General features: G+C 40.9%; 1 long non-coding RNA gene across 1 annotated transcript; it reads right to left on the reverse strand.

Moving 5' to 3' along the window:
• Nucleotides 1–31394: 31394 nt before the first annotated feature.
• On the reverse strand, nucleotides 31395–57080 carry LOC128835103 (uncharacterized). The gene is made up of 3 exons (XR_008444573.1): nucleotides 56991–57080; nucleotides 32610–32683; nucleotides 31395–31646 (listed from the first exon to the last, which is right to left on the reverse strand). It is a non-coding gene; the product is annotated as an uncharacterized LOC128835103 (long non-coding RNA).
• Between the last annotated feature and the right edge of the window lie 15009 nt (nucleotides 57081–72089).

Here is a 72089-nt window from a genome sequence, read left to right on the forward strand (position 1 = left end):
CACCCCCCACACATCCCCATCCCCACCCTGAGCACCAAACGGGAGCTGCTCCAGGTAAGCGCACCACATCCCAACCTCCTGCCCCAATCATGAGCCCCGTCCTGCATCCAAACTCCTAGCCAGATCTTGCACCCCGACCCTGATTCCTGCACCTCCTCACACACCCCCAGCCCCCTGCCCTTCCTGACTCCTGCACTGCCTCACACACCCCCAGCCATGACTTCTGCATCCTCTCTCATCCCCCCAGCCACCTGCCCTCCCTGACTCCTGCATGCCCTCACACACCCCCAGCCACCTGCCCTCCCTGACTCCTGCACCCCCACATCCCCACCTGCACCCCTCACATCAAATGGGAGCTGCCCCAGGTAAGCGCTCCAACCCCCTGCCCCAGCCCCGAGCCCCCTCCCGCACCCTAACTCCTGGCCAAACCCTGCACACCAGCCTGTTCCTGCATCCTAACTTCCTCCCAGACCCTGCACCACCAGCCCTGAGCCCGCTCCCACACCTTAAGTCCTGGCCAGACCCCGCACCCCAACATTTTTTTACATTTTTTTTATAAAGCGCTCTTATCCAAAGCGCTTTATAATAGTTCGCTAACGGTACAAACAATATTTGGAAAGATCATTAAGTGGACCGCCGACACCCTCAGCGATTTTGAAGTGGTCTTGGAAAAATAAGTTAGACTACAAAAACAATCAAGGTACCTCACTTAATTTTCATTTACTTCCTATTACTTATAGGAGGAGGATGAAGAAAAAAATAATGAAAAACGGGGGAAGGGAGGAGGTAAGAGAGAATGTTCTTTTTCTTGGCTGGGTCCCAAGGAGGAGCCCCAAAAATGAAGCTGAGTACAGGGCCCCACTAACTCTAAATCTACCACAGAGAACAGGTGTTCGCATGGCAATGTTGTAGCTGGCGTAGCAAGATATTTACGTGCCAGATGCACTAAAGATTCATATGTCCCTTCATGCTTCAACCACCATTCCAGAGGACATGCATCCATGCTGATGATGGCTTCTGCTCAATAACAATCCAAAGCGGTGCGAACCAACATAGGTTCATTTTCTTCATCTGAGTCAGATGCCACCAGCCGAAGGTTGAATTTCTTTTTTGGTGGTTTGGGTTCTGCAGTTTCCGCATCAGAGTGTTGCTCTTTTAAGACTTCTGAAAGCATGCTCCACACCTCGTCCCCCTCAGATTTTGGATGGCATTTCAGATTCTTAAAGCTTGGCTTGAGTACTGTAGCTATTTTTAAAAACCTCACATAGGTACCCTCTTTGCATTTTGTCAAATCTGCAGTGAAAGTGTTCTTAAAACGAAAATGTGCTGGGTCATCATCCGAACTGCTATAACAAGAAATATATGCAGAATGCGGGTAAAACAGAGCAGGAAACATACAATTCTCCCCCCAAGGAGTACAGTCACAATTTAATTGGCACTTTTTTTTTTGACAAGCTGATTGAGGAGCATCATCAGCATGGAAGCATGCCCTCTGGAATTGTGGCGGAAGTATGAAGGGGCATCTCTGGCATGTGAATACCTTGCAATGCCAGCTACAAAAGTGCCATAGCAACGCCTGTTCTCACTTTCAGGTGACATTGTAATTAAGAAGTAGGCAGCAGTATCTCCCATCAGTGTAAACAAAGTTGTTTGTCTGAGTGATTGGCTGACCAAGAAGTAGGACTGAGTGGACTTGTAGGCTCCAAAGTTTTACAGTGTTTTGTTTTTGAGTGTAGTTATGTAACCAAAAAAAAAAAAAATCTGCATTTGTAAGTTACACTTTCACAATAAAGAGATTGCACTTCAGTATTTGTATGAGGTGAACTGAAAAATACCATTTCTTTTGTTTATCATTTTTACAGTGCATATATTTGTAAACAAAAATAATAATATAAAGTGAGCACTGTACACTTTGTATTCTGTGTTGTAACTGAAATCAATATTGAAAATGTAGAAAAACATCCAAAAATAATTAATAAATTTCAATTGGTATTCTATTGTGTGACAGACCCAGACCAGTGGGGTACAGGAGTCTGGTAGAGGGTAAATATCCTGGTCATTGGATGAATAGTTTTCTGTTCCCTGAGTTACCAGAGCCGGGGCTGCACTAGAAGGGGGGAGGGATAGCTCCGTGGTTTGAGCATTGGCCTGCTAAACCCAGGGTTGTGAGTTCAATCCTTGAGGGGGCCACTTAGGAATCTGGGGCAAAATCAGTACTTGGTCCTGCTAGTGAAGGCAGGGGCTAGACTTGATGACCTTTCAAGGTCCCATCTAGTTCTAGGAGATAGGGTATCTCCCTTTATTTTAGAGTAATCAGGAACCTGCTAGAACCAGTTAAAGCAGGCAGGCTAATTAGGACACCTGGAGCCAATTAAGAAGAAGCTACTAGAATCAATTAAGGCAGGCTAATCAGGGAACCTGGGTTTTAAAAAGGAGCTCACTTCAGTTTGTGGTGCGAGTGTGAGGAGCTCGGAGCAAGAGGCGCAAGGAGCTGAGAGTGAGAGGGTGTGCTGCTGGAGGACTGAGGAGCACAAGCATTATCAGACACCAGGAGGAAGGTCTTGTGGTGAGAGTAAGGAAGGTGTTTGGAGGAGGCCATGGGGAAGTAGCCCAGGGAGTTGTAGCTGTCATGCAGCTGTTAGAGGAGGCACTATAGACAGCTGCAGTCCACAGGGCCCTGGGCTGGAACCTGGAGTAGAGGGCGGGCCCGGGTTCCCCCCAAACCTCCCAATTGACCTAGACTGTGGGTTCACAGAATCATAGAATATCAGAGTTGGAAGGGACCTCAAGAGGTCATCTAGTCCAACCCCCTGCTCAAAGCAGGACCAATTCCCAGCTAAGTCATCCCAGCCAGGGCTTTGTCAAGCCGGGCCTTAAAAACCTCCAAGGAAGGAGACTCCACCACCTCCCTAGGTAACGCATTCCAGTGTTTCACCACCCTCCTAGTGAAATAGTTTTTCCTGATATCCAACCTGGACCTCCCCCACTGCAACTTGAGACCATTGCTCCTTGTTCTGTCATCTGCCACCACTGAGAACAGCCGAGCTCCATCCTCTTTGGAACCCCCCTTCAGGTAGTTGAAGGCTGCTATCAAATCCCCCCTCATTCTTCTCTTCTGGAGACTAAACAATCCCAGTTCCCTCAGCCTCTCCTCATAAGTCATGTGCTCCAGACCCCTAATCATTTTTGTTGCCCTCCGCTGGACTCTTTCCAATTTTTCCACATCCTCCTTGTAGTGTGGGGCCCAAAACTGGACACAGTATTCCAGATGAGGCCTCACCAATGTCGAATAAAGGGGAACGATCACGTTCCTCGATCTGCTGGCAATGCCCCTACTTATACAGCCAAAATGCCGTTAGCCTTCTTGGCAACAAGGGCACACTGTTGACTCATATCCAGCTTCTCGTCCACTGTAACCCCTAGGTCCTTTTCTGCAGAACTGCTACCTAGCCATTCGGTCCCTAGTCTGTAGCAGTCCATGGGATTCTTCCGTCCTAAGTGCAGGACTCTGCACTTGTCCTCGTTGAACCTCATCAGGTTTTTTTCGGCCCAATCCTCTAATTTGTCTAGGTCCCTCTGTATCCGATCCCTACCTTCTAGTGTATCTACCACGCCTCCTAGTTTAGTGTCATCTGCAAACTTGCTGAGAGTGCAGTCCACACCATCCTCCAGATCATTAATAAAGATATTAAACAAAACCAGCCCCAGGACCGACCCTTGGGGCACTCCGCTTGAAACCGGCTGCCAACTAGACATGGAGCCATTGATCACTACCCGTTGAGCCCGACGATCTAGCCAGCTTTCTATCCACCTTACAGTCCATTCATCCAGCCCATACTTCTTTAACTTGGCGGCAAGAATACTGTGGGAGACCGTATCAAAAGCTTTGCTAAAGTCAAGAAATAACACATCCACTGCTTTCCCCTCATCCACAGAGCCAGTTATCTCATCATAGAAGGCAATTAGGTTAGTCAGGCACGACTTCCCCTTCGTGAATCCATGCTGACTGTTCCTGATCACTTTCCTCTCCTCTAAATGTTTCATAATTGATTCCTTGAGGACCTGCTCCATGATTTTTCCAGGGACTGAGGTGAGGCTGACTGGCCTGTAGTTCCCCGGATCCTCCTTCTTCCCTTTTTTAAAGATGGGCACTACATTAGCCTTTTTCCAATCATCTGGGACCTCCCCCGATCGCCATGAGTTTTCAAAAATAATGGCTAATGGCTCTGCAATCTCACCCGCCAACTCCTTTAGCACCCTCGGATGCAGCGCATCCGGCCCCATGGACTTGTGCACGTCCAGTTTTTCTAAATAGTCCCGAACCACTTCTTTCTCCACAGAGGGTTGGTCACCTTCTCCCCATGCTGTACTGCCCAGTGCAGCAATCTGGGAGCTGACCTTGTGCGTGAAGACAGAGGCAAAAAAATCATTGAGTACATTAGCTTTTTCCACATCCTCGGTCACTAGGTTGCCTCCCTCATTCAGTAAGGGGCCCACACTTTCCTTGATTTTCTTCTTGTTGCTAACATACCTGAAGATCCCTTCTTGTTACTCTTAACATCTCTTGCTAACTGCAACTCCAAGTGTGATTTGGCGTTCCTGATTTCACTCCTGCACGCCTGAGCAATATTTGTATACTCCTCCCTGGTCATTTGTCCAATCTTCCACTTCTTGTAAGCTTCTTTTTTGTGTTTAAGATCAGCAAGGATTTCACTGTTTAGCCAAGCTGGTCGCCTGCCATATTTACTATTCTTTCTACACATCGGGATGGTTTGTTCCTGCAACCTCAATAAGGATTCTTTAAAATACAGCCAGCTCTCCTGGACCCCTTTGCCCTTCATGTTATTCTCCCAGGGGATCCTGCCCATCTGTTCCCTGAGGGAGTCAAAGTCTGCTTTTCTGAAGTCCAGGGTCCGTATTCTGCTGCTCTCCTTTCTTCCTTGTGTCAGGATCCTGAACTCGACCATCTCATGGTCACTGCCTCCCAGGTTCCCATCCACTTTTGCTTCCCCTACTAGTTCTTCCCTGTTTGTGAGCAGCAGGTCAAGAAAAGCTTTGCCCCTAGTTGGTTCCTCCAGCACTTGCACCAGGAAATTGTCCCCTACACTATCCAAAAATTTCCTGGATTGCCTGTGCACCGCTGTATTGCTCTCCCAGCAGATATCAGGGTGATTAAAGTCTCCCATGAGAACCAGGCCCTGCGATCTAGCAACTTCTGCTAGTTGCCAGAAGAAAGCCTCGTCCACCTCATCCCCCTGGTCTGGTGGTCTATAGCAGACTCCAACCACGACATCACCCTTGTTGCTCATACTTCTCAACTTTATCCAGAGACTCTCAGTTTTTTCTGCAGTTTCATACCGGAGCTCTGAGCAGTCATACTCCTCTCTTACATACAACGCAACTCCCCCACCTTTTCTGCCCTGCCTGTCCTTCCTGAACAGTTTATATCCATCCATGACAGAACTCCAGTCATGTGAGTTATCCCACCAAGTCTCTGTTATTCCAATCACATCATAGTTCCCTGACTGTGCCAGACGGAAGGTCTCTGGGCTGTTCCCCAACCAACATGGTGAATCTCTGAGGCAAGAAAATCCGCCAATAAGCACAGGACCCACCAAGATAGAGGAGGAACTTTGTCACAATTGTTATGTGTGATTAATCATGGTTAATTTTTTTAATTGTGATTAATTTTTTTTAGTTAATCACGTGAGTTAACTGCGATTAATTGACAGCCCTAAGATAGATAGATAGATAGATAACCAGAATTTGAACTTCTCAGGGCCAGAGTCTTAGTTACCCTGGTGTAACTCAAGAAAACTCCATTGGCTTTACTAGAGATACTCCAAATTTGTCACTGCAATCAGTCTGGATCTTAGATTTTAATATTATTTTAGATAATAACTTGGGCCTAATTCAGATTCACTGGTGTAAGTGAACCAATGTCATTGAAGCTATTGAAACTGATAAAACTGCAATAACTTCTGGAACTATTTTGATATATTATCTTAGAATTAATAGGTTTGTTCAAATTTTAAAAAATATTTAAAATGTGTGGCAAAATTTATAGGCAAATAGTAAGAAAGGTTTATCTGCCTTCAATCTTTTTTGTGAAGAAGTTTTTTTTTAAAAAAAAAGTCAGAATTAAGTTTGCCATTAACTTTATCATGCATGTAACTCAAGAAAGAAAGTGGGTAATTTGCTTTGGATGCTGAATGCTTAAAATGCTTAATTATTTTTGCCAAGTGATGGTATGCTGCTGTATTAATCATGGAGCTATAATTTCTTCTTTCCTCCATACACTTTTCCGTATGAAGCAGAAAAAAAATAAAGATATATCTTGATTTTTCGTCTTACTTCTTCCAGTTAGGCTCTATGGCTCAGAAGTCAGCTCTTTGTAGTGACGACAATGAATTGGGTGCACAATTCTAGGCATCTGACTAAACTTCATTGTTCTTCAATACTACGAACAGCATCCCAAATTGACAAGTTGTGGGTGTTTTACTGGACCTCAAAAGCTGTTCCACTTCAATATAATGAGGCCTAATAGCAAAGCTAATTCTTTTTCTATTTCTTTTTAACAAATGAAATTTTGCAGGTCATTAGTTCATAATTTCAACACAGAGTATAATAGTTTAATGGAGATTAATGTGGCGAGAGGAGCCTTTTAGTTGTATGATAAACGCAGGATTTAGATGAATAGCAACAACATGTGGAATTGTTCATCTCTTAGAAACTTTCCAATGCCAAGGCTCTAGAAACCATTTCTGAAATATTTTCACCTAGCTTTTCACCTTTACGTTGATTCAAACCTTTGTATTCCTCCCACCTTCAACTTGCCAACTGTTAATACTAGGAATACTTGTTAAACGTCAATTCCAAAGTAAAAGAAAATAATGGAATTTCTAAGTTCATACCGATAAGTCCTTCCTTTGACATAAAACCACATAACTAGCCTGCACAATTAAATCCTGAGAGAAGCAAAGTCAAGACCTTGTGTAGGTTCTCCAACCTCCTACTTCGCTCCTAGACTTGAACAATCTAAAAGTCACAACAAAATATTGTAACTGGAAAAATCCATTGGAGGAAAATTCTACCCTCCTGTTTGACTCAATAGTAACTGTCTGTGTTTACTAGGGGTAGAATTTGGCTCTTAATTCTTAACTAGAAGTATTAGGGTACTCATGTGATTCCCAGTTTTGTCAACAGAATGTGTTCCATTGATTTCAGCAGGAGAGGGATATAATCTTACCTCACCTGTTCCTCCCTTTGAAAGGGGAAGATTAAGAGAACTGTTGTTTAAGCCATGGTACCAGTGTTCTCAACTTGAGTAGAGTACGTGCTATCTGTAATGGCAGAGGAAAACCACTGGACAAAAAGTAAATAGCTGTTGCTTTAAATACTTAGTGTTCCAATGGGAGGAAACCAGTAGAGACCAGATCCAGCTCCCATTGAAATCAACAGAGATTGGTGGGATCTGGATCAGAACCTAGAACAGTGCACTTCCCTGCAGCAAGACAACCAAATCTCAGTTGTTAAGAACCCAAGGTATCCAGATCAGCAGTCAAACTGCTGAAGTTAAAACACTTTTATAAATGAATTTCAGACTTCAAAAGTACCATCAGGTGCCAAAATTAGTCTTTATTATTTGCTAAGCATCAGTAGTGGGGTTATGTTCCATGGCATACAACAGAGAAGTTAGATAAAAACTTCTTGCTGAAATGTTGCAATTCTCTTTCTGGAAGATTGGAACATAACACTACTTTATTTCTGAGAATTCAGAATGATAATAGACACACAAAAACTTCAACACTCTGAGAGACAAAGCAGACTGCTCCCCACCGAGTCCTCCCCAGCCTGCAAGCAGGACCAGGAAAAAACCCTGACATTTAAAATGAGTGTCTACAATTTTAACACAGCTTTAATACGTTGCACATAGTACAAAACAGAGAGGAAGATGTGGCCCATGGAATTTATAATCTGAATGGGAAGACAAAAGGATACTGTTGCCCCTTTTTACCCAAGCAATTATCCAAAGTTTGGGGCTATACGGGTTGTTTCCAATAGGATGAACAATTGATAATGGAATAGGTATCTCTGATGCTATCCTGTTTATTTACAAAGACTATACGAAGTCCTGTTTCCCTGAACACAGGGGGAAATCAAACAACAGGAGTTTCTTTACTCACTGTTCCAAGCCCCTTCAGCCAGAACACAACCCAAAAGCTCTCTCTAGGCTTTTCGCGGGGCCATGCTAACAGTGCTTGTTCAGGCCGTGTCTGGCTTGCTGCTCCTTCTCTGTGTCTGTTTCTGTAGTGTTTCTCCTGCTTCTCACACACTCACTCACTCACTCTCTATCCAGGCATACCTCTCTCCCCCATATTTTAAATTCCTGAACAGCCTCACATGCTCCTTTGTTTCGGGTGGTGACATGGGCCTGAGTTTCAGGTGGAGGCTGCTACTGTTTCATAAAGAACCTTAAGTGTTTCTTATATATATTTTAAATGAAGGGAAGTGGTTACCCTGGTGATGCTGGTAAACCAGGTGCCAGCTCTTGCCAAGTCTGTAGGTGCCGGCTGTGCACTGACAAATTCATAGATGGAAACCAGATCAGCTCACCTATATGTTAATATTGTTCAAGACAAGTGTTAGACTTGTAAGGATGTGTTTAGAAGTTAGACTCTATAAAATGCTTGTAAATTGCTGCATGCCTTAATCTAACTTTAATGTCTCTATCCCATGCTACAAGGTACAATATAAATTTGTTTTATAATTGTAAAAATGCCTGCTCTGAACTTGTGAACTCAGACAGGAAGAGTGGTTCCCTACACCCATCCAGGAGGGAGGGCTAGCAAAATTAAACAGTTCATCGTAAGACAAAAGCTTTGTTGATGACCTCATCCTCCCAGGGAGAAGTATGCTCAGAAGGCCACATTGCATTGGTTTGAATGCTGAAAGAGGGAAATAAAGATAGTGGACATCTCTTTGCTGTTAGGACTCTTACAAGAGCTGAAGCTAAGAAATAAAGAGCTGAGACCCCCGGGATCAACTTGGGTTAGCCCTGAAAAGATATTAGATGCTACATCTCTGTCACCTTTTAGAACCAAGGATTGAAACTCATTTGTGCATATATGGTACCTGCTTTAACCTGTAAATAACTCTGATTTCTTTTTCCTAGTTAATAAATCTTTAATTAGTTTACTATAGGATTGGCTACCAGCATTGCCTTTGGTGTGAGATCTGAGGTACAAATTGATCTAGGGTAAGTAGGGCAAGTGACTGGTCTCTTGGGTCTGGGAGCAACCTGAATATTTTGTGATTTTTGGTGTAAGTGCCCATCACTAAGTCCAGCTTGCCTAGGTGACAAGATAGATGGGAGAGTCCAAGGGGACTGTCTGTGACTCCATGTTAAGACTTTTACAGTGATCCAGGAGTTCACATTTGTTACTGGGTTGGTGAAATCTATTTATAGAACATACCACCAGTTTGGGGTGTCTGTCCTGCTTTTGACAGTCTGCCTGAGGTAGGCACTCACGGTTGTGAACCAATCCAAGCAGCATGACAACCCCCACAAGCTTCAATGACATGTTCCCCAATCTAGAACACCATGAATGCAAAGTGCTATGAACTCCCAGAGAAAGGTTATCATACCATAAAGTTATCATATTTTTCCTCTCTTTTCTGCCATAGATCATGTCCATTGAAGCTGTATGTAAAATTCTCATGGATGCCAGTAACAGCAGGACTGGACCCACTATGGTTGGCAACAGAACTTCTAATTTAGGCTTGGCAGAAGAAATATGTCTTCAGTAGGAATTTGAATGAAGAGTGGGTGGCAACCATATGCCTCAGACACCAAGATAATTTAGTCAGAGCATGGCATAAAGTTGCCACCCTCTCTTCATTCAAATTCCTACTGAAGACACTTCTTGGAGCCCTCAGTTCTTTGAGCTGCCTTTTCAAAATAGTTCATAACATCAGACAAACCAAGAAGTTTCCCTACAGGGAATTAAGAGCAGTTTTCACTCCATCAAACAGCAGTAGCAGCCCTTTTATGACAGTAGCCTTTAAATATCTACTTTAGTAAATTGAGTGTATATCTACCCTGGCTTTTCCCCTTCCACTCCTGAGGGGATTCCCCTGGGTCCAATCATCCCTTCACTTTCAGACATTGACTTACTTTGTTAGGGAAACTGTGCTATGGGAAAACCAAAGCCAAAAACACTCCCATCCTGCATCCCATGACAGCCAGTCACACTGTGTGTGTGTGTGTGTGTGTGTGTCTGTGTAATTCTGAATATCACGTGTACTATCAACACAAGCACTACAGAATAACTTTATATTGGATAACTAATCTCCACAAGGGGACTCTGAATAAAATCTACTGCCAACACTTAACTGCCCTTACTCATCAGCACCAACTTGTCTTTTCTGAAGATTCATTTATCTAAACATTCTGAGTTGTTTAGCATCTGTGAAAACTATTCTGTGTATACAAATCCCCATTCTCTGAGTCTCCTGTAAGATTTATAATCAATTCACGGGCATTGCATCCGACTTCCTCCACGTCAGTGATTTTTCTCTCCTAATAAGCTTTTGGAGACTTCCACCTAGAACTAAACTAAGAGAAAAAGACAACCACATGCACAATATAATCATGGGAATTTACCATGTTTAATACATGTACAACATGTGCCAATACTCTGCATGCCAATCTCTTAAAACCTCCTACTGGTAGATTAATATAGTATACAGTGTGAAAGGCATGTTTATAGAGTGTAGAATTATGCTAAAAATTATACGTTATCTTTGGCCTCTTTATTTGGGATTTTAATTTATTCAAGCAGGAAGCACAGTTATAGCATAGGATAGTAAATAATGAAAATGCATTCTGTATTTCCAATTCCTTGAAAATATATACCATAACATTAATGTAAATCTCACTGTACTATGAATTGGAAATTAATGGGACTGAGATATTTTAAAATGGTTGGTAGGGTAATGTTCCTGTGAAAATGATTTGCATATTCCATAATATGATCCTATAATCATTATTTTCACCTCTCTGTACTCCTTGTTACATATACTCTGAACACTGCAGTAAACAGTCCTTCCGATATGTCTGTGAAGTAGTCGTCACGAATAACAAATGAAGATGTAAGTCTGAAAATATCTATAACTGGAAAGTGGCGTGGTTGTTTTGTACATATTTTTCAGAGCACAGCATGCCTTTCATTTTTTCTCTGCAGAAATAGACAGCAGTCATGGTAAATGCAAATGTCTGTACAGTTTGATTGATTTTGCCTTAAGTTGAAAACACCTCATTTTAAAACTTACTTTGAATGACCTGTTTTTATACCTACTTTGAGTTTTAATTTAAATTGATTTTCTCTAACATTGAAAATACCCAATATCAAAATCTACTTTGAATTAGAGAATAATAGAAAGCCAAGAAAACAAAATAGCAATTTAAAATCACCATTTTAACACCAAATGTAATGAAGCCCTCTAATTACTTCTTGGGACCTGAATCAATTTTAAAAAACATTTCCAGGTTTCAAGGCTTCTGGGGTACAGAAATGGGACAATTTTTTCACATTAACATTTTTAAGTGAATTTATTGCTGTGAAAAGGGTCTGTGTTGACAGACCTGGAGACTGTTTATCCATGACTCTAGGTGTGACCCAGGCAGTACAAGCTTCCGTACATTTTCTTAAGCATTGTAGGTCAAACCTGGGACCATGTTCCCATTGGGGTAAGATAATGCATGAAATCTTGGCTCTCGTTGACTTCAAGATTTTACCAAATAAGTCCAGACTTCATAGCCATTATGTTAGCCTCTTTTGAAACTGTCAACAAGCATTCTTTCTGTGTTACCCTCAACTTATTCGGACTGATCTCACACTCCTTACAGAGGCAAACAGCTCAGCAGATTGTAATTTTGGCCTGGACTGGACAGCCCAGTGAATTAAAGATGATGCCTCTTCAGAATATTCTTATACCTTGATTTAGGAAAGTATTTACGACTAGATTCACAAAGGTTCCTAAGTGCCCTGCCTATGAGGGGAAACAGCCTGGATTTAAGCACTCAGGTTCTCCATGCATTGTATGGGGTAACTTAGGCATCTAAGAAAAAGATTCTCAGAACCGAGCAAGCTGAGCTGGGAGCCATCTAAGCTAGCCAGGAGTGAAATGCAGAGGGATGAGGTTTAGGGCCCAGATTCACAAAGGTACATAGGCACCTGACTCCTGATCTGGGCTGTTGGTACTTCTCTCAACTAGGGATTCTCAGCCATGAGCGTTCTCCTGGAGTTAGGGTCTTAAACCAGGTTCTCTCTTTCTCACAGAAAAAAAACAACAAAACAAAGCAAGAGAGGGCACCCAGATGGCTAGTAGTGGAGAGTGCAGGTTTTAAGTCACTGTTCCAAACCAGGCACAGCAGAGATTTAAACCCTATGCTCTCAATCCCCAAGTGAGTGCACTAACCCCTAGACCAGGGGTTGGCAACGTTCGGCACGCGGCTCGCCAGGGTAAGCACCCTAGGAGGCCGGGCCAGTTTATTTACCTGCTGACGCGGCAGGTTCGGCTGATCGCAGCCCCCACTGGCCGCAGTTCGCCGTCCTGGGCCAATGGGGGTGGCGGGAAGCCGCGGCCAGCACATTCCTCGGCCCGCACCGCTTCCCACCGCCCCCATTGGCCCGGGACGGCGAACCACGGCCAGTGGGGGCCGCGATCAGCCGAACCTGCCGCGTCAGCAGGTAAATAAACTGACCCGGCCCACTAGGGTGCTTACCCTGGCGAGCCACGTGCCGAACGTTGCCGACCCCTGCCCTAGACTATCGGATGTTCTGAGCTACTCACTCTTGCTTTTGTACAAAGAGTTGGCATCGAGGTTTGTTGCATGGGTTGGTTCCTGAGTTAGACTATGCACCGCACCATAACAACTCTAACTCAGGAACCAACCCATGCAACAAACCTCGATGCCAACTCTGCCCACATATCTACACCAGCCACACCATCACAGGACCTAACCAGATCAGCTACAACATCACCGGCTCATTCACCTGCACGTCCACCAATGTTATATATGCCATCATATGACAGCAATGCCCCTCTGCTATGTATGTGGGCCAAACTGGACAGTCACTACGCAAGAGGATAAATGGACACAAGTCAGATATCAGGAATGGCAATATACAAAACCTGTAGGAGAACACTTCAATCTCCCTGGCCACACAATAGCAGATGTAAAGGTAGCCATCTTACAGCAAAATAACTTCAGGACCAGACTCCAAAGAGAAACTACTGAGCTCCAGTTCATTTGCAAATTTGACACCATCAGATCAGGATTAAACAAAGACGGTGAATGGCTATCCAACTACAGAAGCAGTTTCTCCTCCCTTGGTGTTCACACCTCAACTGCTAGCAGAGCACCTCACCCTCCCTGATTGAACTAACCTCGTTATCTCCATACTAATTTATACCTGCCTCTGGAGATTTCTATTACTTCCATCTGAAGAAGTGAGGTTCTTACCCACGAAAGCTTATGCTCCCAATACTTCTGTTAGTCTTAAAGGTGCCACAGGACCCTCTGTTACCTTGTAGAAGGGCTCTGAGCAGAGCTCTAGCTGTGAGACATCATCAAGACTTGGGTGGCTTTGCACATGATTACTGGCCAAAATTAGGCCCTAGGGAACTTTAAGTGGCAGCTGAGCTGTGGTTTTGAACATGTCAGTGGCACCTAAATGTTAGATTTAGGTGCCCAAGTATCTTTGCGTATCTCTCTCTTAATCACTGGCATTTAAAGGCATCCCGCTTCAGTATAGTACTTGACCACTTCAGTCCCACTGACTTCAGTGTTTAAGGTTAATTACGTTCTTAAGTGCTTTCCTTAACTGGGACCTTAGGGCACAGTCTTGCAAGCATCTGAGAGCCCTTGCAAGGTGCTGAACGTTCACATCTATTCATTTTCAGTTGGAGTTAGGGTGCTCATTAGTGTCAGAACGGGTCCTTGGGGCATACTCTTGCTCCTGCTGAAGTCAATAGAAAAGCTCCCATTTATAGAAAGGGCCTGGCCTGACAGATTCTTTTGCATGACTCTGCCCTGTCTGTCAAAGGTATAACATGATTCAATGGCTGGAAGTTGGAGCTAGACAAATCAAACTGGAAATAAGGCATAAATGTTTAATAGTGAGAGTAATTAACCATTGCAACAATTTATCAAGGATTGTGGTGGATTCTATATCACTGATCATTTTTAAATCCAGAATGGATGTTTATCTAAAAGATATGCTTCTAGGAATTATTTTGAGGAAGTTCTATGACCTGTGTTATACAGGAGATCAGACTAGATCACAGTGGTTCCTTTTGGCCTTGGAATGTATGAATCTCTTATTTCAAACACGTATGGACATGAATGACTTTATACAGGTGACTAGTCCCAGTGAATTCAATAGGAGGGACTAATCATGCATTTGAATTATTGCAGAATCAGGGCCCCAGTTTTTTTACAGAAAAAATCTATAAAATTAAGTACAGGTCTGTCTCATCTTATGCTGGGGTTATGTTCTGCAGTTAGCACCTAAAGGTAAAATTGCGTATAGTCAAAATTACATTGAGTGTAATGGTGGGCACAATCACCCACACTACAGAAACAGTATTTAAATTGTTATTTTTCTCCTTTTTTTTTTTGGTTTTGTTTTTGTTTTTGCCAACCGCGTAAAGCTGAAATTGCGCATGTTAAATGTGCCTAAAATGTGACAGACCTGTGTGACTAATCTGTAGTGTGCTTCTAACAGCAGTAGGATTAAAAACCTCATAAAAGCAGATTAGCCTAAAATGTACATGCAAGGCTAAGTTTGATTTTAATTTGCAATTCAGTAGCAGAACATAAAATATGTAGCACGAGTCGTATTGCTATCTGCAATTCACACTGAGAATATTTTAAACAATAACTAAGAAGTTACTTTTAGGAGGTGTCACGACACAGCTGCTATTACTGAAGTTAGTCCTAAAAATTAATCCTGAGGGATAGTTAAGGGTCACACCAAGGTCAGAAAGACAACCATGTAATATTGTGTGTGCGCGAGGGAATGGTTGTTTGTAGTGCCTCTGGACCAGAAACTACTACAAGCCAGTCATAATCTACTCTGGCAAATCACCAGACAAAAGCACTGATTTCTTTGTATTTTCTTAGACATTTCTCTCGAGTCATAAAAACAAATTATAATCTGCGATACGAGATCATTAACTCCAGGAAATAACAAATGATACTTCTCCTGAAGCAGAGTCCTTTAAAATGTTATTTTGAACAATCTGCTGGCTTCAGAACAATCATGGGATTGTCATAGTCACTACTTGTACTTATAATGGATTTCCACTTGGTCATTCTGGGGTCACGGAACTCGATTCATACAATTGTATAATGTGATGTGACAATTCACTGCAGAGAGCATTTTTAAACTGTAATTTTCCCGTGGATGTTTATAGGTCTAAGAAGTGATTTTTAAAGAAAATTTTCTATTTCCATTTCAGACAGGCTTCAGTACTGGGTTTACAATGGTGCAAATGGTTTCATGACACGAGGCCCACACTCAGAAGGGGCCCCAGTGTCTGGACCTTGGCCCCAGGCCCACACTCGGCTTGCGCTCCGTGCCCACTTGGCTTCTTCCCCTCCAAGGCCGCGCCCACTGCTCACTACTCTCCGCACCCTCTCCACCATGAGAGTGGCAGGCAGGGCCTCAGGGGAAGAGGCCAAGTGGGGGCAGGGCCTTGGGGCAGTGAACAGTAGGGGGTGGGGCCACAGTCCGAGCCCCAGGGCCCACAAAAGATTAATCCAAACCTGACAGGCTTTAAATGATTGGCACCACTGTGGCAGGCTCTCGGAAGGCAACAATGATTGAACAGGGATGGAGCCTGACTATCCTTTCACCCTTAGGTTATATCTACACTGTGATCAGGAGGTCTGATTACAGAACATGTAGGCATACCTGACAAACTCTGATCGAGCTAGACCACTGGAAATTGCAATGAAGACGGAAGCATGGGTGAGCTGCCCATGTAAGCTCACAGGGTCATAGGCAGGATTGTACTTGAGCAGCTTGCCTGTGCCACAGTTTCACTGCCATTTTTAGCAAGTTCGTTCAATCTAGGTTAGCTTAGGTACATCTGCCTGTGCTGCAATCACTCCTCCCAGCTGCAGAGTAGACATACCCCTACAGGCACTACTGCCAGTACAGAGGCTTATGGGTGGAGAAGCTTGTGCTGATCCCATTTCTGTGGCCAGAGGGCTTACATTTCCAATATTGTCCAACTGGCCTGTTCACGAGTGCTAAAATCACTTAACATGCACATTTATAAAACATAAAAAATTAGACTTTGTTTGGTTTGTTTGTTTATTTAATCTTTTGTTTTGTATTAAGGAACGTTACAAATTAGGGCCTAGACTTTACCAGTCACAACTGTGTAAGGGGTAGAGGAAGAACATCGCACCATCAACAGTGATTGGAGGCATTCTGCACTTTACAGACACAATCTGTGTCAGAACAGTGTAAATTAGGAGGAGTTCTGTCATAGTCAATCATGTAAAACCAGTGAAAGGGACAGGGGAGTCAGGACAACACAATCTAATGTTTAGATGCAGAACACACCTGATAACACAACAGTTAAGGCTAACAGAAGGACTGCAGGTATGATTGGTGAGGTGGTCAGTGCTGGAAGGCATCACCAAAGAAGTGAAAGTTAATTTGAAGGAGGAAAGAGAGGTTGCTTGGAATGCAAGAAGTGGGAGATATTTCCAGATGTAAGAGACAGCATCATCATTATTATTTACAAAAGTAGCACCCAGAGGTCTCAGCCAGACCAAGGCTCTAATTTGCTAGGCACTCTACAAACAATCAGATAGTAGAAGACTTGCCCCCCCAAAGAGTTTACAGTCTAAATTAAGATAAAATGCAACAATCAAGCAAAGGGAATAGCTGGGTTGGTTCCCTTGCAGCTTTTAATTAATTTAATTTGAACCTCCAAGCAAATGTCTAGGGGTAAGGTCATTCCTCATCCCTGCAAACCAGACAGCAAGAATGAATTCACAAAGCCATTGGCCAGCTGAATTCGGTTGTATTTACACAGCCCATACGTCACAGATCTCCCCCTCCTGGCCATCCACTAAGACACCTGTGTGGGGAAATCCAAACCTCTGTGCTCTGGATTCCACAGAGGTGTATGAATCTCCTGGAGCCCCAGCACTAATTCCTCCCTTATCCTCTCTCAGTAGTTGTAAAGCACTCATCACACACACAGTATAACACCTTTATGCTCTTTTATACTTGCCCATATAAAGCACAGGAGAGTTCAGCTGATACAAAACAACAAACATTAAATGCATGTCCCTGCTTCAGTTTCCTCATGAGTCCAGGGCATTCTTTGATTCTCCAGAGTCCTTGGGCTCAGGAATGTGTGCAGGGCCCCTACTGCTCCATGAGGCTGCTACATGCTAGGTGACCTCTTCCCTCCCTCCCCACTGGAGCCCCTTACCCAACTTCTGTGACCTTGCTCTCTCTTGCCCCATACTTCCTCTGTTTTCTGGTTCTCTCTGTTCCTATGTGTTTCTTTGTTTAAACTCATCCTGGTCACCTGGCCTCTTTTGTTATATTTCTTGTAAAGTCTCCACTGTTTCCACTTTCCTTCCTGCCTTTGGAGTGGTAAGCTAAACTGGATTTCCAAGACTTTAGCTGTTTTTTTAGCAAAACCTTTATGGACCTAAGTACCACTGTTAACCTTAAAGATTTCCCATCATCTCTGTCTCGTACAGGGACTGTCAGCAATGGCATTCATATAAGCATTCCCAATACAGCAGTTTTTATAATACAACCCAATATCAATCATCAGAGGGGTAGCCATGTTAGTCTGAATCTGTAAAAAGCAACAGAGGGTCCTGTGGCACCTTTAAGACTAACAGAAGTATTGGGAGCATAAGCTTTCATGGGTAAGAACCTCACTTCTTCAGATGCAAGAAGTGCTTGCTCTCTCTTGCCCCATACTTGGGAGCATAAGCTTTCGTGGATACAAACCTCACTTCTTGCAGCTGAAGAAGTGAGGTTCTTACCCACAAAAGCTTATGCTCCCAATACTTCTGTTAGTCTTAAAGGTGCCACAGGACCCTCTGTTGCTTTTTACCAATATCAATCAAAATTCATAAGTTGTATAGACATAGCCCCAGTTCACCACACTATAATGGTTAACATTTTGTACAGTCTCAGTGTCTTCACAATGACTATGAATTTCACCAGTGTAGTCATTTTTTCTTTAGAAGCTAGCATTCAAAAGGGGAGATGAAGAAAGACATCCAGGTGCAAAATTTGATTATTATGATCTGGACAGGATACAGAAACTGAGCTGAACATTTGATGATTCATTGGAATTTGACAATTTGTTAAAAACCAAAATGCTTCACGGAGACAATTTGATCTTGATGAAGTTCCAATGGAACTTAGGCAGGATTCTGTCAGAAACATGCCTGGTTTCCTGCCCAGGTCCTTGATAGTTCACCCACTCAGGTCTTCAGAAGCCTGCTGGATGGACTGCCCCAGAGCCATTTGCTCCATTTAGTTTTGCAGAGAATTTTTGGTTTTATTCCATATTGGAATTAAATCAAATTTTAAAATAGTTAAATCCTCTGCAAAACAGAATTACCTTTCTCCATCACTCTAATATGCTTTCTGACTAGCTAGTCAGTAAATAAGTTATCACTTCAGACAGTTAAAATTTATTCATCTAAACAGTTGCTCTTGTTATGGGCTTCAGCATGAGTGACCTCTGTCTAAGACACTTATATGATCCTTATCACCATATTATCTGAGAACCTCCCAATTTTTAAATGTATTGATCCTCACAACACCCTGTGGGATAGAAGAACAGGAGTACTTGTGGCACCTTAGAGACTAACAAATTTATTAGAGCATAAGCTTTCGTGGACTACAGCCCACTTCTTCGGATGGGCTGTAGTCCACGAAAGCTTATGCTCTAATAAATTTGTTAGTCTCTAAGGTGCCACAAGTACTCCTGTTCTTCTTTTTGCGGATACAGACTAACACGGCTGTTACTCTGAAACCTGTGGGATAGGAAAATGCTATTATCCCCATTTTACAGATGTGGAACTGAGGCACATATAGACCAAGGAACTTGTCCTACTCACACAGGAAGTCTGCAGTGCAGCAAGGATTTGAACCAAGGTCTCCAAGTCCTAATCTAGTGCCCTGACCACTGAACCATACTGCCTCTGAGTTGATGAATGCTATTGGTTTACCAACTGATCTAAAATTTATTTTCAGACAATCACAAATTAGGATTTTTCTCATGTATAGATCAATAAAAAGATGTACAATTACAATATAGGAGTTATTTACAAAATCAATATGCATTGAAAATAATGGGTAACACCTACCTCTCACACACTCCACGCATTTGCCTCTGGGCAAGATTGCTGTCTTCTGGGCAGCTGTCTTCAGAGGTTAAGCAAGAGCTATGGATCTACTGGAAACTTATGTGGGTTCTCCAGGAGAATAATTCTAATACCAGATTAAAAACTGTATGGTGTGTCTGCCTGAAGAAACAAGCTTTTCATCTTTAGTTCAAGATTTGGTCTCCACAACAAATCATAGAGGGAAAGTCAAAGTAACCCCCTTACACTAAAGAGAGCAATGCTTACTATCTAAGGAGCAAATAAACACATGTGTGCAGTTAGGGATAGTGAGACCTGTTGCTGCAGTAAGGGACTTCCGTGATGGGGTGGGAGTTAGGGCGCAATGCATTGTGATAGGGTGAAGCTCTCTCAGGAGCTAGTGCGTCTCTGTGTCAGGGTGAGATTTGGGTAGCCCACACTAAACTGTGGCAGAGGGTTACCAAGACATGTTTCTAAGGAGGGCAGAATATAGAATCTAAGGTACTGGAGCTTGCAGAAAATAAGTTGAGAGCTTGGTTGAGCCCTCTATTTCCTTCAGAGCTCCTGGTCTGATTCTCCCAAACGATGTGCTGCTTTTCCACAGTGTTTTACTCCCCATCTGCTAGTGAAAAAAGCTCGGTGTTTGACTCCTTCAGAAGGCTTCTGGCACCCTTTCTCCCCCTCAGACTCCACTGGCTACTTTCTGAAGAAGTGAGCTCTTGTTGCTATGGCAACTGGAGCCAAAGCCTGGGCTCCAATTAGGTTTTGGAATCAATTTCTGTCCAGGCATTTTTGTTGCAGTGAGACTATTTTCCTTATCCTCTTGACTATACAGGCAAAGATTGGCAGAACTGGCTCACAGAATAATGGTAAACACCATGGGCAGGTGAGGGGTCATATTCATCTTATTAAAACTAAAGTTTCACAAAATCCCAGCTGTATGTTTCCATAAGAGGTAAAATCAGATATTCCTCCCATGAGTCATCAACTATGCTTCTAACTTCCAGCAGAGCTACAGGAAGAAAAGGAGACCCCACTAAGAAGGAATATAAAAAAAAGTTAAGCACAAAAATTAGGAAATTAAGCCAGTTTTGTAATGATTTGATATGCTTCTTTGATATAAATAGTTTGTCCACTCTTGTGTGCCCAGACCTTCTGCCAGATACCACTAGATGAACTGCCTCATAGACAATATATGTTACATACAATGAATGTGAGTAACAGTGACCTATAAGCTTCCTTAAAATTTGTCACTAACAACCTTACCTTTTCCTTGGTAAGGGCAAATATTTAGTGCTTGCTAACTGAAAGTTATTTTGTCAACAAACCTCTATTGCCAAATTTTAATTTAAACTGAGTATATAATACCTCAAATTGGCAGGCCTGCTCAATGAAAGATATTTCATACAGTCTCTCTAAATCTAATCTAAGTGACATAATACTATTCATTTAATTTCAATTACTATTAAAGCTTGCTTAGTTAATCCATTTAGTGTGTCCTTTATGCACTGTATTTGATGAATTCATTTGGAAATGCCTGTCTAAAGTGGTCTAAGCAGACAATGAATCAGGAAAGGAATTTTGTCCTGTAACTCCAGGTTCCTCAAACTGCCAAAGAGGGTAAAGCAGGTAATTAGTAATTAACAGTGAATGTCAGATATTTTCCCACTACTATATCTTTGGGTAGAATAAGTAAGTATTTTAAAAATTGCACTCTCTACACGTCTTGCAATAATGAGAATCTCTAAAATAGCCAGAGCAATGAGATAGTCTAAAAATACTATGGAGTAGGATAGAATTGTTCATTCTTAGATGTTTAAATTCCTTGCAGGTATAATTTGGGTGCAGCATAATTGGAAAAAGCTATTTTGAATCCCTCCAAGAAAAAGATATGGATTGGAAGGTCCCATTATCATTCTCATACTAATATCTCCTGCCAACATATTGAATGGCCCATTACATTCACAACAGTCCAGAAGTAGAATACATTTAGCACCTCCAAATAGGATGTTGCTAACAAAATATTCTAACACATTGAGCCCTTTATTCTGGGGGATGGAGTGTATATACTCTGGTTTATACTACAGTGCATCTAACTAATGAAAGAAATAAGAATTGTCATACAAAGCTCACACCATCATTCTTTCAAGTTTTCCATTACTAAATTACTCCTCTGCCTGGTAGAAATTTTGTGGCCCCACTGCAAACCTTGATTTGCTATTATGTTGATCAAAAGTTGTCATGAACAGGAAATTGTACAATAAATTGCTTCATTTCCAGGAAAAGTAATGAATTATGCAGTATATCTAGCACTTTTAGGAGCACTGAACTCACTTAATAAAGGCCAAAGCAAACCTTGACTCCTGAGCAAACACTGCTTGTTTTATGATCAATGATTGGAAACCTTCTCCTCCAACTCTGCACTCTAAATGTAGGCACATGGGTTTTTATAGCCAATGAATCCACATAGTGAAGGAATGAAATCTCCCTGCATGGCTTTTCTGTGGCTAGAAAGACTCTTCACACACACCACACACAATTGCTGATGACATACAGGAGCGCCGCCAGCTTTTCTGACGCCCTAGGCGGCGGAAGGTCCCGCCCTGAAATGCCGCCCCCCACAGAGGAGGCAGAAAGTCCCACCGCCGAAATACCGCCGCAGTCGCCACCCCCCAAATTGTAGTGCCCTAGGCGACCGCCTAGGTCGCCGAATGGGTTGCGCCGGCCCTGATGACATACATTTTATTTTTCATTAGAATTTGAATGCGTTTATGATACCTTTGAGGAGATCTGTGTTATGCTGTCTTTGAGAATATCCATAGTCCTGAACATTCAGTAGGATTTAGTTATATGTAATCTTCTCAGCAACAAAATGTTTTCAGTCCTCCAAGTGATATATGTTCCTGATTCTTTTCTTCTTCCTTTTCTCACCTGAACACATTAGTGTCTGTTATTCCTAAGAGTAATGTATTTTGATGTATAGGGCCATATATATATTTAGAATCTCTGGAAGCTAATGGCATATACTGTACTGATCCTCTTAAATTTTACTGTCCTCGAATTTCTTTTAAATAGCTTTAACTTACTATCTATTGGCATTGGTTAGATTGGAGGACATCGATGACTACTGAGATCACAGTGGCTACTAATTTATGCAAAAATATCTGTTCTTACTGTTATCTTATCTTTCTGCTCCCCTTTCTGGTATTTCATTGTATTATCACCTCTTGTATATTGTCTAAATCCTAAAATTGTGAGTTATCTGGGACAGAATCTGTCTCTTTTTCTATTAGTGTCTAATACAGTGGGATCCTAAACCCTATATGGGGTTGTTAGGTATTACAATAATAGAAATAGATTATAATAATTATAATCCAACATAGTATTAACAATTCCTATACCTTTTAACTAAGATTAATATATTGGTACATTGCACTGCACAGTTAAAATAATTATTGTGTCTGAAAAAGTAAAACGCATTTATACAGGATCGTTTGTCCTTGCCCACTCTAGTACTGTATTTTTTTCAAAGCAAACATGTACTTTATTATCTATTGCAGTAGTGAGTATTTATATACATAATGGTCCAGGTGCTAAGGTGTGGCTAAGCAGCATTAGGCACCCTGGAGGGAGAGGGAATTAGATGGTTTTCCACCACCTTTCTGACCCTACCCTCAATCCTGGCAGCAGCTTCAAAGCTGCTCTAAATTATGGCAACAGAATTGGCCCCTGTGCTGGCCTAGGATCGCAGGAGAATAGTCCACTCTTTCCCCATCCCTGATGTCTCCTAGCAGTGGAGGGGAGCCAGGAGCAGAGTGTTTAAGATGGAGTCAGGGAGAAGTTCTGGCCCAGTGTTTATAAATTCACATTATTAGTCCAAGTGATTGTGAAAACAAACATCTTGGCTGACACTGGCAACTGAACTGGGACCCTCTAGAGCATGTGTCACAACAGCTTGAGCTGCATTTCATGGGTTTGTAGCTTCGGGCTGTAACAAACATTGTTTGTGAATTGGGCATGGAGTGGGGGCAGGTATCACACGCTGAACAGTAGGATACACTATCACTATCAGTTATTGGGGGGGGACCCTAATACCTTAAAAGAAAAGTCACTAGTCTGTTCTGTCTTAAAAGAAGGACTCCTTCAATCAAACAAAACCATCAAAGATCAGTCATTTACTTCACAAAATGGTCACTTGGCCAGGGTTTAATAACTGGGTATGGATAACAAGAGCAAATATCAAATGAGAAGGTATTATAGTTATTAACCATGTAGATTTTAAGTGTAATAAAATGAACATTCATCATACATTATAGGAAGAAGTGAGATTCTCATTTACGTGAACATTTATTAGGTCTTATTTTCAGATTTCAGGGCGTAGCCTTGCAGAGGTCAGTGCTCCTGAAAGTGCTAGAAATGGACCAGAATGAAGAATGAAGTCATCTAGTTATTCAGAGACCAAAGTGCAGCAGTATTAGTAGAAGGATGCTCTCCTCGGTCCACCAATATGCTTCATCTTTATGACTGAGAAACTACTTTTAAGGGTTAAAGTGTACTTCAGTATCCTTGTCTATGCAATCTATCGCATTAAGGTTTTTCTAAGGTGGCCATCATTGTAATATTTGAGTTCTGTTCTTTCACCTGTGTCAAAAGGGGTCTAAATTGTATTGGTAATGTATTGCTGTGAACACCTGCATTAGATCATCAATTTATTTTACATTTATTTTACCATTCAATTCTTTTTAACAATAGATATAGCAGAAGTATTTTTAAAGGTGAAGGCATGGAGAAAAACCTGTAGGACTAAGAATTGATGTTTAAAGGATAGAACCACTTCCACTCAAGAAGAAACCCCATATTTGATGTGGGTTCGAACACAATTATTGTATGTATTACAAAGGGCTGCAGCTGACTATGATTCAGTAGTAAAATGAGTATTATTCTGTGCTGGTTTTATCTGCCATATCTTGTTTCCATTACGGCCTTTCACAGAGAAGATATGACATTACAGTTAAATGTGATTCATGACAACAATTTTGTAATGGAGCCCTAATAAGTTTATTAGTCCCTAGAAGCCAATGTGTTCTATAAAGGGAAATGGCTGTCCAGAGCTTTTATCCAGGCAATCTAAGAAGTTATTTTTTCTGCTACATATTATTGAGCTTGATATTACTGTTTAGGCTTGAATGCCTTTGTAATGGTAGATTATCTTCTGTTTTCTGTGTGCCAACTGAAAAAAAATGAGGATAATAGCCTTGATAAAGAGGGCCTTTTTGACGTATAACCTAAAATAGCGTATCAGAGACAGATAATCTAAAAAAGAGCTGCCATTCAAGATGGAATTGGATTGAGTTTGTATGTGATGGGCATTTAAAAAGTAAATCTCAGTAAATGCATATGTGAGTTTACATTGTGCATTTTGTTGTCGACTTCCTTACAGAAATGGTCACTATCCCATATTAATATATCCGATGAAATGAAAATTGTCACAAGGAAGGAATAACAATAACTAAGTGATGGATGTTATGAAACTCCTTTTCCAATTTTGTTAATTAAGGATTAAAATAATCAAAAGGAAAACCAAAAACAATTAGGTGATACTTACGGCACAAATTGGGCTAGATTCTCAGCTGATATAAATAGGTGTAAATTCATTGAAATCAATGGAACGATGCCAGTTTACATCAAATGAGAATCTGGCTCACTATATGTTTTATGTGCTATCTGATTAGGGTACATAGCAATGTACATACCTTGATGAATGTGTATGACTCTGGGTTGAAGTGCATTTGGCCTAATGAGTGGGAGCACTGATAGGCAATGTTCCAAGACTAAAGTGCCAAAGTAAGGAGCTCTAGATCAAATGCAGCACTGCAAGTCTGCTAGCTGCATCTGCTCTTCTTTTGTGCACAGAAATAGAGCTGCCGGAAATGCTCACAATGACCCCTCCAATCTTCTGATTTCTGCATTTGTTACAAACTCAAAACTCAGACCAGGGTCATTAAAAAGGGGTTCCATGATTCAAAATCTTCCACATGACCCTTAGTTGGTTTTGTGGGTTTGAAGCAAAATCCATCTGTAATTTGTGGTTTTGTAGTATTGAAATTTAAAAGCAAAGTTGGACTAAGGCGGCTATGTTCAGATTCAGGTCATGGGCTTAGTTCTGAAGCCAAATTGGATGAGGACTTGTATTTGGATGATACTGAAATCTCACAAACTATTCTGGTGAGATTTCCACCATATTTTTAATGGTGGAAACCTCATTAAATCAATTATTCTCTTTCTATTTCCTCTGCTTTTAGCCAAAAATCTAATGAGAATAGCTGTTCTCATGAAATTTCAGCTGCCTCCAACATGAAAACAGAGTACAAGCCACTTCTGAGTTTAGACCCAACCAAGAACCAAAACTGAGTGGCAGATTCAGATTCAAGGATCTGAGTCTAGATTCCCTTGAAATGTACAGCAGTTTATTACTTAAATGTGCAGGCTTGATTAATCTCTACTTGAAACCAATTGAAACTCTACCATTTCACTTATGTTTCACTTTGAGATTTGGTGTCTAACCCCAGAATTATAAACAAACTTCAGAGGAGAAAAGGGATCAGAACTGGAATAACTATAAGAAATCATAAAAAGGAAAATCTTAATTTAAATAGGTCTGAAACAAAGCCCAGACCATGAATCTCTGAACTTAGGCAGCGTTTGAATGTGAACCTAGATATGGATCCATATTTTTCAAATGGCTTTTATCTTTATAATATGCTGAACCAGGAAAAACATGTTCAAAAGTGCCTGAGTGATTTAGGAGCCTATGTCCAATTTTCAGAAGTAACTTAGAAACTTAGGACTTTCAATGAGATTTAGATTCCTAAATGATTATGGGTCAGATTTTCAAAGGTATTTAGGTACCTAGTGGGTTTTTCAGAAGTACCTAAGCAGGTTAGGTGCCTAACTCCCATTGACTTCAATAGAAGTTAGAGATCTAACCTATTTAAGTACTATTGAAAATCCCATTAGGCACCCATTTAAATCTTCATGAGCCTAAATACCTTTGAAAATTGGCCCTAAGTGACTGCTGAAAATGTGCCTTAAGCACCTAGGAATTTTTGCAAATTTGACTCCAGATCTAAATATCATATCATTTCGATGTTCAAGATTTAGTTTCAAATTTTGCAACTTGTGATGGTTTTCTAGTTATGAGCAAAATATTTGAGTTTCAAAATTTGACACAATCAAGATTGCCAACTGTCTGACATATGAGGTAATGATATACAATTTCCAGCAAACAACTATTCTCACTAAATTTCAAATTTATGAGGGGGGAAAACTTTCTCTAGCCATATAAATAACTAGGTACACAGCAGTCATAGAAGCATATGAGTTTTTGTTTGCTGATCATTGATGAAAGGGACAGATTACAGAGATTGCCACTCTGTCAAAATGAATCACCTTTTCTTTCATGAGCATTTACCTTTTGTGTCCATTGTGATATTAAAATGTAATATTGCTCATCTGAATGGCCTTATTTCAAATAAGTTCAATAAACCAACACTGAGAGCAAAGAAGCTAAACTCAGGTTGAAAAGCCAGATAAATACAGGTGCAGGTATTGAAAAATTGTATGCTGTTCATCTGATAATATATTTGTATCCTGTTTTTATTATTATAACAAAAAAGGGATTTAACTGCTCAGATCTTTTTTTCTTTGGTATCTATGCAAGGAAAAGCATGTTTATGGGTTTCAATGAAACTTATCAAAATCCATTCATCTTGGAATCCCATTTTGATGTCTCTAAATCAAGACTGGATGCCTTTCTAAAAGATATGCTCAACCACAGGTTATGGATTTGATGCAGAAATCACTTGATTAAATTCTATGGCCTATGTTATGCACAAGTCATTCTAGATTATCAAAATGGTCTCTTCTTGCTTTAAAACATATACAACTTTGAAATATTCTATATGGAAAACAAAATATAAGTCACACTCCAAAGCTGAGAGGTATCCAATCTTTGCCATGTGGAGGGCTATGCAGGAAATCTTCTAGGTCACACATAATTTACATAGAAATGAGTATACTTTAAAAAAAAATGCAAATGGTTATAAAGTTTGTTTGTGCTTGTATCTTTCTTGGCCAACAAACAGACCGAGTTTACTTGGAGTTTCAATTCACTCACCAACAATGAAAGCAAAATAAAACATTCACAGAGCCATAGAGGGAACAGCTGATGTGTTTTGGAAGACCTGGGCAATTGAGTGTTTTCCCAGTGGGCAAATAGATACAGATACAGTGCTGAGCAGGATTCCCTTACTCTGCCTACCTTGACTCAGAATAGAGATACTTAGATTCCAAAGTGATACATACCTTAGATATAAGGCCTTCTACTCCATCTGCTAAACAACCTTCTTCCTCACCCCTACCTGCACCACCACCCATGCCCACAATTCTCTCCACTCCCTGACGTGCTGCTGAAGGAAAAGAAAAGTAATCAACACATCCTGTGGAAGCTTTCTTCACTTCAACATCAATGTGGAGAAGAGGGGAAAATCTACCATACACTGCTGGTCTGCTTTAAGATGGGAAAAAGATCATCATGCTTCCAGATGCTTTATGGGAAGAATCTGATGTCTTGATGGCTAAAGCAGCTCCCATTTCCTGCAGGAGAGCATATAAAGGACACGTACTGTTTCACACCTCTTTCCAGTCCGAAATACTTCCCATGCCAGTTTCTGAGTCCGTCTCCCAAGCCCCATCACTCAGCTGAGGGTGGTGGGAATAATGGGTTTTAAGGCAGTGGAGAGAGATACATAGACGTGGTGAGGATAAAGACAAAGAAGGCAGAGTCACCCCCTGTTACCCAAGGGAAACACAATCTGTCTTCTAACACTGGGGAGCATAAGACTGATGGCTGTCATAATGTTTCATGTTTCATTCAGTCACTAAATAATATGCACCTGCTGATTGCACTCCTTTATTCAACTAAAATGAGCAGAATGGGGAAAGGCCACCATGAGCTAAGCAGTATAACTAGTCTAAATTTCTTCTGCAATGAGCACAGACCATTGTACACCGAACCAGTGAAGTGAATGCAACTAGCAGTAGTACATTCGGTTACAATAGCATATTGGTGTTGCTTTAAAGAAATCTTTGCTAAATCTGCAGATTTAGAGAATTTTTATGTTTTCACAGAATCCATAATGAATGCAGCCTGAATTAAGATATTAAGGAGTTCTTCTCTGTTAGGTGCAATGTATTTTAAACAGCATAATCCCTAAAGCAGATTGAAATTTAGTGAAATGAAACATTCTAGCCTAGGGGACTAATTACTCACTGCCTTGCCCTTTCTGTACTCAGATACCTGTACAAAGTGAATGTAAATTGGATGTAAAACACTATTTTCTGTTTAAATGTAATTTAAGGCCTTGGCTACACTTACCAGCTAGTTCGACGGCTGGAAATCGAAGTTCTGGGTTCGACTTATCGCGTCTAGTCTGGACGCGATAAGTCGAACCCGGAAGTGCTTGCCGTCGACTGCGGTACTCCAGCTCGGCGAGAGGAGTACCGCGGAGTCGACGGGGGAGCCTGCCTGCCGCGTGTGGACCAAGGTAAGTTCGAACTAAGGTACTTCGACTTCAGCTACGTTATTCACGTAGCTGAAGTTGCGTACCTTAGTTCGAATTAGGGGGGGTAGTGTAGACCAAGCCTAAGGGAAGTAATTTGAGATAATAAAAATAATAATCAACAGAGATATAATTTCAGTAGTAGGCCTGAAAAGTCTGGTATTAGAGTATTGCAGTGTACTAAATCTCAGAGAATCCTCTGTGTTTCACAGCTAAGATCTCACTTCCTTTATCTCATCACTTATAAGCTTTCGCTTTGATTATACATGAAGGCATTTTCAATTTGTTTGGAATATCATTTTACATATCCCTGCCTGACTTCTATGAGAAGGCATAATATAGTTGCACAGAATTTGCTTAAGCGTTTGACTCCTAATTGTCTGAGAGTTTTTCTGGTTTTATTAGCTCTCTCTTTCATTTTGTTTAATACACCAAGTTTTTCTCCCAGAAGAGGTGAAGGAAATAAATTGTTCATTTAAGCAAGACCTTTGGAGAGGCCTATCTAATTACAGGTTAGGGACAAAGTGAGAAAGCAATATTAACTTTCAAGAACAAAGGTAGCTACCTTAAAATCCTACAGAATCAATACATCCTTTATTTTGTAGACTTTATGTACAGGGCCATTTAAAGTCTCAGTGGAAAAGATTGAGCAGGTACACCTTGATCAAGGACTTCAGTGATAAGTTTTAGTCCAGATCAGGAATATTTGGTAGTGATACAATTATATATTTCTACCTTCAATTAATAGAATGACCAATAGAATTAACAGCTATCAATGGACATTTGAAGAATAAATATTCAATATATTCAGTTATTTGAATATTGTAGTTTCGAAAGTTTCACTCAGATCCAAATGCTATTTTGTTTCAATTCTGCTAAAAGTGTCATTCTATGCTGAAAAGTGATTCTCTAAAAATGGCATCACTGCCATGCATCACAATGATTTCCAAATGTGTACAATATTCAATTAAATCATGTTTTTAACAACCAGTCCTGCAAACTGAATCTAATCTACAAACTCACTGGATTCTCACTAGCCAATACATCACCAAGAATAAAGATTCTGAAGAAGAACTTAATTACCAATTTTATTGATTATGTGCAAATCAGAATAGAATCCAGTTCCCTTTTCTACTGCTATGTTGGCTTTGCACTAGTAATGGAAGGAGAAGTAGGGAGAGTAAAACTGCCCTTCTGCCATGTACATTGGCCAAACCGGACAGTCACTACATAAAAGAATAAATGGACACAAATCAGATGTCAAGAATTATAACATTCAAAAACCAGTTGGAGAACACTTCAGTCTCCCTCGTCACTCCATTACAGACCTAAAAGTCGCAATATTACAACAAAAAAACTTCAAAAATAGACTCCAACAAGAGATTGCTGAATTGGAATTAATTTGCAAATTGGACACCATTCAATTAGGCTTGAATAAAGACTGGGAATGGATGGGTCATTACACAAAGTAAAACTATTTCCCCATGTTTATTCCCCCCTCTCCCATGGTCAGGGCCGGCTCCAGGGTTTTTGCTGCCCCAAGCAGCAAAAAAAAAAAAAAAAAAGCCGCGATCACGAACTGCTCTACTGCCGCCGCTTCAGTCTTCGGCGGCAATTCAGCAGCTGGTCCTTCGCTCTGAGACGGAGTGAAGGACCCGCTGCCGAATTGCCGCCGAAGAGCCAGACGTGCTGCCCCAATAGCGACTGGAGTGCTGCCCCTTGGTATTGGCCGCCCCAAGCACCTGCTTGCTGGGCTGGTGCCTGGAGCCAGCCCTGCCTATGGTTCCTCACACCTTCTTGTCAACTGCTGGAAATGGGCCATTTTGATTACCACTACAAAAAGTTTTTTTTCCTCTCCTGCTGGTAATAGCTCACCTTAACCGATCACTCTCGTTATAGAGTGTATGGTAACACTCACTGTTTCATGTTCTCTGTGTGTATATATATATATATATATATATATATATATATATATATATATATATATCTTCCTACTGTATTTTCCACTGCATGCATCCGATGAAGTGGGTTTTAGCCCATGAAAGCTTATGATCAAATAAATTTGTTAGTCTCTAAGGTGTCACAAGTACTCCTGTTCTTTTTGTGAAATAAGTAGGTACGCCTCTAAATACATCTTGGGAACAGAGTGCTTAAATATATAGAGTCACATATTAAGAAACAGAATTATAAAAAAGGAGGAGGGCAAAGATAAATAATAAAAACAAGAAAGTAAGAACAGAACATGAATGAAACAAATTTAGAGAAACTGCAACAACAAAAAAGAAACAAGGGATGAGATCAAAAGTTTTCTTTTATAAACTTTATTCTGTACTCAAATCTAACCATATATATGTGCATTACAATACTATTGTTAATTGTATGGTCATATGTTATTTCACAAGTGCAGTATAATAACATGCAATTTTTGCTACAACTTGAGGTAAACATCTGTAGTAGAACTGTTTTGTTAACATATTTCTAGATTTTATTAAAAAGTATAAAGGAGGAGAAAAAAAATCAGTAGAATGTGTTCTAGTCTTCAAAGAATGTAGAATGTGATATAGGCTTCAAAGCTCTCCTGGCCTGCAAAACTGCAAACAGTAAGTAAATTGTATAATTTGGAAATATTTGTCTAGCTGCCAGTAAAGATAAGGTATTTTAATTGGGGCTGCAGTTGCCCTGACAGAGGCCTTAGACAAGAGCCTAGCATTTCACACTTAGTCACTCACCACTAAGGTATCTAGGCACTAACTAATATTGTGTGCCAATACTGTCTCAGTTAAGCAGCCATGATTACCATTCACTACCGTTAGGCTAAATCAGTTTCTTGAGGAATGTTCTGTCACATTTGTTTCAACTTAATGTGTCCAAATTAAATAGAGTTGCTTGTAATAACATTTTTAAATCTATATAACATCTGCCACCTTCAAACACTTTTCCAATGATAGACCAAATTTTAATCGCAGTCACGCCAGCATAAGTGCCTATGCTGAACACCTCTGGAGCAGTGTTGGAGTACTAAACGAGGAAATGCTGGAACACACGTGCAGTATTTCTGGAACTATCACTCATAAGTAATATTACTGAACATTCTTCCATAAAAGTCCCCATAAAAGTCCTGGAAGAGCATTCCTGAGCATTCCAGGGTGTGAAGCTTTTTCTTTATTTTTATTTTTTTGGCTTCTCTGCTTCCCTCCCCTTGCACTGATTACCCAGATGATGCCAGAGTTGTGTCTTATGCATTTTGGCTCTGCCTTTTTCACCTGGGATTTGAAAGTCATTCCTCCACAGGGGGTCAGAGTTTCAGTGCGATTCACTGGTGCCTTGGTTTTTTTGCTAATCTTCTTCAAAGGGGTGAATTTAATCTTGGCAGAATAGCCTATCCCTATCATTCTCTCTCTTTGGCTGGTTCCATAGTGGACACCCATCAGCTCTTCTTCCTGATAAATTGATTTATTAAATTTGCAGGAGAGAATCAAACCCCAAAACTTTTCTTTTAGGTGGTTAAAGTCTATTCCTTTGGATGGTGTATACAGGAAAATTAATTTTCTTACCTGTAATTTTGGTGTTGCAGTATGGATCTTCTTCTGTATGAAGAAGTCACAGTTGAAGGGTATTTTCCTTTGCTCTGCAGCAGAAAGACATTGCAATTCATGGGACGCAGCTGGCAGTGACTGCCATTGAGAGCTCTCTCATAAGAGAATTAGCCCAAGATTAAAAAGATGCTGTAAAGTCTATTAATTTAGCTTTGAACTCAATAATTACTTCCTCCCCCAAAGGAATCATTTTATATCTCGCTATACAAATCGTTATCCTGAAATGCATTAAGAGCAGATTGAAGAATCTATTGCCTGAAAATTATATCTAAAGTGGATAGCAATTCAGAGTGTGTGCATGCACGCACGTGTGTGTACGCATGCATGTGCATGCACCTAAAGCCTAACACTATTACAATTAACAGACTAACTCAAGTGGTGGGGGGCCTAAGATTCTGGAAAAGGAGGTGCTGAGTTCTATCCACTGATGCCTCTGAAATTCAGACACCGTGAAGTCCTTTGTAGTCACAAAACCTTAGGAGCCAAATTAAACCTCTACCTTTCCTTTAATGTACAGGATTTTTTTTCACTGGTGAAATACTGCAATTAGGAGATATATGGGCCTTAGAGGAATGCTCGGGCCTTAGAAACATCTTTACATTGTGCTTTGCACTGTATGTGCAATCCATAAATATTAGCAATGGAGCAATATTTTATCTGAGGAGAAGCAATGTTTTCTTTCTTTTTTAAACTAGCTGCTTCATTTCTCCATTCAGCAGCCAATATTATGAACTTTGTTTATACCCCTAGGTTATCACACTTTCCATCCTTTTGGACTTTACATACACACACACACTTTTTTTTTTTTTTTTTTTACTGCAGTGTATTGATTGTGAACTATGCTGGATACAATATTGATTGGCACCCTGGATTTTTGCATGAGGATTATTGCTAAAGACTTTTTCCTTCTTCTGAGGAAGCACTTTTCTCCTGGAAAAGAAAAACTATTATTTTTAATAGTCTGTATTGCTCATTCCCAGGCATTCAATTGAATTGCTGCGGTTTTTTCTAATATGTATTGTAAGAGTAGATATGTATTAATTTTGTCCTCCTCCCGGGTGACATATGTTTTGTGTTGGTTCACTGGGAGCTCAAAACTTTATTTATATTATGAAATAACTGGAAAGAAACCATGTTGTTATCAGAATATTTTCCTAACTTGTGGTGAAGTTAAGAACACATATCATCATAGAACTGGGGTTCAAATATAGATGGCCAGTTAGTAGATTTTGGAAGAGTTTTGGCAAATATCAGGTGACAATCTGTACCCCTATATTCACCCCTTTTACAGGACTATGATAAATTTTGTACAAAGTATGCCTTGTGAAGTATCATTCGAAAACTCATAATTTGCTGATCATTATTGTCTTGATAAAATATATGTGGCAACATAGCGTGTAACGTTATAGGATTCTTCTGTACCGTATTACTAGGCATGTTCCAAGTCAGAGGGAACAGCCACAAACCAGTTCTCCAGCGACAAAAGGCTAGCCAACGCATTAGGCATGGGTCAGCAAAATCAAATAGACCATCACTAAACAAAGAAAGAATCATTTGACTGGGGGGAAGGATCCTGACTGAAAGAGATTCAGCTAGTAAGACTACTGAAACGTGGTGAGTGAGTCTTTGCTCTGAATTCACTTCATCTTAAGTTAGGCATTACTTGTATTTTATTTTTATTTTCTTATAACCAATTGACTTTTATTCCTCATTATTTGTAATCACTTTAAACATATATTTTTATAGTTAATAAACATGTTTTATTGTTTTATCTAAACCGGTATGTTTGGATTGAAGTGTTTGGGAAATTCCATTTGGGATAACAGAACTTGTGCATATTGTAAATATTACATTAATACGTAAATAATAATGGGCTATATTCTCCAGCTTTTCTATTAATAAAATGATTGACTTTATATCAGCTTGTATTGTCCAGGAGAGAGCTGGGCAGTTCAAGACGTATATTTCCGAGGGGAAATCTGGGACTGGGAATTTGTTGGTGTTTCTTTGCACTGTAATTCAGGAGTGGCTGGCTATAGCACTTATATACTATAACTAGGAATAACTTACATGCTGGAGGCTGTGTGTGAGAAGACCAGTAGTGGTAACTCTCACAGCAAAAGGCACCCCGGGTTGGAGAACTGAGGGCACACAGCTGTTCATCAGTCCAGATTGTGCCATGGGTAATATCACACCCCACAGTTACAAAAATAGCCAAGAGAGATAAACAGATCTGTCGATCCTCACAAGCAGCTTGAGTAATGGAGCCTAAATATGTTGAATTCCCAGGCATTCTGCAAGGACCAAGTCCAGGGACTGAAGGTGGGTGTTGGTTATTGGGGAAGGAGAGTCCTTGTTTTGTAATTGGTTTATTGTGAGTTTTGTTATTTTTAATGGACATATATGCCCAGTGCTTAAGATGGGAGTCATATTTACAAGTCCAAATAAATAAATGTATCCAAAAAAAAATGGACTATAACTTATTGTATATGAGATGGAACTTAAATGCTCTATTTGACTTGACTGACTGTGGTTTAAATCCCTTAGTGGCCAGATTGTGCCTCTTTTAGGAAAACCCATGGAGGAGCCAGAAAAATCTGTCAGATTCCCCTCGAGAGCTTCCTATGAGTTTTTCCATCAGGGGAACAATTTGCCTCTCCGTGTAAAAAAACTGAGTTTCTGGCCTACAAACCAAATGGATCACACATAGATGAGGGGACACACAGGGCCAAAGGGCACTGGCTCCCTGACAGCATGGCTTTAATGGAATCATATTGCCCAGACTTCCCAGCCAGCAGCTAGGGACCACTATCCCCTTTAAGTGGCATAGTTTGGCCCCTTAATACTGTCTGAACCACGTCATCAGCAGGGCTTGCTTGAGTTATGGCTTGGAAGCTTAACATTTGAGAGTCTTTTCTAAATTGTTTTATAGTGTCCCAACAGATGTTACACAACAATGCTCAGGAGTCTGAATCCTTATTCCCAGGGCCTGCACTCAATTAATTTGGCTCTGGTAACAGAGTTATGCAATATGTGTGAGTGTCACAATATGTTTATGTCCTTTCCAGAGGTTTTCCTCCCATCAAAGCATAAGAATGATCAGTGGTTGGGATACTGTTCCCCAGAACAGAGTTTTCAAGGGCATTATTCCATGTACAGATGATATTCAATGTCTTGATTCTGCAGGTCTCACACACTGCAGCCAAAGAGAGTCTTACCTATGTATGGGCTGCATGATAAGCTCCAGGAGAGCAGGTACCCACTGATCCAGACATAAGTAAAATAGATGAGCTGTCTCTATGCCTCCAGCCATCTATTTGAAGTTTGCTAGAATATTCCATCCCATTTCTATTTGTCATGTGTTTTTAAATATTCATGCAGGATGTTTTCTTAACTGATGGGTTTTTTTATAGGGGTTCAACAGTCCCAGTCCTGTCTCCATTCCTAAAGTTTTAGAGAGACTAACATCAAAAGGAATAGCACTTTGCATGCCTTCAGGTCTGTCAATCAATTATGATGATAAACTGAAAAGGATATTCCTCCTGCATGCCAATCAGCTGAAAATCATTCTGCATTGAGAAACACAAAATTTAATGAAATGATAATGATTTTATTAATAAATCAAACCATGGCTAAGGTCTTTTTAGAAAAATTTATGACAATTTGCAGCTGACTAGAAATTGCTATAAGCTAATAGAGAGGCTGGTAATGGTTCAAATTAACTGTCCAAAATTTTAATTTAGTTTTAATTAAGACATTATTGTACTATAATTAAATATTTATTGGTAAAGAAAATTAATTAAGGTATAATATGCAAATAAAGGGAAATTGAGTTTCTGATGGAATTCAGCCATAATTATATACACAATGGGTAATTCAATTCTAACTTATGGAACTAATCATGAAAATTGTGGACTATGCAGCTGATAATCTGTGAAGGCTCTACTGGTCTCTATAAATTCATCATGTGTCATGTATTAGAATAAAACTACTTCACCCACAAGATTATAGCGTGTGGGGGGATTTTCTGAGGCCAGCCAGAATGCCTGTGTTTTGACCTCTTTTTTCCCCATCTACACTGACAGGGGAGAGAAGAGGTTTGCTAAAGTGAAAAATAGTTATTTACATCTTTTAAGAAAATCTTCAACAGTTTTGCAGGCATATTAAAAATAAACTAACCCCTAAATGCCTCGTGTTTTTATAGAGTTGCATTGTTTTCCAAAGTATTCATTCAGCACTAGCTATAAGACATTGTGATGCAAGATTACCCAGGGGACTCTGCTACAGAATGAGAGCTTGTTATCATTTATGTAATGAATGCAAAATTATTTCAAAGTATTTCCATTGGGAACCTGTTATAAAGGCCAAAACTAAGATACCAGTAGACTCATGCTTTTATGAGAGAGTGCAACATTTAAAAAAATGCTTATATCCTGACTAACACTGAGCCAACGCTATTCAAATATGAGGCAGCCCAAATATCCTTAACATAGCCTCATTAGATCTTCTAGGATTTGCTACACATATTTCTTTATCTGTACACTCATTGAGGCAGGGACTGTGGGTGAAACCCTGACTCTCTTGAAGTCATTGGCAAAACTTCCATTGACTTCAAGCTGGGCCTGGATTTCACCCAATGTTTTCTTATGTGTTATACAATGGCTAGCATAATATAGCCCTAATCCTGATTGGGACCCCTACGTACTACTATAATATAAATATTAAATGAATACAAAAATAATAATAAAGGGTTATATCCTCCAGATCTTACTCAAGTGAATGATCCCAGTGACTCATGTGTTTATGGACTGATAGCGTAGTTTGATGCCAGGGCACTACTCAAGAGAATAATAGTGTTGTTATAGCTTCCTGATAGTTGCCCATATATATTATGATTGATAGGCACTGATGAGGTTGAATAAAGGGAGTAGTGCTTTTAAATTGCTATGGTTCATCTAGGTTTTTTCTCTGAACATTTTGTATCTATGACATTTCGGGGGAGGAATTTTATCTGAGAAACTATAGCCATAAAACAGAAAAAAGGGACTTTTCTTAGAATTGCACTATTTAAAGAAGCTAAACTCTGCAGTGAGCTATTTGGGATATCATTTGAAAGATAACCTGAGAGATATCAAGAATTTGTAGTGTAAGATAGTTCTGATGATGCCAATATTGTATTATGCTGCTTCCAAAGTCACTGTGGAATTGTTTAGTGAAGTATCTGATGGGGATGTTTCATCCAGAGACAACCATGTTGTTATGGATGGGGCAAGAGCAGACTAGGGAGTAGTGAAGGAAACACTGGGGATCTATGTAAATAACTTCATGGGTTCCCTGAGATCTGCAGGCCTTCCTTAGAGGTCTCAGGGCATGTGGGTTAAGAGGGCCATGCCCCCTGATTCCTCACAATAGGAGTTATTTAAGTTATGTGACAATGTTGACACAAACTGATCATCAAAAAGTTCAGACTTGAAATTAGACGAAATTTTCTTACCAGAAGAGTGAAGTTCTGGAACAGCCTTACAGGAGGAGCAGTGGGGGAAAAAGACCTAACTGGTTTCAAGACTGAGCCTGGTAAATTTGAAGGGAATGGTTTAATGAAACTTCCTACAATGGCATGTAGCCGATCTGCGACTGCTAGTAGCAAATATCCCCAAAGGCTGGTGATGGGACACTAGATGGGGAGGGTTCTAAGTTACTATCGAGAATTCTTTCCCAGGTGTGTGGCTGTTGAACCCTGAGCATTTCATCAGGATTCAACAGACTGCTATATTTGGGATTAGGAAGGAGTTTTTCCCTTGGTCAGATTGGCATAGACCCTGGGGGGGGGGAAGGGTTCACCTTCCTCTTCAGCACGGGGCACAGGATACTTGCAGGTTTACACTAGTGTAAATGGTGAATTCTCTGTAATGTGAAGTCTTTAGATCATGATTTGAGGACTTCAGTAACTCATGTAGGACTCTGGTCTTAAAGTCTATGAATCTATAGGGTCTATAGTCCACCACCCTGAAGAAAATGTTCTCACAGAAACTTTGGGCCACAGATAATCTCTTATGTACGGAAAAATCCTAATGAGAATTTTGGCTCCCAATCTAACACCCACAAAAATCTTCACTGGGGATCTGGATCAGGCCCATGGTTCCTAGAATTAATCTCCTTGAGGTAGAGAAGACCTTATAATCGTACATATCGGTAATGCATCATGCACAATTCTTACTCACTATTAGGGCTATCAAGCGATTAAAAAAATTAATCGTGAGATTAATCACGCTATTAAAAAATTAGAATACCATGTATTTAAATATTTTTGGATGTTTTCTACATTTTCAAATATATTGATTTCAATTGCAACACATAATACAATTGCTCACTTTATATTATTTTTATTACAAATATTTGCACTGTAAAAAACAAAATAAATAGTATTTTTCAATTAACCTGATAAAGAGATTGCACTACAGTATTTGTATCATGAAAGTTGAACTTACAAATGTGAAATTATGTACAAAAAATAACTGAATTCAAAAATAAAACAGTAAAATTTTAGAGTCTACAAGTCCATTCAGTCCTACTTCTTGTTCAGCCAATCAGTCAGACAAATAAGTTTGTTTACATTTGCAAGAGATAATGCTTCCTGCTTCTTGTTTACAATGTCACCTGAAAGTGACAACAGGCATTCGCAAGGCACTGTTGTAGCTGGCATCAAGATATTTGCGTGCCAGATACGTTAAAGATTCATATGTTCCTTCATGCTTCAACCACCATTCCAGAGGACATGTGTCCATGCTGATGACGGGTTCTGCTCAATAACGATCCGAAGAAGTGTGGACTGACGCATGTTCTTTTTCATCATCTGAGTCAGATGCCACTAGCAGAATGTTGATTTTCTGTTTTTGGTGGCTCGGATTCTGTAGTTTCCACATTAGAGTGTTGCTCTTTTAAGTCTTCTGAAAGCATGCTCCAAACCCTGTCCCTCTCAGATTTTGGAAGGCATTTCAGATTCTTAAACCCTGGGTCGAGTGCTGTAGTTATCTTTAGAAATTTCACATTGGTACCTTCTTTGCGCTTTGTTAAATTTGCAGTGAAAGTGTTCTTAAAACGAACAACATGGGCTGGGTCATCATCCGAGAGTGCTATAACATGAAATATATGGCAAAATGTGGGTAAAACAAAGAGGAGACATACAATTCTCCCCCAAGGAGTTCAGTCACAGATTTAATTAATGCATTATTTTTTTAATGAGCGTCATCAGCATGGAAGCATGTCCTCTGGAATGGTGGCTGAACCACGAAGGAGCATGCAAATGTTTAGCAAATTTGGCACGTAAATATCTTGCAATGCCGGCTACAAAAATGTCATGCAAATGACTGTTCTCACTTACAGGAAACATTGTAAATAAGAAGTGGGCTGCATTATCTTCCATAAATGTAAACAAACTTGTTTGTCTTAGTGATTGACTGAACACGAAGTAGGACAGATGGACTTGTAGGCTCTAAAGTTTTACATTGTTTTGTTTTTGAGTGCAGTTATGTAACAAAAAAATCTACATCTGTAAATTACACATTCATGATAAAGAGATTGCACTATGGTACTTGTGTGAGGTGAATTGAAAAATACTATTTATTTTGTTTATCATTTTTACAAATATTTGTAATAAAAATAATAATATAAAGTGAGCACTGGACACTTTGTCTTTTGTGTTGTAATTGAAATCAATATATTTGAAAATGTAGAAAAATATCCAAAATAGTTAATAAATTTCAATTGGTAGTCAATTATTGTTTAACAGTGCGATTAATCGTAATTACTTTTTTTAACCATGATTAATTTTTTTTTAGTTAATCACATGGGTTAACTGCGATTAATCGACAGGCTACTCTATATATAAATAATATAGAAACATTTTCTTTTCATGGAGAAATTAATAGGTGTTTCCTTTTACTTGTAAGTTTAACAAAAGTCCTAGGTCTTTTGTGTTATCTAGAATAATACTTAAAAAGAAACTGCAAATAATTTAAGAAATTGATCTGATAGCTTCAAAAATACAGATTTTGTTTAGTACAATACAGTGGTTACTTGTTAAACATATTGAACTATTAGCTGAAAATAAATGAAACAGTTCTGGCTGCTATCATCTCTGTAATGCCTAACACAAAATTTGCATTGCTTTATTCAGTCTTTGGTATTGTAATATACACAGTATTTCTCTCTGAAAAATAAGTGCAATGTACTTTCCTCTCCCCTTAAAGGTAGAGAGGCCATTTCTGCTCAGCCTACTCAGATAAGTAGTCCCATTCCCTTCAGTTGGATTATTCACCTAAGTAAGGAAAACAAGATTTGGACAATATTTTTTAAACTGTAATTTATCATCCTGAATATGATTTATAAATCTTTGGGTAGACAGAAGAAAAATACTCTCTAGCCTAGAAGTAATATTTTAGAGGTATAAAAACAGTATATTCCCAATATTTTAGGTTGATGTGTAAGGAAAAATGAATACCCAATATAATACAAAAAATATAACCACCACCCCTTTACTAGGGCCTTTCATCCCAAACTGCTTTACAAATTAAAAGTAGTGTATGCACAGAAATCACTTGCTACATATCAAAACGTCGCATTAATTTGTGTAATGTATGTTGTGTAAGTGCTGCTATGCTACTAGGTAAGTGCTAAGTATTATTCATTATGATGCTGTGATGGGGTATATAAACCCTACACTGGACTGGATGGTGTTAAAGGACCATATTAGGCACAGGTGGCTGGCACCTCTCTGCAGATCATGCTCCAACTGGAGAAAGGGTTAAAAAGAGAGCAACCCTGCTCAAAACATAACAAAAACATAAACAAAAGGCATAACGAGTGGGGTACCGCAGGGGTCTGTTTTGGGACCGGCGCTGTTCAATATCTTCATCAACGACTTAGATATTGGCATAGAAAGTACGCTTATTAAGTTTGCGGATGATACCAAACTGGGAGGGATTGCAACTGCTTTGGAGGACAGGGTCATAATTCAAAATGATCTGGATAAATTGGAGAAATGGTCTGAGTTAAACAGGATGAAGTTTAACAAAGACAAATGCAAAGTGCTCCACTTAGGAAGGAAAAATCAGTTTCACATATACTGAATGGGAAGAGACTGTCTAGGATGGAGTATGGCAGAAAGGGATCTAGGGGTTATAGTGGACCACAAGCTAAATATGAGTCAACAGTGTGATGCTGTTGCAAAAAAAGCAAACATGATTCTGGGATGTATTAACAGGTGTGTTGTGAGCAAGACACGAGAAGTCATTCTTCCGCTCTACTCTGCTCTGGTTAGGCCTCAGCTGGAGTATTCTGTCCAGTTCTGGACACCGCATTTTAAAAAAGATGTGGAGAAATTGGAAAGGGTCCAGAGAAGAGCAACAAAAATGATTAAAGGTCTTGAGAACATGACCTATGAAGGAAGGCTGAAAGAATTGGGTTTGTTTAGTTTGGAAAAGAGAAGACTGAGAGGGGACATGATAGCAGTTTTCAGGTATTTAAAAGGGTGTCATAAGGAGGAGGGAGAAAACTTGTTCACCTTAGCCTCTAAGGATAGAACCAGAAGCAATGGGTTTAAACTGCAGCAAGGGAGGTCTAGGTTGGACATTAGGAAAAAGTTCCTAACGGTCCGGGTGGTTAAACACTGGAATAAATTGCCTAGGGAGGTTGTGGAATCTCCATCTCTGGAGATATTTAAGAGTAGGTTAGATAAATGTCTATCAGGGATGGTCTAGACAGTATTTGGTCCTGCCATGCGGGCAGGGGACTGGACTCGATGACCTCTCGAGGTCCCTTCCAGTCCTAGAATCTATGAATCTATGAAAAGCGAGGAGGCTGGAGAAGAGGACAGACCTCCCTGAAGCTCCTGACACAGGCACCAGAAAAGCCTTCCTGAGGGAATAGGACCGTACACTGAGTCCAGTTGGGGCTAATGGTTTGGTTGCCTTCTCATTTTCTTTTCACTTTATATTGGAGTGGAAGCTGGGAGAGAAAAGCAGATGCTAGGAAGTGACCTGGGGAGTGTAACTTGGAGGGCACCTTCAGGGGCCAGACACTGTTGACCTTCCTAAGGCCCTGACTCAGAGCCCGGTGGAGTGGGTGGGACCGGACTCCCCTACCACTGCCTCTACTATAGGAAGCGCTCAAGTTGCCTGCCCACCTCACTGCACTCCTGATTAAAAGATAGCCTGGACTGCAACTTGGAGGTGGCACTAAGTGTGCTAACCACTAGGCCATCTAACTCACTGAGGACTACTACAGATGCATAAAATGAACTGCTAGCACACAAGTCCATTATAAATACCTTTTACAAGTAGTTGTTACAAACTGAATGGGAATCTGAAGAATGATTTAAGCAATCTAGTAAGCCAATATCCAAGTGAAATTCACTACTATGCAGAGCTATGGGCACTCACTTTAGTCCTCAAAACAGAGCTTGTCATACATAAGCCTTGTGCAGCCCCTCTGCATAGGGGTGAATTTCAAAATGCACAAGGCCTATTCACTCTATTTTAAAGATATAAGTGGGACTTGAGTTGAAATATCTTGCCTATTCCAGTTGAAAATGGTCAACTTATTTTAACAAACAAGCATAAATCTATACAATTAGGGCTCAATCCTGTAAATACTAAATCATGTGAATAACTTTGCTCATTTGCGTAGTCCCGTTGAACTTCTGTGGAAATATTCATGAAAGTAAAGCTACTTACATGTTTTCAGGATCAAACCCTTGCTTTTTTTCTTTGGCATTTTTTTATCTCATATTATCAATGACAACTTCAACTCCTGGTATTTCCTGAGAATTAATATCTAGCTGGAGTTAAGACTTTAAACCATTCCTTCCTCCCAGGCAGTCACAAATTCCCAAGAACTGTCCCATGTCTTGATTGCTTACTTAGAACATGCAAGTTCTCCCCTTTATCTCCAATAAGGGAATCTTGGATCATCCTGGTATTGTTTAAAAGGCACTTCAAAAAAAGTAAATAATTTTGTACTTTTATAAGACTACCTTTTTAAACATGGAAAAGGCTGTGCCTTGCATTTCTTTTCATATCTCCAGTTGTCTTCGAGTAGTGAATTCCTGTATGTATGCTTTCTCCTAATTAATTTAAGCATCCGTATGTATCTTAGATAAGCCATTGCCACATATAGTCACCCCCTGGAACTACGGTGCTGGATAAAAATCATCAATTTGTAAAAGCGGCAGGGAAAAAAAAGAGAAAAGAAGATTTTTTTCTAACCTTTTTATCTTTTTCATAAATAGTTTAGGGAACATTCATTTTACACAGGGGGGGATTTTATTTTTTGCCCACCATTGCAGCTGCGAACTCAGATTGTACGAATAAAAATATTCATTGCTGTGGGTAAAAGTCATAAAAAGAAGCACAGAAAATAGTATGCAAATATTTTATCCAGGACAAAATAGTCATCCTAGGGTAGTCAGAATTCATTATCATTGGTTATAAATCACATCCATAGTTATATTGGTTATAAACCACATCCACAGCATCAGCTGTAAACTACTAAAAGGCTGTGTAGTAGCTTTCAAAACAGAAGCTTCACTGCATATAAAGTCTGAATTAAACTTGAACAGCACAGTTGCTGATGAGATTAAGACTAATTCATATACAGCAGCTGTCAGGATACTCCATATGCTTTTCATAGTAGCACTTCACTGTCAAAAATTGCACAGATCATTTTTCATTTCCTTTTCATAAGCAGGTGAGAAATAAAGAAAGCTAATGTGAACCAAAAAGTAATTAAGAGAAATAGCTAATAATGCTCCTGTGAGTTTTCTTTTTCAGTATCTATATCAGTATAAGAAATTGCACAGGACAGTTTTTTTCAAACACCTTTAAACTCTGAGAGTATTCACTTTTGGGGATTAAGTATCAGAGGGGTAGCTGTGTTAGTCTGGATCTGTAAAAAGCCACAAAGAGTCCTGTGGCACCTTATAGACTAACAGAGTTATTGGAGCACAAGCTTTCATGGGTGAATACCCACTTTGTCAGACATGTGTCTGCGTCTGACGAACTGGGTATTCACCCACGAAAGCTTATGCTCCAATACGTCTGTTAGTCTATAAGGTGCCACAGGATTCGTTGTCGCTTTTTGGGAATTACTTACTATGATTAATGACAGTGTAAACAGAAATCCTGTCTATAGATCAAGAAAAGCTGCCAGTTTTCCCCAATAGTGTGATTCTAGCTGAGGTCCAGCATGGGGGCAAACTCGTCCTGACACTGGCTCATCTTCAGGCTTCCATGGAACACAACCTGGTAATTATGGTACTTTGGGTGAGGTTCACCCAACACAAGGTTCATAGGGCCTTGTGTTGGGTGAACTTCACCCAAAGTACCATAATTAATTAACCTACATTAAGGAGCAGTCTGGGTGACCTGGGTTCACCAAGTCTGGGTGAACCTAATTGCCTTCTATGAGGAGATAACTGGATCTGTGGATGAGGGGAAAGCAGTGGATGTGTTATTCCTAGACTTTAGCAAAGCTTTTGATACAGTCTCCCACAGTATTCTTGCCAGCAAGTTAAAGAAGTATGGGCTGGATGAATGGATTATAAGGTGGATAGAAAGCTGGCTAGATCGTCGGGCTCAACGGGTAGTGATCAACGGCTCCATGTCTAGTTGGCAACCAGTTCAATATCTTCATTAATGATCTGGAGGATGGCGTGGACTGCTCTCTCAGCAAGTTTGCAGATGACACTAAACTGGGAGGAGTGGTAGATACGCTGCAGGGTAGGGACAGGATACAGAGGGACCTAGACAAATTAGAGGATTGGGCCAAAAGAAACCTGATGAGGTTCAACAAGGACAAGTGCAGAGTCCTGCACTTAGGACGGAAGAATCCCATGCACTATTACAGACTAGGGACCGAATGGCTAGAAAGCAGTTCTGCAGAAAAGGACCTAGGGGTTACAGTGGACGAGAAGCTGGATATGAGTCAACAGTGTGCCCTTGTTGCCAAGAAGGCTAACAGCATTTTCGGCTGTATAAGTAGGGGCATTGCCAGCAGATCAAGGGACGTGATCGTTCCCCTCTATTCGACATTGGTGAGGCCTCATCTGGAGTACTGTGTCCAGTTTGGGGCCCCACACTACAAGGAGGATGTGGAAAAATTGGAAAGAGTCCAGCAGAGGGCAACAAAAATGATTAGGGGGCTGGAGCACATGACTTATAAGGAGAGGCTGAGGGAACTGGGATTGTTTAGTCTGCAGAAGAGAAGAATGAGTGGGGATTTGATAGCTGCTTTCAACTACCTGAAAGGGGTTTCCAAAGAAGATGGATCTAGACTGTTCTCAGTGGTACCTGATGACAGAACAAGGAGTAATGGTCTCAAGTTGCAGTTGGGGAGGTTTAGGTTGGATATTAGGAAAAACTTTTTCACTAGGAGAGTGGTGAAGCACTGGAATGGGTTACCTAGGGAGGTGGTGGAATCTCCTTCCTTAGAGATTTTTAAGGTCAGGCTTGACAATGCCCTGGCTGGGATTATTTAGTTGGGAATTGGTCCTGCTTTGAGCTGGGGGTTGGACTAGATGACCTCCTGAGGTCCTTTCCAACTCTGATATTCTATGATTCTATGATTCTAATACTGAACATATGCACAGAGGAGGGATGGGAAGAATTCTCACCTCCCACTGAAGCTGTGGTGCTTTTCCAGGGGCTTCTCCAGCCCAATAACGCGTATTCTCTGTGACTTGGGGATCTCTCTGCCCTACTCCACCTGGTTCACACAGGTGTCCCCATGGAGCTGAGCTCCATCACCACTCTACTCCCCCAGAATCCTACCTCTCTTACACATTGGAACTGCACCACACTACTGCCAAAGGAGTTAGGATTTTCCCCTATGGGTACTTAGGACCCTGAGCAGGCCCTGTAAACTGCAGGGTGAAATTCACCCAGTTCGGGAGTCCAGCCCAAGCCCTATATACTCCTAAAGCCCTCAAAATATGGTTTATCCTGGGAAGTATGTAAGGTATTGTCATGGGGTACCACTCACCAAAAGGGCGCCTCTTTCTGGTTGCTCTGGGGATTGGCTCTTCTCAGGTTCAATGCCCCTTTCTGCCTCGTGTCCACGTGCCCTGCCACCACTCTCTCTCTCTGCAACTCAGGGTGCTCTCTCTCTGTGATTTGACTGCTCCTGCTTCATGGCTGGGCCCTCTTGCCAAGTCACTGTAGTTTCCCTTTCCGAGGGCAGGGTTGCATATATCAAAGTTTCTCAGGACTCACTGCCCCTTAATGATGCCACTTCCCCAGCAGCTAGTATAGGAACACAGGCTTGTTCTCTACACTGGTTTTCAGCCCAGGGACCCTACAACAAGCAGTCAAAGTTTGCACCCTAAACCTTACTGCTGTATCCCTGGGCTACTTCCTACCTTGCCTTCATAGAATCATAGACTTTAAGGTCAGAAGGGACCATTATGATCATCTAGTCTGACCTCCTGCACAACGGAGGCCACAGAATCTTACCCACCCACTCCTGTATCAAACCCCTAACCTATGTCTGAGCTATTGAAGTCATCAAATCATGGTTTAAAGACTTCAAGGTCCAGAGAATCCTCCAGCAAATGACCCAGGCCCCACGCTGCAGAGGAAGGTGAAAAACTCCCAGGGCCTCTGCCAATCTGCCCTGGAGTAAAATTCCTTCCCGACCCCAAATATGGCGATCAGCTAAACCCTGAGCATGTGGGCAAGACTCACCAGCCAGACACCCAGGAAAGAATTCTCTGTAGTAACTCAGATCTCACCCCATTTAACATCCCATCACAGGCCATTGGGCATATTTACCTCTAATGGTCAAAGATCAATTAATTGCCAAAATTAGGCTATCCCATCATACTATCTCCTCCATAAGCTTATCAAGCTTAGTCTTGAAGCCAGATATGTCTTTTGCCCCCACTGCTCCCCTTGGAAGGCTGTTCCAGAAGTTCACTCCACTTCTCTCACCCTGAGGGCAGGTCTTCCCTACGGGGGGGGAGGGGGGTTCGATTTAAGATACGCAAATTCAGCTACACGAATAGCGTAGCTAAATTCGATATATCGCAGCTGACTTACCCCGCTGTAGGGACGGCGGCAAAATCGACCTCTGCGGCTTCCCGTCGACGGCGCTTACTCCCACCTCCGCTGGTGGAGTAAGAGCGTCGATTTGGGGATCGATTGTCGCATCCCATTGGGACGCGATAAATCGATCCCCGAGAGGTCAATTTCTACCCGCCGATTCAGGCAGGTAGTGTAGACTTAGCCTGAGAGTGACTGCAGCCTGCCTCTCTCACAGGCAGCCCCCTTCAACTCTGAGCTGCTAGGCTTTATACAGGCCATTCTAGTTCCCGTCCCGCTGAGTTTCATCTCTAATTAACCCTCCTGGCTCCTCCTTCAGGTACAGCCTAGATGGTTAATTGGCCCACCTAGCCACGTTAGTCCCATCACAGGCATCTTCAAATCATATTACTTGGCACTGTAAGTCAAATGCTAGCTGAAAGTTCCCAGAGGTAAACGACTACCACTATTCACTAAGCCACACCGCTCATGATTTTAGAGGAATAACTGCATTCAAATTTTCTTGTTGCTAAGTATGGGAAAGGGCCTAAGGAAGATAACAGGATATTGGAAATTCAATGACATCTTCTAGCTATACCACAAAAAAAGTGATTATGTTAAATCTAGTCCTACATTGTTAAGAGAGAATCAGTACAAGCAGGCAGCCTTTGGATAAATAATACTTGTCATTTTATTAAAATGTTTCTGAAGCAGCTTTTCTAGGAATCACTTATTAAAAATGTAATGCAACATTTCAATCTGTGTGTATATGAGGATTGGATTACATAAACTACATAGGTCTTGGAAGATTTTTGCTCTGTGCATATCAATGGAGTGTTATTGGGTAAAACAGAGCTCACTGCCATGAAATAGTCCTAACTATCCTGATGTGCAGGAATTACTGCAAAGCAATGTAATTCCTGCCTTTTGTGCTAAGTCTATAAACGAGGCAGAACAAAAACAAAAAAAAGGAACAGACTGCATTCTCGAACCTTCCCCAACTCCCACAGGCTTTCACCATGGCTGTGAAAGTACATGAACTTTAATGGAGAACAAATTAAATGACAGTTTAAATCTTATCCGTGTGGATGTGCATGTGGCAATATGAATGATTCCTGTTCATTGCAGTGATTCATCTTATCTGTCTCTAGAAGAAAAACTGGTGGTATTGGATCAGTAATGTGCTTCTAAACAACAGTATGATTTATCTTCATTCTGTATTTGCCAGGGAGGCCCAATGGTCCGCTTCTCAGGCACTGAGCCGTTGTATCATTTAGATCCACCCGATATTTCTGAATGAAGGCCCCTAATTTTCTCTTCATATTTTTACCATAAAGCCCCTCCAGTACTCGGCTGTCTGGATAGCTAGCCTCCAACCAAGAAGAGGGTAGAACAGTCAGCTTTCGTAGAGATGCTGGAAAATACTTCCTCACTGACTAGCTAGTAGAGTTTTAGTTGTTATCTAGCCACTAGCCTTTATCTAAGGACTATAGGCAAAATGCACTCATATATAGAGTGCCTGCACAAGGACTATATGTCACATGTATCCCATTGAGGCCCTAAAAAGGGTTTAAGTAGTACTTAAAGTGATTCTCCACAATGGGGTGAATTTCCTCATTACCCAATTAATTACCCTATGAATTGGGGTATAAAGGTGTCAAGGGTGTAAAGGAGTCAAGGACCAAGTCTTTGCTTTAGCTCTAAAATGTGCTGGCACATGCACAGGGCCGCAGGGCAGAGAGGGAACATTTTAATGACCTCAACCTACAGAGACAACCTTAAAGAATATGTCACTCACAACAACATGTGCAACTTCTATCATGACACTGTGATGGGCAAACCTCAAACTGCTCAGAGGCAGGACTTGCTGTGTGACCTTGCACAAAGCACATCTCTGTTCCTCCTAGCTTTCAGTTTCCTACTTCACATGAGTGTTGCAATAAATAATTTCATGCACGTTTGTAATTGCTTTGAGATCCCAGAATAGGTGTTAGAGATGTGTAAAGTACAGTATTATTGTAATTATTTTTATTAGCATAGAAAAGGCAGCTATCAAGAGTGTTCTGATTTTTATAGCATGAATGTAACTACCAGACATCCCAACATATTTTGTTTTGGAAGACAGGCACTAACAGAAATGAGTACGCTTGGATTCTGTTTTGCTTGTTCTTCTGATTACTCTAAATGCAGAAAAACACATTTAAAATAACAAGCATATTGATATTTCAAAAGTATGTGGGAGAAATAAATAAAAAAATCCATTTGTGAGAATAGTCCAGCACTTACACTGTTGCCGCACAAAAGTTTTTGTGGACCTCTACCCTTCCCACCCTGCAGCTGAGGGGCAATTAGAAAGCCCACTTCATATTCACCCTGCAGTGGCAGCTCCTGTCCTGCAGGCCTCAGTCCGGCTTGTTGCTCCAAGCATTGCAATGTGGCATACAAGATCACAGTACCCTGAGGTCTGGCCTGGCCACCCCTCTGGCATGATGGAGGGGCAGCAGAGCCAAATTTGAGTAAGTGGCATTTCAACCTGGTCCATGGAGTCACATTGACAATTCAGGTTTACCAGCCAAACCAGAGTGACACACTGACCTCACGTGGCAGATCGCAACACCACTCATTCATATTCCACAGGTTTGGGGGTCCTTCTCAAATGGGTGACCTGGAGCAAACTGCCCCTTCCGCCCACCCCCAGGTGGCCCTGTCTCAACTCTCCCTCATTTCAAGGAATGTCATTTTAGTACCAAAGTTACCTACAGTCCACATATATTTGGTTCTCCCCCTTCCTTTCAGTGGAGCAAATTATTTACATCAGAAATAAAAAAACATGAAACAGAGGCGCTAGCAAGAATAATTTACACTAAAAGGAAGGCATTGTAAGTCTCCTTACGATCTGACTGCGTGACAAAATGACAGATGAAATTAAATATCAATAAGTGCAAAGTAATGCAAAATGATAATGTTTAAATTAGCTGTTACCACTAAAGAAATTGTTACTCACCCTGTGCAGTAAGTGTGATTCTTTGAGATGTATCCCTCTATGGGTGCTCCACTCTTGGTGCACTACCGCCCCCTGCACCTTTGATCAGGGATTTCTCATGGAAGTGTTCATTCGGCCTGCACATGCGTGTTAGTCAGTCTCATGGCACATGCCATTGTTATATAGCACTGCATGGGTGAACCACCCTCAGTTCCTTCTTTACCGTGAAGTTCCATAGCAGAGAACTCCGAAGTAGAAGAGAAGGAGGGCGGGCAGTGGAGCACCCATAGGGGGACACAACTTGAAGAACCACAGTTACTGCACAGGGTGAGTAACCATTTCTTCTTCAAGTAGTGTCCCTGTGGGTGCTCCACTCTAGGTGACTAAGGCTATGTCTACACTAGAGACCTAACAGCAGCACAGCTGTACCGATGCAGCTGTGCCACTGTAAGATCTCTCGTGTAGCCACTCTATGCCAATGGGAGAGAGCTCTCCCATTGACATAATTAAACCACCTGCAATGAAAGGCAATAGCTATATTGACATAGTGTTGTGAATACTATCACTTATGCCAGTGAAATTTACGTCACTCAGGGGGGTGTTTTTTCACACCCCAGAGCAACATAAGTTTTGCTGACATAAATGGTAGTGTAGATGTGGTCTAACAAGCAATTCCCTCTTAGGCGAAGTGGCTTCAGAGCCAAGTCCAGTAGGGAGGAAAGTACAAATGAGCTGAACACAGTATCAGAAGCAGAATCGTGATTTATAGCTTAGTGTTCGGTAAACATATGTATAGACACCCAAGTAGTGGCTTTACAGATTTCAGTAATGGACATGTTCTTGAGGAAGGCCATAGAAGTGGCAATGGACCTTGTAGAATGAGTGTATATATTCAAAGATGGTTGAATATTGAGAGATTCGTAGCAAGAGTAATGCAGGCTGATATCCATTTGGAAAGCCTCTGGTTAGAGACTGCAGACCCTTTTGCTCTATCTACTAGTGAGACGAACAACCTGTGGGTCTTTCTAAAGAACTTTGCCCCATCCACATACAAGGCCAGGGCTCTCCTGTTATCAAGGGTGTGCAGCAGTGCCTTCTGGTTATCTAGATGCAGGGAAGGGGCTGATTGATATGAGACTCGGAAGAAACATTAGGTAAGAATTTGGTGTGTGGCCGCACCATGACATTAGCCTTAAAAATACTGTGAAAGGGCGGTGTGCCATCAGGGCCCCTATTTCTCCAACCGATTGCGCTGATGTGATGGCAATCAAGAATGCTGTTTTCATTAACCAATGGAGCAGGTAGCCATTGGTTCAAACCATGGTCTTGTGCGGGATTTAAGGGCCAGATTGAGGTCCCATACCAGAGTAGGGCTTTGGAGCAGTAGATAGAGGTTTCCAAGCACTCTAAGGAATCTTTCTGTGGTTGTGTGGGCAGAGACAGAATAACCCTCTATCAGGGAGATGGAAAGCCATGATGGCTGCTGGTGGACTCTAATGGAGCTCATTAATAGCCCTGAGGTTTTTAGAGTTAGGATGTAGTCCATGTGATGAGGTCATCAGTGGAACATGGTCACACCAACTGACAAACCTCATCTATTTTTGAGAGTAAGTGTAGTGAGTAGGTTGTTTCCTCCTGTGTAAAAGTAGTCTTTTTATGTCCTCTGAGCAGATGGCCTCTAATCCTGTCAGCCATCGACCAACCATGTCTTGAAATGAATCACTGTGAGACTGAGTGAAAGATCGTCCTGGGAGAAGAGATGAAGAGTGGCCTGGAGAGTGATCGGAGAGCAAACGGCTAGCTCCGTCAGGTAAGGAAACCATGTTTGTCCAGGAAACATAGGAATTATTAGGGTGACTCTGGCTTTGTCTTTCTTTATTTTGATCATAACTTTGGCTGTTAGGGGAGTCAGCAGGAATGCATACAGGAGAGTTGATGACCAATGAAGGTGAAAAGCATCCCCCAGGGATTGGTGACCCAGTCCGCTTCTCGAGCAGAAGCAGGTACATTCCTTGTTTAACTCTGTGGTGAACAAGTCTATCTCAAAAGTGCCCCACTGATGGTGTAATCTATTTCCCACTCGTGGTCTTGGAAGAAGTGCCTGCTGAGTGCATATGCAGTCATATTCTGAACCCCCGGGAGATAAGCTGCTGAGACGCTGATCAGAGCCGGCCTTTGGGGTGGGCAGCTGGGGTGGCCTGCCAAAGTAGGCACTGTGTGCTGGCGCAGCCCAGCACTCCACTTGTGTGCTGCGGCCAAGTGGCGGCGCTGGTTCCTCTCCACCCGTCCCAGCCCCTCTCAGCCAGTGGGCCCAGGGCTGCCTTCTCCCTCCCTCCTCCCCCCCTTCCTCACCAACTTCTGTCACCCAGCCGGAAGCCAGCTGAGGGCTCCTGCCAGTGACAGGGGCAGAGAGGAGCCCTCAGTCACTGTGGCTCTGCTACAGCCCCACTTCCTCTCCCCAGAGGCTCATACCACTTTGTGGAGCGAGCCATTGGGCGGGGAGGCTCGGCAGCAGGCCCGGGGGGTTCTGGCTGCTGCAGACAGAGGGGTCCCTGAAGAGGGATGTGGAAGGGAGGGTTGTTGGTGAAAGTGTAGTAAAGTGGATGGTATCCTGTGGAGATGATCTCCAAAACTGACTTGTCTGTAGTGATCGACACCCAAGTCCACCTTTAGTGGTGAAGGTGGTCGCCAAAGGGAGGAAGGCTTGTGAATCAGTCCAGCTGAAGAGAATGAGGATGGCAATTCAAACCCTCAAACAACCCATCAAAATTGCTGCTTGGAGATGGATGGGTGTGATGCGGGAGTCTGAGAAGTGGACAGTTTCCTTCTCTGTAATCTTTGCCTCTTTTGATGCAGTTCATATGACCTATGGGAGGAAAGGAATTGGACAGGTCAGGATCTCTGAGCCGTCTGGGACTTGCTGAAGTTTCTCTTGAAGGTGGGTGTGTAAATACCAAGAAAACATAAGGTTGCCTTACAGTCCTTTAATGTTCACAGAGACTCATCTGTGCTATCTGTGAACAACTTGGACCCACCAAAAGGAAGGTCCTCTACTGCATTCTGGACCTTTTTGGGGAATCCAGAGAGTAGGAGCCAGGAAGCCCTTCTCATAACTACTGCTGTAGCGATTGAACGGGTGGCTGTTTCAGAGGCATCAAGGGAGACTTGTAGGTCTGTTCTGGCAAGTAGTTGGCCCTCCACAATAATTGCCTAGAAATGTTCCTTCTTCTCTGTCAGCAGGTGGTCCATAACAGAGTTCAGCTTGGTATAATTCATGTGATTGTACTTTGCCATTAATGCTGGGTAACTGGCAATTCTAAATTGTAAGGAGGTGGAGGAATAAGATTTTCTCCCCAATAAGTCTAGACTCTTATGGTATTTTTCAAGAGGTGTGGCTTTAGCATGCTGCTGCCTTCCATGTTCATTAACTGTGTCAACTACCAAGGAGCTTGGTGAGGGATGGGAAAATAAAAAATTTGAGTCCTTTGACAGGACATAATACTTCTTATCCACTCTCTTGCATGTAGGCAGAATAGAAGCTGTGCCAGATTATCTTTGCTGGGTCCAGAAGAGCTTCATTAACAAGTAAAGCTATGAAGGTTGATGAGGGTGAGCGGAGGACATTGAGCAGCTTCTGATGAGGCTCTTCCACCTCCACAAGAGGCATCTGCAGGAATCTGCAGCTCTCTTGACCAGATCCTGGACTTAAAATCATCCGCCAAGGATGGTGGAGGACGCATGACTCCTTCATCCAGAGATGAAGAGGAGATGTTGGCCCTAGGAGAGACCTCTTCATTGCCTCTAGCTTCCTGCTCTCAAAGGATTCCTTTTAAGGGTCAGGTCTCCTGGAGGGGAGCAGGTGATGAAGGTTGCCGCTCTCTATAAGCGAGTGGAAAATCGTTGGTGATAAACAGCCCAAGGGCCCCAATATGGCCAGGGAGAAGGTACATAAGGCATAAAAAGGAGGCATCTAAGGGTGTTCATACCAGCAAGGCATTGGTGGCAATTGTGATCCCTGAGCGGTTGCAGTTTCAGTGGAGGCTTCTGGAAAGGGGCCTCTATAGGAGTGAAGGGGAGAACCCTGAATTGACACTTGAGACACTGAGCCAAAGTCTTCATCAGAATCCTCTTCCTCAAGCTCACTCTGGAATGGTGGAGCACCTGAAGAAATCTGAGGTGAAACCATTGCTAATGGGCAAACTTCAGATGATCTTGATGTACCGACAATCTCAGTACTGACAATGCATTGGAACCAAGCAACAGAGAATTGGGCATCTCAGGTACAGCCAGGTCCTGGGGGAAATGGAACTCCTCTGGTACCAAAAGTGTTATCAGTACCAAAAGCCTGTAATCTACACTGAGGTGATTGTGGCTGGGGGCGTTGACAGTGCTCTAGGTCTCAGACACTCCGATGGGTGGTACCAAAGATCTTGTGCACTCCAAGGGAAGTGCGGCCAGAGCCAGAGCAGGCTTCTTTGGTACCAAGGAAGCAGAGGAAGAGCTCTTTTTTTCCCCCTTGGTCCATTAACAGTACCAATAATCTCTCTGGGCCCAAGGCTTTGCCGTCTTTCAGTCTAGCCATACTCTGGGTATCCGAGGAACCAGCAGTCTTGCAAGTACCTGATTGGAGAGCTGGTGACACCAGGGTAGCTGAGGTTATCAATGACTTCAGCTTCTTAGAGGTAGATTTTCTACCTTGTGAGCCAGGGACACATTCCTTTGAGAGCTTATGAAAGGAGTCCTGTGTCTTCCTCTTAGATGCCCTGGAGGTATAGGGCTCCAGTGTCTTGGAGGCAGCAGACTTGCTCAAAGTCTGGCATAACGGGGTGTCCCTTGGCCTGGGTGAGAAGCCAGGCATAGAGAGCTCTCCATCACAAGGAGACGTCACTTTATATCTGTTTTTGTGCAGAGCTGCCTGCCATGCCTCCACCTAATTGCAGCTGGGACAGGTCGCCGCTTGCGGAGAGCTGCCTGAGATGAGCGCTGCCCGGATCTGGCACCCTGCGCCCTCTCCCATGTGCCAACCCCCAACCCACACCATAGGTGCCGACTCCGTGGGTGCTCCGGGGCTGGAGCACCGACGGAAAAAAAATTGGTGGGTGCTCAGCACCCACCGGCAGCTCCCTGCCCTGCCCCACCCCCCTGCTCCAGCTTACCTCCGCCTCCTCCGTGAGCGCACCGTTGCATCCTGCTTCTCCCTCTCCCAGCTCTTGTGCCACGAAACAGCTAATTCACGGGGCAGGGAGGGAGGGGGGAACGCGGCACGCTGAGGGAAGAGGCGGGGCCGGGGCAGGGATTTGGGGAAGGGATCCAATTGGGGCAGGGAGGGGGCGGAGTTAGGGCGGGGACTTTGGAGATGGTGTTGGAATGGGGAGGGGAAAGGGGGGGACACGGGCACCCACCAGCGCTGGAGAAAGTTGGCGCCTATGCCCTCCATCCCCTCCCACACTCCAAACCCCTCCTGTCTGTTCCTCCACCTAGGAGCAGCAGGGATATATTGCTGCTACCAGGGAGCCATGCAGAGCCAGGTAGGGGATGGATCACTCAATAATTGCCCTGTCCTGTTCATTCCTTCTAAAGTGTCTGGCACTGGTCAGAGTTGGAAGACAAAATACTGGGCTAGAAGGACCACTGGTCCAACCCAGTATGGCCATTTTTATGTTCCTGCATGAAGAGTGAATAATTTGTCCCCGGCACTTTGGATCTTGCTCACACTTTGCATCTCATATTTGGGCCTTGGCAGGCAGAGAGGCAAGTTTGTGTTATGGGTCACTTTTTTATGTGTGGACACCTAATTGACTCCCGAAACATGCAGTTTCACCCAAAGCCTATGAATAAGTAACCTGTGTATATACAGATCATGCCATTGCACACACACAGCTTTGTCCTCATGCTCACCTGACAAGGTGGGGTGAAGGTGGCTCTGAGTCATCTTTATGTCTTTCCCAGTAATGGGCCAGCTCCCTTATACAAGAGAGAACAGACACAAAGCTGGTTTAATTCATGGTGGATAGAATGATACTCTAAGGATGGTTTCACCAAACCAGGGATCCATGAAAAGCCTCACACTTCTGCCCTGCCTCTGGATATCCCCAACACATCCCTATGTGAAGGGGAACACTCAGGTGTCCCTTTAGGTAAACTTTAAACCATCCGTTTGGTGTACCACAATGGACACCACTCCACTTCCAATCACCAGCCTAACTTCATTTTCATTGTGTTTGCCTTACGTTCATTTTGTTAGTAGTGGAAAGCACCAATCACACCATAAATTAAAGATACCTGCAAAATAAGGATAAATCTCCATTCAAAGCAGGCGTTGAGGAAGGTAACCAAAAGAATTTATGCTGCCCTGAAAATGGTGAGTCTTCTTTCCTCTGATTTTATAGATTGCCTGTGCAAGCCTTCCCAATGGGAAGTTGGGACCAATCTCCAGGTTAGATGAACACAGCCACTGAAGAGAGAGAGAGAGAGAGATCATTACTACACTCAAGAATGAATAACCAAGTATTCAAACTATTGCAACTGTTGTGTACTGACTCCTAGTGAAAAAGATGTAGTTACCTCCGACTCATTAACGCAATATTTGCTTTCAGGATAATTATAATAATAAACTTTGCAATTGCACAGAGCCTTTCCTCTCAAATCACCTTAAATAATTAAGCCAACAAAACTTCCATGATTATAACTATTTTTGCAGGTGGAAAAACTAGGGCACTGAGAAGGAAAGTGAATTGTACCAAGTCACAAAGTGAGTGGCAGAGTTAAGAACAAAGAGCCAAGGAATTGAGTCTCCAACTGCCAATCCCCTGCTCTAGTCACTCACAAAAGTACTAGAGAACGTAAAATCATAAAGCAACTATCTGCTTTTCAAAGATGCTGTATGAGCATCACTCATTGCTGTCAGTGAGATTGGTGGGGGGGTGGGTCTGCACTTAAGAAAAGGGACCATAAATGTCTTGAATTTCTTCCTTTTAAAATAAAAAGGGGCAAATAGATACCTTCACTAACTAATGTGGTTAAATAAGGACAAAGAAAAGCTGAAATTGGGTAGATTTATTGACTGAACTTCCTTTCCTTGTCTCCTTCAGCTTCCACAAAGAAATGGAGTTTGGGACAAAAATTTAAAGGAAACAAACTCCCAAAAATCTAATCTTGTTTTTCAGCTGCTTAAAATTACAGAGGACATCCATTTCTGTCTGTTCAACCTGCCTGTTCTCTAAAGATTCAGGTTATTCTCTTTCCTGGCTTGGAGAGTAATGCACTGTTATATAATAATTCAAGGTTTGTTTTATTGTTTCAAATCAGTCATTATAATTGCTACAAATCATGTCATTAAAATATGCTTCCGAAATTCTTATACCTAACATAATTTAATGAAAAAGTCAGTTTTTTAAAAAGCAAAACAAAAAATAAATTGTGTGCTTGTAACTAATTAAAAAAGAAATCGCTTTTAAAAGGATAATCATATGAGAATTATTATTATATCTGTTTTTGGGTCCCCACTTAGAAGCATAAACATACAAATGTTAACATTTAATTTTTGCTCCAGGCTCCCAGGGAGTTTTATTCTGAAATATTTGCAAAATCCTCGCTAAAGTAAAAGGAATAACAAAAAGCAAAGATAACATAGAACCAGCAATATAATGATTTTTTCACTTCATTTTTTTAATACAAAAGTACTTTTATTTTGATTTCTATTTAAATTAATTTTTAGAAGATGAAAAGAATGTGAATCTGTCTTGCAAAAAGGCATCTTGGTTAATAATAAATCATATCTAATAAAAATACTGAGAGACAAAGACTAGAAAGTGTTTTTAGTGTAACATTTCTGCCATGATCATAAAAGCTTAATTATTGTGCCTTGGTGATTAGTACTGTAACAAATCTGTCATTTTGTTGTATGATTTGTACTATGATATTTCACAAGTGTTCATATTTTATCCCTGTTATTACATACGTTTGTATTTTAGGTTTCTAATTCAAAGCCACACACATAGTAATGAAGGCAAAACATCCTCCGGAAGGATGGTTCAGTAGTTGATGGGCTGACTAGGGAGACTGAGGTTCAATTCCCAGCTCTACCACAGACTTTCATTGTGACCACAAGTCAGTCAATTACTTTCTCCAGGCTTCATTTCCCCTTCTGTAGCTGTAGTTGTACCTCCCAGCATCACAGGATTGCTATGAAGATAAATACAGTAAAGACTATAAGGAGTCTGGTGGCACCTTAAAGACTAGCAGATTTATTTGGGCATAAGCTTTCGTGGGTAAAAAACCCCACTTCTTCAGATGCATCAGCAGTGGTTTTTTTACCACAAAAGTTTATGCCCAAATACATCTGTTAGTCTTATGGTGCCACCAGACTCCTTGTTGTTTTTGTGGATACAGACTAACACAGCTACCCCCTGATATTTGACAGTAAAGACTGGCAAGTGCTTATTGGGCCCACAGATATTCTTTTCTGTACAGGTTCTTATTCTGCCCTCATCACCATTAAATTTGTGTGGTTTTAAGTAGTACATTAAGGTGACATGCCCATCATTTATCATGCGTGGGTCATTCCTTCTTTCATATTCTCCTCAGAGGAAAATTGTATTGTGGTGTTTGAGTTTTTGTTTGTTTTTATAAATTCCATATACACATTGCTATGCACTTATATTAGAAAAGACAAGGTCAAAGAAACATGCCTTGCACTTGAAGCCAGGGGCGGCCCTAGACTAGCTGCCAGCAACTGGCGTCCAAGGCAAACCATGCAATCGGCGCCCCCACCTGCAAGGGCAAATCTAGGCTGAGGTTTTTGGTAAACTGGGAAACATTTTGCCCCTTTTTTTCCTTTTGTTTTTTAAGCTTTTTTTTTAAACAGAGACTTAATTATTCAGTTTGTCCATCCATCCATCTGTCCAACCAATGTTTCTGAGATCAGATAAAATAGAGACACAAAATTTTCAGAATAGATTTGTACACAACAGCTAGATGATATTTCAGTCCGATTTCAAATAAAAATGCATTAAAAATGTTAATTATAATTTTTATTACAAATCCGAAATCATCCATTATGCTATCCTGCTTTAATTGCCATTACCACCACATCCAATATAGAAAACTGTTGTGGAAGCAGAGAAAGAACTGACAGGAAGGGGATGTAATGCATGACAGTTCGTTAGTAAGAGTTAGGCTAACTGTAACCTTAATAACGCGAGATTTGTAGAAGCGAGAAATGTGTGAGGCGAGTGAGAATGAACTTTAACCTGTATTTACAAAACACTCCGAATAAAAAACACACTGTGCTCTTAAAACATGACTATTCTTGCTTTAAGTTTTGAAAATTCAGTCACTAGTTCTGTTAGATCCAGTTTTCCAGATATTTCATGCTCTATTGACATTGTGGCAAGTCCAACAAGTGTCTCTTGCACCATTGTTGAACGCAGATATGTTTTTATCAATTTTAACATAGAGAAGCTATGCTCCCCACTAGCTATGGAAACTGGCAAAGTTAAAAGAACGCATAGAGCTATAAAAATGTTTGGAAAAAAACTGAGTTTATTTTCACAAACAAACTTCAGTACATCTTCAGGAGTGGCATGTTTCTTAAGTCGTCTTGAAAAAGCCTGAAGCTCACTACACAAATCTGTAGCATCAATGTCTTTTGAATTTTCATGAGTCAATGCCAACTCCAGTTTTATACAAAATTATTTTACCTGTTTTGCTGTTTTCTTTTGCAAGCTGTGGATATCATATGGAAAGCCAAATACTGACTCTAGCTTTTGTCAACCGAGTGAATAGCAGTATCAAGGACTGCAAAGTAGAAATTCACTTTGAACCTTTGTTTTGGGTTCTGAATTGGTGTGTCTCATCCTTCATACAAAAACTGCTGTTTCTTTTGCTGAATGTGAACTGGCTCTGGTTCAAATTCTGTCGGAAAGTCTGTTTCTTCAGCAAGCTCAAGAGAATCTACCGGTGTTCTTTCGAACCCTTCATCACTTCTGAATTCCTCCATAATATTTTTAGTTTGCTGCAGTTTTTGAATAGCAGAATGTATGTTCAAGTTCTTTTCCTGAAGCTGCTTACTAATGAGGTTAATTTCGAAAAGGATATTATACCACAAAATGAGTGAAGTCACAAATTTGAACTTGGAAAGGCCATTTACAAGAGCTTCTGCATCTGAATGTTCCGTATTGCCAGATGATCCAATAAAGATAGTATTATAAGAAATTTCAATTCGGGCATCATAAATGTTTCCAAGTTCATAGCGAAGAGGCTTCAAGGCATCAGTGCGACTCTCCCATCTTGTCTGACTAAATGGTTTCACAGTTAGAGAATTCACGTGGCGAGTCAGAATCTCCCAATGGCCTGTTGAGCCTGAGAAAAAACACATAAACATGTTGCACCAGGTCAAAGAAACTGTTTGCCTCCAAACAGCATCATTGACAACCAAATTCAGAGAAAGCACACTGCAAGGAACAAAAAAGGTCCTAGGATTGATTTCCATCATTCTTCCTTGCACACCATTGTCTTTACCCTTCATATTACTCCCATTATCATAGCCTTGGCCACGTAAGTTTTCAACAAATAATGATATTGTTTCAAGCTCTTGTGGAATAGTTTCAGTCATAAATGCTCCAGTCATCTCTTTCAGTGGTACAAAACCCCAAAAATGTTCCTTTATGGGCACTTCAGCATTCTCGTCATCTGCAGACTTTTCCATATCCACAAAATGAATGATCATCGTCATTTGTTCAACATGACTCACATCTGGTGTACAGTCCAGTATTATTGAGAAGTATTTTGCAGAATGGGCAGCTTCTACAATTTTCTTTTTAATGGCATTTGCTAGGATTTGAATCAGTTCATTCTGCATATTTTTTCCTAAGTAATGATCCTGTGTTTCATGATCAATTATTTTACGTAGATGCTCCTTCATGACTGGATCAAACAACGCTAGATAGTCAAGAAATTTTAAAAAGTTTCCATTACCTGTAGTGTATAATTTTTCATTTCTACCATGGCCACAGAATACTAAATTTTGCCCACTGAGAACTCTCATGAAAGCAATCAGACCATCCAATATTTGTTGCCAATATTCTTCTTTTTCCTTGATCACATGTACATTTTCTTCAATTGATAGTTTTTCCTTTTTTCAATCATAATTCAAGTTCTTTCCCATTTTGAAAACATTCCAATGGTTCTGTACTTCTTTCATGTGAAGAGACAATTGAAGATATGTTTTTCCAGTCCTTCGAACCATTTTCAGTAAGTGATGTACCAATTGCATGATTTCTAAACAACTTGCAGCAAAAGCAAAACAGAGTCCTTTGACACTAAATACTGTAACAAGTTTTGATGAATTTCTTCCCCATTAATGAGTTTCCTCTTGTAATGCCGGGCAGAGAATTTTCTTTTATTTCCATCCTTAGGGAAGGGAAATTCATGAACTTGTTCTGGTTCATGTTCCACAAGAATTTGCTGCACACTCATCACATCAGGGCCATGAAGCTGGGTCCCCATACTGTAACTTGTTTGTAACTTCCTCATCCTTTCTTCCTTCTACTTCATTTACTTCAATTTCTGCATGTCTCTCTGAAGGTGAATACATTTTCTCCACTTCCATATCAGTCTGATACTGTGAGCTGCCTTCATCTAGATGTAAGTTTCCATCATCTTGAGTTTCCAAACTGCTTTTCTGTGGATCTGAGCTACCCTCATCTCGAAGTAGTATACCTTCATCTTGATGTTCCAGACTGCTTCCATGCGAATGTGAGCTAACCTCCTCTCCAAATAAAATTCCTTCATCTGCATGCTGTGAACTGCTTCCATCTTTATTTGGATTAAAGAGAAGATATTTCAGGAAGGATCCCTGCTGTTTTACTTGGTCCTTTTCCTTCTCAGCCTTTCGTTTACGATACTCAGCTCCTGAAGGTTTTCTTTTTCCCCTTTCTGCCATGGGGCATTTGAATATTGTTATGTACTGTGCTCCCAACTGCAAGCATTATAGCGTTTAGGATGGCTGACACACCCATCACATGGTTGGCGATTTAAACCACATTGCAGCCATCCCAACACATCTTTTCACCACTTAAAGGTTCAACGATTAGTAACATACGCTCACTTACCTATTAAAACAGTTAGTTACAGTGTTTACACAGAAACAAAATGACCCTTTTTGATGTTATAACTGGACACCGGTTGTTTGGAAAGTAACCCCCTTCCTCATAGTTACCCTCTTGGAGTGTGACATCATCACTTTTGTAGTCTATTAAGCGTTAACACTGTTACTTTTCTTTTATGGACCTTATTTATTACAAGTGAGCCAGTTATAGCAAAGAAAAGTCCATGATTATACAGCCAATAAGAACGCTAAGGTTTAATAACACTTAAAGATACTCGCATTTTGGATTTATAATGCTGAAAGACGTTTTTTAAATAAAATAAATTAAATATTTTTTTAAATTAATGGAGATATCCTATTTCCTAGAACTGGAAGGGACCTTGAAAGGTCATCAAGTCCAGCCCCCTGCCTTCACTAGCAGGACCAAGTACTGATTTTGCCCCAGATCCCTAAGTGGCCCCCTCAAGGACTGAACTCACAACCCTGGGTTTAGTAGGCCAATGCTCAAACCACTGAGCTATCCCTTCCCCCTTATATGTTATTCTTTAGCACCAAGAAACAATTTTCCACAGTATTCACTCGATTCTTAACCATTTACCTGTGACATGTGTTAAAATGACAGTTTGACATGTATCAACTCACAATCTCTCTGCTCTACATGAATTTCCGGCTATGCAACCTTGATATATATTCAAGTTAGGTGTCACTAGCATTGCAGCTCTTGCCACTGGTGGATGTGTTTAATTGTGGCTAAGTTATTGCTTATCAAAATTGCGGAGTGGGTCATCTTGACCCTATGTCACAAATTGAAAAAAAAATTCACTAAAATATTATTTTTGCAGTAAATAAAAGATTTGACATATTAATAAATTCTCAGATATGTAGAGAAATGAATTATAATTCATATTCCCTCTGTACACGCACAGGAATTATGACATAATGACATCTTCGTTATAATAATGACAGCTTCATTATTTTATTTGTATTTTTTTTTATTTGAATTTTTCCTCGAATTTGGCACTCCATTTAACTTGGCACCCTAGGCGACTGCCTAGTTCACCTATATGGATGGGCTGCCCCTGCTTAAAGCAGAAGGTGATGAGCTTTGAGGCAGTTGTTAGTTCCTCTTGGAGTTCATTAAACAGTCTTGAGCTGGTCCCTGAGAAAGTTTTATCTCCTGCACAAATTAGCTTTACCTTGTAGTGAACAGCTCAGTTGTGCCTTAGGAGCAAAGTTGTGAGTCATGGTGCTCCTCCTGAAGTTTTTGGTGGTCAGATTATTATCTATTTATTAAATGCTCTCATGCATTGTGACTCATGAGGCAACCCTGTCTTTCCACCCATCTGTCTAATGCCATATTTCTTGCTCCATTATATTCTGTTTCCATAACAACATCTTCTCAGTGGTTTTCTTATATCTCATCTGTTGTCTTCCTCTTTTCTGTCTTCCACCAAGTGGTATCCAGTCAAGGGCTTATCTAGGAATACAGTTTTTGACATCAGTACAACACATCCAAACCACTTGAGCCTTCTTTCTCAAATCACTGTCTCTAAAGTCTTCTGGCCAGTTCTTTGTAACTCGTCATCATTAGTTACTTTATCTCGCCAACTGACACCAACTATTCTTTGCAAATATCTCTGATGGAGGTTTCCAATGTTTACCAAGCTTCAGAAGCATATAACCATGTGGATACCACAATGGCATAGTATAACTTTGTCATAGTTCTTGTGTGAATCTAGTAGTGCAATCAGAAGTTCTTTTCATGGCTGCTTAGTTCACACCGAGAGCAAGGTAACCCATTTGTTTGACAGAAGCAGCAGAGGCTGTGTTTAATTAGTTTAGGAGCTGGAAAGCCTGAGAAGACTATTATGTGTGTGTGTGCCCAGTGGTATAAATATAGAATTCCCCACTGTGTAGTTATTAGAACAGTCATAGCTCTTCTCTACTGTGAGGTACACTACAATGTTGTTTGCACTAATAATTAATGCGAACCATTTATAACATATTTATAACCTTTTTCATTAGAGTTGAAACTTCTCCTGAATCATTTCTTTATTAGACTCTGAGCCGTACATTGGTCAGCATTAAAAAGTCAGCACTGGCTAAGAATTACCATGGAGTACTATCTAAGTTTACCACCATTCTTTCCTATACTGAATAAGGCTGTGTATCAAGAAACCATGCAGTCAAGTGGTTAACTGTAAAGCACACGGCTGGGTCCCACTGAAGTCACTGACTTAAGCACATGCCTAAGTGGCTTGCTAAACTGCTAGCTAAACAACTAAATTGAGGCCTACAATAGAGGAGGGGGTCTCAAAATATTTGTATAATGTGGGACTCATTTTAATAGAAAGATTGTCTCATGGATAATCTCCCATTCCACAGGCAATTCTACAAACCATTTCCCCCCTTATCCATGACTTTGCAACAGTCCTGTGACCACTATAGCAATTGCTTATGTGGAAAAGAAACAATAAGGAAGTATTTAGGTAATTGTAATTGTCTTGAATGACTATTTAGCCATTAACCACACTGTCTTCTTTTACTATTAAGTCACCTCTCTTCTTCCATTTTGTGACAGCGCCCCCTAGTTCAGGCAGTTAGTCTGGCTCATCCTCTGTGTTATCAACTGCCTCTACAGGGCTCTATCCCAGGACACCTTTAGAAGAGGAGCTAGCATCATGTGACCAGCCAGCTATCTGCAGACCACCTACAAGTTCTTTGCAGATTACCAGTGGTCAATGAACCATAATTTGAGAACCTCTAAAATAGGAGGTGCCCGTGCTTTTTGTAATGGTTCACAAATATGTCCGAGGCTGGCACATGTAGAATATCAATGGATTCTAATATATTTTAATAGGGTCATTGTGTATCATGAATGGAGCTGAGCAACTATTGAAAAAAATGTATTTGTGAACTGTTAGAATAGAAGTCCATGAATTCACATCATGTGTAGCCATTACTTCTTTCATTCACTTTCCACCAACATTGGTACAAGATCATTTTGTTTGCACAAAAAATTATGGAAAGAGAAAGCATATAATCGCAATAATCACAGTGACTACTCTTTTGAGCGAGCAAAAATTGAAATGGGTTTGTTGTAACTATCCAGAATATAATTTCACGTAACATACACATTTATAATAACCAATCAATTTGTTCATGGATAATTGTTGAACAAGGGTGGGAAGACCACAGTAAATGCATAATCTGATCACTGCAACAAGTTCAGCAAAGGCCAATCATGAGCATGAATAATAGCCATTTAACTCTTTCTTGGAAGGAGATAACCAAAAAGCAGGAGAAAGGAACAAAACATGAAAACTGGGCCACTGAGCCAAGCAGGAACTTCATACCACTCTATGTACAGGCATCAATAAAACAGTTGGACTGCTACAGCAATATTGGTTGGTGCCAATTTATTGGTTCCTCAGCAGAGAATGAAGACAGCAAGCAACAAAACAAAGTATCTCCCACTAACAGTCCTGTAAAAGTTGTGCTTCCCTGTTCATAGACCTTATTTTTTTCCAGGGCTGAGCCCCAGCCCCTCTAGGCTTGGCAGTTCATAGCCCCAGAACCTCTGGACTTGCCCCATTCACTATGAAAGTAAAAAAAATTGCTTGAGCCCCCACACCTAATTGCTTGAGCTCTAGCACCTCTTTCATTACAAATTCAGCACTGCCTGTTCATAAACTGAATCTGTCAGGATGAGATGTGTTAAGGATTCACCATTACTATAGTATAAGGGTGCGATTTTGCATGGCACAAACTATGCTGTAACCTTTCAATGGAACTACAATAAAGAGAAAAAGTAGAACCTGAGAAAAGAGGTGTGTTGAATTTATTTTTTTGCCTCAAAAGTTGGAGGATATATACTAGCATCTAACCCTCTTGTAGGTAATTTTCTCTAGTCCTAGGAAAGTGCTTTCAAAGAGTTATACGAGGTTTAAGCATCTCAGTCTCCACTGTATATAATTGGAGTCAGGAGGGATAAAACTCTGTTTGTCCTCCTTAGGAGACTGATCTAACACCCATGGAAGTCAGTAGAAAGATTCTATTGATTTTAATGGGCTGTGGATCTGGCCCTTGTGACATACATGGCAATTCCCTACAATATTCTGAAAGACCTTATTAAATTAAGTTTGTGTATTACTGTGGACCAAGATTATATGTAACCTCTGTAGGGAAGATCTGACAAATGTAAGACCTGAGAGTTCAAAAGGCTATATTGAAAATGTGTCAGAAAAGATTTTTGGGAGAATAAATGCTAAGAGGAGTTCCTAAGGAATCTTTAGGAAGAGGTTAATGTAAAAACCCAGCCTTTAGAAGCTATGCCTTGTGAAGAGGGTCTTTTCGGCTGATTAGCTGTTACAGAAGGCCAAGATCAAAGGCCGGAGCTGTATAAAGAAATGGCTGCTCTGCCTAGTTGTTGTTGTTTGGGTTCTGGATCTAAGACAGAAATGAACTTATGACCATAGGGAAATCCCAGTTGTGGGTTTTGTCAGACAGAAACCTACCAGAGCCCTAGGTTGGAGTTGGGCGTGATCTCTCTGGTAAGCTTTTAAAGCATGTGTGGGGGTTCTTCTATTGTTCTAATATGTTTTCTCCGTAATGCTTTTATGTTAAGAATAAAGGGGCTTGCTCAGAAGGATCTGTGTGGTAACTTGTAACTGCAGGCAATACAGTGATCATAACCTTCGGAGAGAAAGCAAAGTGCAGGCACTGGCCTGTTTAGGCAGACTGGTTAGCTGGGGATATTGCAGTGGAACTCAGGGAACTGTGCAGCCTTAAAACCCAACTCAGGAGGGAGAGAGATGTGGCTCATCACCCAAGAGAGATGATGCCTGGGAGTCAAGAGCTTAAGATGGGTGCCCTTGGTGGACCAGAGAGAGAGAATACAGGTGCAGTTACGCTGAAACTTTGAGAGCCCTACCATCAAATCTTGCTTTAAAAATACCAATCAATATTTTTTCTTTACATTTCTGCTTTATTTTAACATATAACACAACTCCCTTACTGGGACTGCGAGGTGAAACCATCTCATTTAAAATAAAAACACAAGTAATAAAAATTAATAATTAAACAAGGTAGCTCAAGCCAAATCACACATCCCCTCCCAGAAACTTCTAGACACAGAATACTCATCAACCAGTGGGACAAAATAGCACAAAGGAAGCAACAAAACTCCACTGAAGACTGTGTCCATTTCATGCCTCTCAGCTATAATCAAAACACAAGAAAATAGATGAGCCCAGCAGCATTTTCTGAAGGTGGAGAAATCTGGGCCACTGCAAACAAAGAGGAGTCCATTCCACAGTCAAGCACTCTTTGTAGCAAGAATCATAAATTTCAATAGGCCAGTTCAAACTCCCACTGGAATCAGTCACAGTAAGCAAGGCTAAAATTGAGGACAGCCAACAAAATAGAATAGATTATCTTCTTCTTACTCTTCCCAACTCCTCTTCCTCAGGTAGGCACATTCCATAAAGGATAACCTCTTCCTTGAATATGATGAACATCAAAAGACACCCAATAAAGAGCAACCAGCCAGTTTACCAGCAGCAGCAAACAAAGTGTGATTCTTATGCAATCCAATCTGAGTCTCACTGATCAAATAGATAAATTGGAGTGGGTGATTCATTGTCCAGTAAAACAGAAATATTCACAAGGATTTTACATAGCCGTGTATGAATATTTTTGGGACAAAAGGAAAATAAAGATGCTCGTTCTATAGGTACTCAGATGCTATGGTGATGAGAAAGCACGGAGAAAGTGTGAAACCCATCTCAACTGTTAGCTAAGAGTAATTTTATCTAAAATTGCTTGGTTTGGCCCAAATGTCAGCCATCCATATTTGTACTCAGCACAGCACTTCTTCAGTGCTGGTGACACAATTGTTATAAAGAGGACTCTGTTTAGTACAGCTAATGTTGAGGACACCTGATGTTCACAAAAATGAAGTTGGAAAACTTCCCAGATTTCACATCTGCCTCTGAATCTTGCACATAACTGACTGATGATGAACAGGGAAGATTAAGTGAACTACTAACTCCCTCCCCCTTAAATCTGTGCGGTAGCTGTGCGTGACTTTCCTCATCGCAGCCATCCTCTCACATGATCCTGGCACCCGGCTAACAAAAGTCAAACACCTGTCTCTAGATGTGACACTGAAAATCAATCTGCTGTCAGTGCACCATAGGCCAGCTGTTGGAAAGAAGACTCCATTGGAGGAAAGTGCACAACGTGATTCATTAGCAACTTGTTAAGATTTTTCTTTTCATAGCTTTTTTTATTATCACTTCCTTTTCTCATTTGTGTTGGTCTCCGTCATCAATAATGCCAAATCTTCCATGTAAGGCACTGATCATATTTGTAGGTTAAATAGCATTTGATCATAGATTCGTGGAATTTAAAGAAAAGGAATTCTTAGATCATCCATCCATATTCCTGCTTTTGCAGGATAGATTCAAACCGTACATTTTTAGGGTTTTGGCTATTCTAGTTTTAAATACCTCAAGTAATTAGGCTTCAACTACTTCCCTAGTGAGACAATTTCACATTCTAATAAATCTCACTGTCAGAAAATATTTCCCAAACAATCAACCTAAACATTCTATTTCTTATATTCATCTCATTAGTCTTACTTATATCCTCATGCATCGGATGAAATCATTCATTTTCATTTTTGGTGTTTACACCCTTCAAATATGTGTAACCCATTATGTCCTTCCTTTGACTTTACTTACCTAAGGTATTATATGCAGATCTAATTGCCCCACACTTCCTGTTGTAAGACCCTGTTTTAAATGTATTATATCTTTGCCAAATTTTAATTATTCAGGATAAAATCTTCCATGCTGGGTGTTTTCCTCAGGCTTTTTGTTTGTTTTGGGTGTTTTTTTAGTTTCATCAAAAACAGTTTGGCTTTTTCTGAATTTAAGATTACGTGAAAATACATTGATATGCAAAATTCAGGTGACCTTTTCTTTGAGACGTTCCAGCACCTCCAGGCATAGGAGCATGGACTGGAAATTTCATAGGTGGGTCACCCTGATGTCAGGGATGTTCTTTTTGTATCCATGAAAATTTGCTTAAAATTGGTCAAGTTATAAGCCTTTGAAAAAAAATCTTAGTTTGCACATGGTCAGTAGAGACTTCTTGGAGTTTTCTCATCAAATTCTCCAAAGATTCAAATTGAAATGAGCACACTTCTTGTTCTGAGCAGGACTTTCCTTGGAATTGGTCCTTCCAGCTGTTGTGGGCCACTTTGGGGCCAGGCACAGGAACTAAAAGCAGGGATACTGTCAGTTCTTAATGTTTCTCCTGCTAGTGCCCAGGCAGAGTGGAGGAGGAACAGCTTGATTATAATACAGAGAAGACAAAAGCTGGATCTGGGGGAGATGGGCACCAACTTAAGGAATAGATTGGGAGCCTTGGTGTAGAGGAGAGACTGGGACTGGCTAAGCAAGGAGACAGGGGGCAAGTAGCTCAGGGATGGGATACTGGGATCAGGAGCCCAGGATGGGAAAGAAGTCTGGGACTTGGACAGGGAGCCCAGAGTGGAAGACTGGGAATATAATGAAGATCCTGGGAGGATGGAAACTGGGAAAAGAAGAGATGAGGAACACTATGACAGGGACAGGCTGGAAGTGAAAGTGGCAGAAGGGGACAGACTTGGGGATAATAGGAGCAGAAGGCTCTATGACTTAGCACCATTCCTATGCAGTCAGCAAATATCTGTGAAATCCACTGACAAAACAGGTCCTCCTTCATTGGATGGTCCATGTAGAAGATAACAACCTACTGTTGGTATCTGTTAGTTCAAGTAACAGAGGTCTGTGCTGTTAATCTAGAGGTTCCAACTCTGTTGATAACTTAAGTGGGTGTCTGATGTACTATGGTGCCACATGAAAGAATGTCTATTGTTACAATCTGCTTTTCTTTAAAAAAAATGGAAATCACAAACAAGAAAATTAAAAGAATGCTAAGGTTACAAAATCAAGGACTTAGGAGTTAGGAAATGCCAGACTTAAGATTACACGTGCATTCTTAATTCAGCTGTTGTCTGTGTATGCATTACAATACAGTCTTTATTTCACTTATTGGTACCTACCAAAATCATTACTATGTTGACACTGTTTGTGCATTAAACTAATAACAAAAGGGGAGGGTAAAAAGAGGGAAGCTATGAGCATTCAGTTAGCACAAAATCAAGATATTGAGAATAAAATTAATCAGGAAACCAAAGGACATAAAGAGAAGAAAATCTTTGGTGCCTATGCACCAATGCTAGGAATCTGGATAATCAAACAAGAGGAATTGGAATTGCTCATTCATGAACATAAATTCGAACTAGTTAGTATTACTGAATCTTGGTGGGATGATTCCCATGAGTAGAATGTTAAAATCAATAGTTATAAGCTATGTAGGAGTGGGGAAAAAGGGAGGGGGAGTGTCACTCTAGGCATTGCCTGTTTCCAAGTCACTGATAACATGGAAGAAAATGATTCTGAATACGTATGGATCAATGTCCTAAAAGATAAAAGCTCAAGATGGACTACTAGTTGGCATCTGCTACAGACCTCCAAATCACATTAGGGAACAGGATAACTGGCTCCTTAAGCACCTATCTATAATGTGTCAGAAAAAAAGCTGGGGTGATCGTGGACAGCTTCAGTTTGTGTGACATAGTACTAGCAGTCTGAGCTCTCCAGTACAAAACATCCAAAGAATTTCTAAATATTATAAATTGCAATTTCAAAAGGAGTTACATCCAACATAGAGAAATTCTGTATTAGACCTATCTTGACAGATAAAAAAAGAACTGATCAGAGAACTAAAAATTAATGGTGACTTAGGTACATAACTTGATCATATCTATAATGTACAAACAGAATAAAGCCCAGATCAGTTATATACACTTTGTGCTCTCTTAGAGCCAATTTCATAAAGCTGAATACAATTCTGAGCCAGTTCAGCTGGGAGGAAGAATTTAATCAGAAAAATGTGAATGATAATTGGAAATAGTTTAAGAACACCCCCCAATAAATGCCCTAAAAGCCACAATTGAGGAAGAAGGTCATATTGGTTACTGGTTTAGAAGGGAAGTAAATGGTAGCTATAACATACATTTTATATAGATATAGATATAAAACAAATGGAAAAAGAAGAAGTTGATAGTAATTGTAGAAAACTCATAAGAAGCAAAGGGATACAAGGATAAATCAATGGCCAACAGTATTAAGGACTGTAACGGTGCAGGACTCACCCCT

This window comes from Malaclemys terrapin, chromosome 3 (assembly GCF_027887155.1).
Source record: "Malaclemys terrapin pileata isolate rMalTer1 chromosome 3, rMalTer1.hap1, whole genome shotgun sequence".
In the NCBI taxonomy this organism is placed as follows: domain Eukaryota; kingdom Metazoa; phylum Chordata; order Testudines; family Emydidae; genus Malaclemys; species Malaclemys terrapin.